The sequence below is a fragment of the Mobula birostris genome, chromosome 28 (assembly GCF_030028105.1).
Source record: "Mobula birostris isolate sMobBir1 chromosome 28, sMobBir1.hap1, whole genome shotgun sequence".
Classification (NCBI taxonomy): Eukaryota; Metazoa; Chordata; class Chondrichthyes; order Myliobatiformes; family Myliobatidae; genus Mobula; species Mobula birostris.
In genome coordinates this window covers 37,186,949-37,259,037 of record NC_092397.1, presented here as the reverse complement: position 1 = coordinate 37,259,037, position 72,089 = coordinate 37,186,949, and the positions used below count along the sequence as shown (strand labels likewise).

Sequence of the window (72,089 nt, the reverse complement as noted above, 5' to 3'; positions counted from 1 at the left end):
TTTAGGCGCGCTCCCCGCGGATGCGGCGGGCCAGCTGGATGTCCTTGGGCATGATGGTGACTCGCTTGGCGTGGATGGCGCACAGGTTAGTGTCCTCAAACAGCCCGACCAGGTAAGCCTCGCTAGCCTCCTGCAAGGCCATGACGGCCGAGCTCTGGAAGCGCAGATCGGTTTTGAAGTCCTGAGCGATCTCCCGCACCAGGCGCTGGAAGGGAAGTTTGCGGATGAGCAGCTCGGTGGATTTCTGGTAGCGCCGGATCTCCCGCAGAGCCACGGTGCCGGGCCGGTAGCGATGAGGCTTCTTCACTCCGCCGGTGGCTGGAGCGCTCTTCCGCGCCGCTTTGGTCGCCAACTGTTTGCGAGGAGCTTTCCCTCCGGTCGATTTACGCGCTGTCTGCTTGGTACGGGCCATTCTCCTTCAGAACCGACAACACAGGCTGAAATACAGGAACAAGATAGACAAAACGCGCTCCGGGACAGGGTTTTATACTGTTGGAAAGGATCCGCCCTTCAGCTCTGATTGGCTGAACCAGGTGTCTATTAAGGTTCCTTACTACGATTGGTTGATTCATTTCCTGTAGGCGGGCGGCGAATAACAATTAACCACAAATAAAAATTTGCCGGGCGGTCGGACTTCATTCATGCAGAGTGAATGGCGCAGAATTAATTTCAAATCGCCCGCCAATTTCAGAGCACCCAGCAACGGTGCTTGATTACTTTATTTACAATTAATTGTATGACGAATTATACAATTTCAGGTTGATTTAATAAATTTAATATATAATTTCCTCAGTTAAGATTTAAATGCACAACTACGGAATCGTTCTCCAAACGAGTGAACTGATTTCTGTTCAAAACTGATGAGGATTAAGATCGATCCTAATGCAGGTTTTGCGGTAATCACCGACTGGAAAGGCAGAATTCAAGTATGTTCCATGCGGAATCGATCAATCTGTTTCAAATGCAACCTAGCTGAGTATAAAATAAAAAAATATCTAAAAGGTTGCGGATACAGCTCCGTCTGTGAGGCGGTGGGTGGCTCTTAGAAGAGCCTTTGTTTTGTGCTCGGGAGGAAGTGGGAGTTTTTCAGCCGCCGAAGCCATAGAGAGTGCGGCCCTGGCGTTTCAGAGCGTACACCACATCCATGGCAGTGACCGTCTTGCGCTTGGCGTGTTCAGTGTAGGTGACCGCATCCCGGATCACATTCTCCAGGAAAACCTTCAGCACCCCGCGGGTCTCCTCGTAGATCAGACCCGAGATCCGCTTTACACCACCACGGCGAGCCAGACGGCGGATGGCCGGTTTGGTGATGCCCTGGATGTTATCACGGAGCACTTTACGGTGCCGCTTGGCTCCGCCTTTGCCCAGTCCTTTGCCTCCTTTCCCTCTGCCAGACATGATGCTGCTTCACTCAGGTCGCTGCTCACTGACAAACTGCCTGCTGCTGTCTCCTTTTATACACAGCGCCCCGACCTGCCCGAGAAACGCGCAGAGAGACAGAGGCGGGGAGGGGAGGAGACAGAGTCAGAGTGACGGACAGAGCCGAGAGCGGCCTCTCATCGTCCAGCTCCACCTTCACTTTGCCACAACCGCCAATTTCCAACGATTCATCCGACACAAAGCGCTCCAGCGAAAAACAAAACTCCCTCACACAGAGTCTGAAAAGAACGAGAGCCAATGTCAGGCTAATAAACATGGTGGGATTGATGGGCTGAAACGAGTTTATTTCAACATTAGGAGTACTATGTTATCGGACGGACAGGGCTGGCAGCTCAACATTCCTGGGTTTCATTGTTTTACATGTGAGTGGGGGGTTAAAAGATGCAGAGGTTACCCCACTGGGAATGTCACAGCAAACTGGAAGGCTCATTTACAGAGGCAATCTGCAGTTAAACTAATGGGATTATCGTATTGGCCCCCAATAACCACCAGGAGGTGGAGGATCAGATATGTTGATGCTTATGGAGAGGTGCAGAACAACAGGGTTGTCATAGTGAGGGACTTCATCTTCCCTAGAATTGACTGGATCTTGCTCAATACTTAGATGCGCAAGATTTGTTCAGGAAATTCAAGGAGTGTTTGAAACATTATGTACAGGGCCCAACCAGAGTTGAGAACTTACGGGAATTAGTTTTGAGAAACGGGCCAGGCTAGCTGACAGCCAAGAGTCAGTGAACACTTTGGGAACAGTGATCACAACTTTTCTTTACTTATGAGTAAGAATAAAATTAGATCTTGTATGAAGGTACTGATTTGCAGGAGGACAAGTCAGGACAGAGGAAGACAGGAGCCAAGGGGCATTGATTGGGAGCAGCCACTGTCAGACAAGTCCATATCTGACATGTGGGAGTTGTTTAAAGACCAGCAACTCTGAGTTGAGGATCATCATATTCTGCTGAGGAGTGAGGAGAAGGATGGTAAGGTAAAGGAACTTTGGATGAGCAGAGAGATCCTAAATTTAGTCAAAAGGATATGGAAGGTTTATGAAGCTAAAATCAGACTGGGTACCTTTGGAATATAAAGATAGCGGGGACATGCTAAAGCCAGGAAAGGCCAAATCGGGGCCACAACAAGTCCTTGTGGAGTGGGACCAAAGATAATCCCAAGGCCTTGTGATTTGTATTAATAAAACGAGGATAACCAGAGAATGGAAAGGTCGACTCAAGATTAAAGGAGGAATGATGTGGTTGAAGTCAGATCAAGTGGCTGAGGTACTAAATGAGTACGTTGTGTCAGTACTTACCGAGGTGAAGGAATTGAATGGCAACGAAAACAGAGTGAGACATGCTAATATGCAGAGATGTGTTGATATTAAGGGGGAGGTTGTGCTGGGACGTCTGAAAAGCAATAAGATGGATAAGACTCCAGGGCCTGAAGGCAAATATCCTACAACAGTGAAGGAAACAAGTGAGCAGATTGCTGGGGATTTGACAAGGATCTATGTGTCCTCGATCACAACATGTGAGGTCCCACAGGACTGGAGTGTTGCAAGTGTTGCAGCTTTGATCAAGAAGGGAAATAACAAGAATCCAGGAATCTATAGGCAAGGCAGCCTCATTTCTGTGGTAGAGAAGCTACTGGGGAGGATATTGAGATACAGGATTTATGCTCATTTGGAAAGGCATAGCCTGCTTCGGGACAATCAGCGTGGTTTTGTGTGGGCAGATCACGCTTGATAAAATTGATTACGGTTTCTGAGGAAGTGACACAGACTGAGATATAGGAGCAGAATTCGACCATTTGGCCCATCGAGTCTGCTCCGACATTTCATTGTGGCTGATCCATTTTTCCTCTCAGCCCCAGTCTCCTGCCTTTCCCCTGTATCCCTTCATACTCTGACCAATCAAGAATCTATCAACCTCCACCTTAAATATACATAAAGTCCTGGCTTGACAGCTCCCTGTGGCAATAAATTCCACACTCTCTGGCTAAAGAAATTCCTCATCTCCACATTCTACAAGGATGCTCCTCTATTCCGAGGCTGTGTCCTGATATTAGACACTCCCATCTTCTGCACATCCACTTTATCACTGCCTTTCACCATTCAATATGTTTCAATTGGGCCACCCCTCATTGTTCAGAAATTCCAGTGAATACAGGCCCAGAGCCATCAAACACTCTTCATATGACAAGCCATTCAATCCTGGAAGCAATCTGGAGAACTTCGTTTGAAGCCCATCCGATTTCAGCTCATCCTTCCTAAGATCAATGGCCCAAAACTGCTCACAATACTCCAGTCAGACCTCCCCAGTACTTTATAAATTCTGATCATTATTATGATTGGCGCAGATATTGTGGGCCGAAGGGCAGGTTGCCATCTGTTCCATATTGTGTACTAATGAATATGTTTGATCTAACAGCTGCTGCAGGGACATGGTTACAGAGACTGGGAATTTGATATTCCACTGTATTCAATGTTCCACACTGAATCGGCAAAATGGAAAGGAGCAGGTTGGATTTGTTCATAACCTGCTGCTGAAGGAGTGGATACAGTGCCTATATAAAATGTTCAGTCTCCTTAGAAGTTTTTATGTTTTATTGTTTTGCAATGGATTTAATTTGGCTTTTTTGACACTGATCAACAGAAAAGACTCCACGGTGTCAAAGTGAAAGCAGATCTCCACAAAGTGATCTAAATTAATTGTAAATATAAAACACAAAATAATTCATTGCCTTAGTATTCACCTCCTTCAAATCAGTAATTAGTTGATGCACCTTTAACAGTATTTACAGTTCAGTCTGTGTGGATAGGTGTCTATCAGCTTTGCACATCTGAACACTGCAATTTTCCCCATTCTTCTTTACAAAACTGCTGAAGCTCTGTCAGAATGCATGGGTTGGTGACTGAACAGATCTTTTCAAGTCCAGCCACAAATTCCCAATTGGATTGAGGTATGGACTCTCACAAAGCCACTCCAGGACATTAACTTTGTTGTTTTAAGGCACTCCTGTGCAGCTTTGGTTTTATGCTTGCAGTCATTGTCTTGGTGGAAAATTAATTTTCTCCTAAGTCGCAGTTCATTTGAAGACTGAATTTGGTTTTCCTCCAGGATTTCCCTGTATTTTGCTGCATTCATTTTACCCTCTACCTTTACGTGCCTTTCAGGGCCTGCTGCAGTAAAGCACACCCACAGGATGATGCAGCCTCCACCACACTTCACGGTAGGGATGGTGTGTTTTTGATGTTGTGCAGTGTTTGGCTTACTCCAAACTTAGTGTTTGTGATGGTCAAGAAGTTCAATTTTGTTTTCATCAGACCATAGAATCTTCGTCCAACTAACTTCAGGGTCCCCCACAATTCTGGGAAACTTCAGGCAAGATTTCATGAGAGCATTTTTCAACAGTGGCTTTTTCTCTGCCACTCTCCCGTAAAGCTGCGACTGGTGAAACACCCGGGCAACAGTTGATGTATGCACAATCTCTCCCACCACTGAAGCTTGTAACTCCTCTAGAGTTATCATAGGTCTCTTGGTGGCCTCCCCCACTGGCCCCTTCTTGCATGGCCACTCAGTTTTTGAGGACAGCCTGCTCTTGGCAGATTTACAGCTGTGCCATATTCTTCCCACTTCTGGATGAGTGACTTAACTGTACTCCAAGGGCATTCAGTGACTTGGAAATGTTCTTGTATCCATCTCCTGGCTTGTGTTTGTCAATTACCTGTTTGCAGAGCAGCTCGGAGTGTTGATTTGTCTTCACGGTGTAGTTTCCCCAGGATACTGACTCACCAGCAGTTCGACCTTCCACTTACAGGTGTACTATTACTACAATCAATTGAAACACCTTGACTGCACACGGTCATCTCCATTTAACTGATCATGTAACTTCGAAAACTAATTGGCTGCACCACTGATGATTTGGTGTGTCATATTAAAGGAGGTGAATACTTATGCAGACAATTATTTTGTGTTTTAGATTCGTAATTAAGTCCCACGACCTCACTTCAGAAAATCGGACCATCAGGCCGTACTCCTCCTCCCGGCTTACAAACAGAAACTGAAGCAGGAGGTCACGGTGTCAAATGTAGTGTCGCATTGGACGGGGGAAACGGATGAAGTCCTCCGTGACTGCTTTGAATTGGTGGACTGGTTAGTATTCAAGGACTCGACAGCTAACCTCGATGAGTATGCCTCAGCTGTCACGGACTTTATTTGGAAATGCACGGAGGACTGTGTGTCTCGCAAGACGATCCAGGTATTCCCTAACCGGAAACCTTGGATGAATTATAAGGTCAAGTCTCTTTTAAAGGCTAGAGCTGCAGCTTTTAGGTCCAGGGATACCAGTCACTACACGGAATCCAGACGTGAACTCCGGAAAGCCATTAAGGGCGCCAAGAGGCAATATCGAGCCAAGTTGGAAGCCCAGGCGACCAGAGGGATGCCAGTAGACTATGGCAGGGTAAAATGAGATCACTGGGCGCAAAGAAAAGGCTGGGAATATCAATAACTGTGGCACTTCTCTTCCTGACGAACTTAACGTATTCTACGCAAGATTCGAACAGAAGAGGATGTACCGGACCTGGTGGCATCGAGATTCATCGTCACCGAGGAGGACGTTAGAAGGGCCTTCCTGAAGATAAATCCAAGGAAGGCAACGGGCCCAGATGGCGTCCCGGGACGGGTTCTCCGGGCCTGTGCAAGTGAGCTAGCTGGAGTGTTTGCTGACATCTTCAACTGCTCCTTGCTTCAGTCTGAGATCCCCTCATGTTTTAGGAATGCAACGATAATTCCAGTGCCGAAGAAGAGCAAGGTGGAATGCCTGAATGACTACCGACCTGTGGCTCTGACATCAATTGCTATGAAGTGCTTCAAGCGATTGGTTATGACACACATCAACCACAGCCTACAGGTCAACCTCGACGCTTTGCAATTCACCTACCGGAGCAACAGGTCAATGGCAGATGCCATCTCTCTGGCCCTACATTCCTCCTTAGAACACCTGGAGAATAAAGACACATACGTAAGGCTCCTTTTCATTGACTACAGCTCTGCCTTTAATACCATCATTCCAAATAAACTGATTCCTAAGCTCTGGAACCTGGGCCTTAGCACTCAGTTCTGCAGCTGGATCTTCAACTTCGTCACAGACAGGACCCAGGCTGTAAAAATAGGGGACAAGCTCTCCTCAACAATCACTCTGAGCACCAGTGCCCCACAAGGCTGTGTACTCAGCCCCCTGCTGTACCCACTGTACCCCCATAATTGTGTAGCCAAGTTTCCATCAAACTCAATATATAAGTTTGCTGATGACACAACAATTGTCGGCTGTATCTTGGGTAATAATGAGTTTGAGTACAGAGAGGAAATTAAGAATCTGGTGGCATGGTGCGAAGACAATAACCTATCCCTCAACGTCAGCAAGACGAAGGAATTGGCTGCTGACTTCAGAAGGAGTAGCAGACAGCACAACCCAATTTACGTCGGTGGTGCGCAAGTGGAACAGGGTTAAAGCTTTAAGTTCCTCGGGGTCAATATCACAAATGACCAGATTTGGTCCAACCAAGCAGAGTTCACTGCCAAGGCGGCCCAGCAGCGCATTTACTTCCTGAAAAAACTAAAGAAGTTTGGCCTGTCCCCTAAAACCCTCACTAATTTCTATAGATGCACCGTAGAAAGCATTCTTCTAGGGTGCATCACAACCCAGCATGGAAGTTGTCCTGTCCAAGACCGAAAGAAGCTGCAGAAGATCGTGAACACGGGAGAGTACATCACACAAACCAATCTTCTGTCTGTGGACTCACTTTACACCGCACACTGTCGGAGCAGTGCTGCCAGGATAATCAAGGACACGACCCACCCAGCCAACACACTTTTTGCCCCTCTTCCCTCCGGGAGAAGGCTCAGGAGCTTGAAGACTCGTACGGCCAGATTTGGGAACAGCTTCTTTCCAACTGTGATAAGACTGCTGAACGGATCCTGACCCGGACCTGGGCCGTACCCTCCAAATATCCGGACCTGCCCCTCGTCTTTTTTGCACTTCCTTACATTCCATTTTTCTATTTTCTATTTATGATTTATAATTTAATTTTTTAATATTTAATGCTAGTAATCCAGGGAGTGGGAAGCGCAGAATCAAATATCGCCGTGATGATTTTACGTTCTAGTATCAATTGTTTGGCGACAATGAAGTATAAAGTATAAGTATAATTAATTGAGAGCATTTTGTAGAGATTTGTTTTCACTTTGACACAAAAGAGTTTTTTCCCATTGATTAGTTTCAAAAAAAAAAGCCAAATTCAATCTACTTCTAAGGGGTAAACATAGAAACACAGAAAATAGGTGCAGTAGGCCATTCGGCCCCTCAAGCCTGCACTGCCATTCAGTACGATCATGGCTGATCATCCAACTCAGAACCCTGTACCTGCCTTCTCTCCATACCCCCTGATCCCTTTAGCCACAAGGGCCATATCTAACTCCCTCTTAAATATAGCCAATGAACTGGCCTCAACTGTTTCCTGTGGCAGAGAATTCCACAGATTCACCACTCTCTGCATGAAGAAGTTTTTCCTCATCTCAGTCCTAAAAGGCCTCCCTTTATCGTCAAACTGTGACCCCTCGTTCTGGACTTCCCCAACATCGGGTACAATCTTCCTGCATCTAGCCTGTCCAATCCTTTTAGAATTTTATACGTTTCAATCAGATCCCCCATCAACCTTCTAAATTCCAGAGAGTATAAGCCTAGCTGATCCAGTCTTTCATCACATGAAAGTCCTGCCATCCCAGGAATCAATCTGGTGAACCTTCTTTGTATTCCCTCTATGGCAAGAATATCTTTCCTCAGATTAGGGGACCAAAACTGCACACAATACTCCAGGTGTGGTCTCACCAAGGCCTTGTACAACTGCAGTAGTACCTCCCTGCTCCTGTACTCGAATCCTCTTGCTATCAATGCCAGCATACCATTCGCCTTTTTCACCACCTGCTGTACCTGCATGCCCACTTTCAATGACTGGTGTACAATGACACCCAGGTCTCGTTGCACCTACCCTTTTCCTAATCGGCCACCATTCAGATAATAATCTGCTTTCCTGTTCTTACCACCAAAGTGGATAACCTCACATTAATCCACATTAAATTGCATCTGCCATGAATTTGCCCACTCACCCAGCCTGTCCAAGTCACCCTGCATCCCCTTAGCATCCTCCTCACAGCTAACACTGCCGCCCAGCTTCGTGTCATCCGCAAACTTGGAGATGCTGAATTTTATTCCCTCGTCTAAGTCATTAATATATATTGTAAACAACTGGGGTCCCAGCACTGAGCCTTGCGGTACCCCACTAGTCACCGCCTGCCATTCTGAAAAGGTCCTGTTTATTCCCACTCTTGGCTTCCTGTCTGCCAGCCAATTCTCTATCCACATCAATGCCATACTCCCAACACCGTGTGCTTTAAGTTTCCTGTGTGGGACCTTGTCAAAAGCCTTTTCAAAATCCAAATATACCACATCCACTGGTTCTCCCCTATCCACTCTACTAGTTACATCCTCAAAAAATTCTGAGATTCGTCAGACATGATTATCTTTTCACAAATCCATGCTGACTTCATCCGATGATTTCACCGCTTTCCAAATGTGCTGTTATCACATCTTTGATAACTGACTCTAGCATTTTCCCCACCACCGATGTCAGGTTTACCGGTCTATAATTCCCCGGTTTCTCTCTCCCTCCTTTTTTAAAAAAGCGGGGTTACATTAGCCACCCTCCAATCCTCAGGAATTTATCCAGAATCTAAAGAGTTTTGAAAAATTATCACTGAGGCACCCACCATTTCTTGGGCTACTTCCTTAAGCACCCTGGGATGCAGGCCATCTGGCCCTGGGGATTTATCTGCTTTCAATCTCTTCAATTTACCTAACACCACTCCCCTACTAACATGCATTTCCCTCAGTTGCTCCATCTCACTAGACCCTCGGTCCCCTACTATTTCCGGAATATTATTTATGTCCACCTTAGTGAAGACAGAAGCAAAGTAGTTATTCAATTGGTCTGCCATGTCCTTGTTCCCCATGATCAATTCACCTGTTTCTGACTGTAAGGGACCTACATTTGTCCTAACCAATCTTTTTCTTTTCACATATCTATAAAAGGTTTTACAGTCACTTTTTATGTTCCCTGCCAGCTTTCTCTCATAATCTTTTCTCCCTTTCCTAATTAAGCCCTTTGTCCTCCTCTGCTGGACTCTGAATTTCTCCCAGTCCTCAGGTGTGCCGCTTTTTCTGGCTAATTTGTATGTTTCTTCTTTGGAATTGATACTATCCCTAATTTCCCTTGTCAGCCACGGATGCACTACCTTCCCTGGTTTATTCTTCTGCCAAACTGGAATGAACAACTGGTGTGAATACTTTTCATAAGAACTTTGTATGTAGGGAAAATGATGGTGAGAGAGGGAGGGAAAGAAGAGAAGGGGAGGAGTGGCCTCAAGATCCTGAGGTGTGGTCAAAGGCTTTCTAGGAAATATTAAATCAAAGAACATGCAGAGGCAAGGGCTGGTGGTAGACAAGAGCATCAGGAATTTTTTAGGAACCAATGATGAGATAAAAGCTAAAAGTAACAAGAAACAAGCAAAGAAGTTAACTCAATAACTTGCATTAGTGTTCACAGTGGGGCACAGCAAACATCCCACAGATATCTAACGGTGACATTTCAACATTGTGCAATAATGTGTAACGATCGCCATCACAAGGGAGAAACTAATGGGACTAAAAGCAAACTTTACCAGGTCCCAACGACCTGCACTGGATGCTTTCACAGGAAGTCTGGAGAGAAAGTAGAGAAAGTGAAGTTTGTCAAAACTCACTGTTACAGAAAGGTCCCAGTGGAGTTGAAAACCATTGTTGAAGAAGGACGGAAGATAAAATGCAAGTAACTGTAGTCCTGTTAACTTCACTTCAGGTACTGGAGTCTATAATCAATGAAGAAATAACAAATCATTTGGAAAAGTTTCATGTCAACAGGGTCTACAGTCAGATTCACACAGATTCCACGATGACCAAAGCTCCCATCTGAGCTTGTGGTCTGTAACCCCCTCACCACCATATTATGAACAAGGTTATCCTCCTCCTTGTCCCATTTCTCTGCATTTGGCCCATGTACTCAAAACCTTTCCTTTCCATGTACCTGTCCAAGTGCCTTTTTAATGTACCTGACTCAACCACTCCCCCTAGCAGCTCATTCCATTTACTGACCAGCCTCCAGGTCCCTCATGTTCTTATACACCTCTGCAATATCAGCACTCATTCTCCAACATTCCAGGGAAAATTATCTGAAACACCTTTCCACAAATCCTTTGAGATCCAGTAACATCCCCGTAAATCTCCTCTGCACTCTTTCCAGCTTAATGGTGTCTGTCATACAGCAGGGTCACAGAAACTAAACACTATTTGCGAAAAGCGGCTAAACCAATGTGTTGTACAACTGCAACATCTCATCCCAGCTTCTATATTTGGTGCCCTGACTGAAGGCCAGTGTTCCAAAAGCCTCTTCACCACCCTGTCCATCTGGAACCTGGTCTTGGACCCTGTAACCTGGGGTGTTGAATGTTAAGTCATGTTTGACAAATATACCAGAGATTTGAGACTTTACAGGGGAAGTTGGAGAAGCGGTGTTTTTGGATTTTCGGGAGCCATTTGCCAAGGTGCCACATGTAAGGCTGGTGCACAAGACCAGAGCTCAGTACTGGGAAGGAAGTGTGTTAATACTGACTGAAGACTGGTCATCATACTGAGACAGAATAACAGGTCTGTTTCAGACTGGGATGATATTACTAGTGGAGTGTCCCAGCGACCAGTTCTGGATTGTCAATGATTTATTATTGATATTAATGACCCAGAGGAGGGAGGTCAATGACAGGGAATGTGGTGGAGGACATGCTGTGATTGGACATTTGGTCTCTCCAACAGGATAAGAAGCAGCTGGTGAGTAGAATACTTGGTAAATGGAGTTTAATGTGGTGAAGTGTGATGGCGTGTAGAGTGGTAGGAGGAATCAAAAGTCAAACTACTATTTATGTGGAGATAAATTGTAAATGAGAGAAATAGAGAGGGGTCAAGGTGCTGAACTACACAACAAAATAGAGACGGGAGCAGTGAGTGGTTCATAAAACCATATATGACCAAGGTTCAGAGCTCAATGGTCCATTGACATTCACTGCTGGGGTATTGGTGCAGAGAAACAGAGAAGTGTTGTTACCGTGACAGACAAGTGCACAATAATGGATTTTGGGAAGTTAAAGCAGGTCAGGACATACCCAGTGAATAGAAGGTCCTGAGGAATGTTGATGAAAGAGAAACCTGGGGCACAGGTAAGTAATTCCCTGAAAGTGCCAACACAGACAGACAAGGGGGTGAAAAAGGAGCACGACATGCTTGTCTTCATTGGCAAAGGCTCTGAGAGGAGTTGGGACATCACATTACAGTTGTACAAATCAATAATGAGACCACAGCAGGAGTACCCTGTGCAGTTCTGGTCACATGAGAGGAAGGATGTGATTAAGCTGAAAAGGTGCAGAAACGATTCACAGGAATGTTACCTGGACTGGGGGCTTGAGTTACAAGGAAAGATCAGACCAATTAGGGCTGTTTTCCCTGGAGTGAAGAAGACTGAGGGTAGACCTGACAGAAGATGATAAAACTATGAGATGTGTAGACAAGGTAAACAGGCAGAGTCATTTTGCCAGGGTAGAAATATCAAATATGAGAAGGCGTAGCTTTAAAATGTCAGGGTGGGAATTTAAAGGTAGACGTTAGGGCGGGTAAGATTTCTAAGTCCGTACAGAGAGTGGTGAGGGCCGGGTATGGGCTGCCATGGGGAGTGGTGGAAGCAGATATGATAATGACATTTAACAGGGTTTTAGATAAGCCCATGAATATTCAGAGATTTGAAGCACATGAATTATAAGCAGGCAGAAGAGGTTTAGTTTCATTTGACATCATGTTCAGCACAGACATCATGGGAAGAAGGGTCTGTTCCTGTGCTGTACTGTTCTGTGTTCTCGGTGAGCCTCAGTGACAGGGGAGTCTTTAGCCGGGGTCACAGACAGGTGTATCTGTGGCAAGGAGAGAGACTGCACGATGGTGCATTACCTCCCTGGTACCAGGGTCGAGGATGGAACTGAACAAGTACAGGCCATTCTGAAAGGGCAGGGTGAGCAGCCAGAGGTGGTGGTGCATATTGGCACTAACAAAAGAGACAAAGTCCTGCAAAGAGAACTTAGGGAGTTGGGGAAAAAGTTCAGTAGAAACTCTGTGGTCGGGGGTGGTGGGTGGAAGTGATGCCGGTGTCACGTGCTAGCGAGGGAAGAAATACAAAGGTGGTACCGTTATATGTGTGGCTCATGAGCTGGTGCAGGACGGAGGGTTTTAGTTACATGGGTCATTGGGCTCTCCTTCAGGACAGGTGATGGGAAGAGTAAGAGGTCAGTAACTGGCATTGGTGGATGTGGATTAACACAGGAAGGAAGTCCAAATGGATAAATTACAGTGTCTCAGTAGCATTACAAGCACACAGATATACAAATATCAGAAGAGAAGCAAGAGAAAGAATAAAAAGTAAAGTAAGTTACCTCCAACAGTCTAACGTGGGGGCGGGGGGGTCATCACTTCCCCTGCTATAGGTTGACTCATTATTGATCCTGACGGCTCAGTGTAAGAATGACTTCATACAGCGCTCCTTGGAGCAGCAGAGTTGTCTTAGTCTGTTACTGAAGGTGCTCCTCTGTTCAGCCAAGGTGGCATGCAGAGGGTGAGAAACATTGTCCAGAATTGCCAGGATTTTCCGTAGGGTCCTTTCTGCTACCACAGCCTCCAGTGTGTCCAGTTTGACTCCTATAAGAGCCAGCCTTTCCAATCAGTTTATTGAGTCGGATGGCATCACCCGTGTTGGTGCCATTGGCCCAGTACACACACCGATCATGCAGAATGCCACAAGGTCAAGGTCAACCCAGAGGCTCATCCAGTAAGACAATGTGGGTAGAAATCAGGAATAAGAAAGGTGCAATCACCATGATGGGATTATACTGTCGGCCTCCCAATCGCCAGTAAGAGACAGAAGCAGATATGTTAGCAGGTTATGGGATGATGCAAAAACAACAGAGTAGATTTGGAGAGTGAATAATCTCCTCAGAGTAACTGGGATTCCCTTACACCCTGAGGCTTGGATGGGGCATTAAGGTTTCCTGAAACAATATGTGGTCCACCAGGGAGGGAGATATTCTTGACTTCACCTTGGGAAATATGGGACTCAGCAGAGTGGTGGCAGGAACAACCAGTGTTCAAAGAGGAATTAGACAGGTCCTTCAGGGGAAATGACCTGCAGTGCTGTGGGGACAGAGTGGGGAATGGGATTGTGGAAATGTTGTAGCAGGAGGTGGTATAAATTTGATGGGTCAAATAGTCTCGACGATCACAGAATGATTCTCTGCCCAATAATAGTCTGAAAAAATCATTCTGGTCGCCAGTCAATCTTCCAAGCTCCAGGATGGACAAGATCAATTGTGTAATAAGGACACACTTCTGTCGAAACACTGACACTATATACCAAGTACACTGAGCTGCCAGAGCACAGCACCGGCCAGTGAGGACACAGACCAGTACAACACCCGGCTCTCTACTACAAAGTTCAAAGCTGAAAGTAAATGTATTATCAAAATACATTTCTGTCACCATATACAACCCTGAGATTTGTTTTCTTGTGGGCATACTGCTGGTTTGTTACAGCGGTTGGGGAGGGTTTAAACTAATTTCGCAGGGGCGTGGGAACAGGCGTGAAAGGATGCAAGATGGGACAGATGGTAAAAAAGCAAAGATAGCATGCAGTCAGGAAGGGCAGGCAGATGATAGGACATAAATGCAGCCAGCAGGGTGAGTATCAGTGCATGAGGGATGCAGAAACAATTATGGTAGCAAATACAGTACTCAAACTGTTATATCTCAATACCCAGAGTCTACTAAATAAGGTGGATAATCTTATTGCCCTGTTATGGATTGTCATGTTTAATGTTGTGACCATCACTGAATCACGGCTGAAGCATGTTTGTAGTTGGGAGCAAAATGCCCAAGGTTACACGTATCAGAGGGACAGGAAGGTAGACAATGGGGATGGCGTGGCTCTGCTGGTAAAGAATGGTAACAAATCGGTAGAAAGATGTGACAAAGGAAGCATGTGTGTGAGGCCGGTGTTCTGTACTCAGTGTCAGATGTGGGAAGTTCTGGAGTCTCCCAGCCTCCTGGACAGGAATATCGGCACCCGGTGTGTCGAGCTGCGGCTCCCAAGGGATTGCGTTAGGGAACGGGAGTTGCAGCTCGTTGACCTTTGTCTGGTCAGGGAGAGCGAGGAGGTGATTGAAGGGAGTCATAGGCAGGTGGTCGAACCGGGACCACCGGAGACAGACAAGTGGTTAACAGTCAGGAGAGGGAAGGGGAAGAGTCAGGTACCAGAGAGTACCCCTGTGGCTGTCCCCCTGTACAATAAGTACTCCTGTTTGAGTACTGTTGGGGGGGGTTGGGGGGGAGGAACAGCCTACCTGGGGGAAGCAACAGCGGCCGAGCCTCTGTCACAGAGTCCGGCCCTGTGGCTCAGAAGGGCAGAGAAAGGAAGAGAAAGACCGTACTGATAGGGGACTCTTTAGTTCGGCACTCTGTGGATGCAGGAAAGAAACACGGATGGTAGTTTACCTCCCAGATGCCAGGGTCCGGGATGTTTCAGATCACGTCCAAAATATCCTGCAGTGGATTGGAGAACAGCCAGAGGTCGTGGTACATATTGCTACCATTGACATAGGTAGGAAAAGGGAGGAGGTCCTGAAAAAGGACTACAGGGAGTTAGGAAGGAAGTTGAGAAGCAAGAGAGCAAAGGTAGTAATCTCGGGATTACTGCCTGTGCCACGGGAAAGTGAGTATAGGAATAGAATTGAGGTGGAGGATAAATGCGTGGCTGAGGGATTAAAGCAGGGGGCAGGGATTCAGATTTCTGGATCACTGGGACCTCTTTTGGGGCAGATGTGACCTGTACAAAAAGGACGAGTTGCACTTGAATCCCACAGGGAGCAATATCTTGGTGGGGAGGTTTGCTATTGGGGAGAGTTTAAACTAGAACTGTTGGGGGGTGGGAACCAAACTGAAGAGACTGGGGAACAGGCGGTTGGCTCACAAATAGAGAAAGCTTGGAGACGGTGTGTGAGGGAGGACAGGCAAGTGATAGAGAAGGTACGTGCTCAGACCAACGGTTTGAGATGTGTCTATTTTAACGCAGGGAGTATTGTGAACAAAGCAGATGAGCTTAGAGCATGTATCACTACTTGGAGCTATGGTGTGGTGGCCATTACAGAGACTTGGATGGCTCAGGGACAGGAATGGTTACTTCAAGTGCCAGGTTTTAGATGTTTCAGAAAGGACAGGGAGGGAGGCCAAAGGGGTGGGGGCGTGGCACTGTTGATCAGAGATAGTGTCATGTCTGCAGAAAAGGTGGACATCATGGGGGGATTGTCTACGGAGTCTCTGTGGGTGGAGGTTAGGAACAGTAAGGGGTCAATTACTCTACTGTGTGTTTTTCATAGTCCACCCAACAGTAACAGGGATATCGAGGAGCAGATAGGGAAACAGATAAGAATAAGAGTCATAGTGGTGGGAGATTTTAATTTCACAAATATCGATTGGCGTTTAGATAGGATGGAGTTTGTTAGGTGTGTTCAGGAAGGTTTCTTGACACAATGTGTAGATAAGCCTACAAGAGGAGAGACTGTACTTGATTTGGTATTGGGAAATGAACCTGGTCAGGTGTCAGTCCTCTCAGTGGGAGAGCATTTTGGAGATAGTGATCATAATTCTATCTTCTTTGCAATAGCATTGGAGAGAGCTAGGAACAGACAAGTTAGAAAAGCGATTAATTGGAGTAAGGGGAATTATGAGGCTATCAGGCAGGAACTTGGAAGCTTAAATTGGGAACTGATGTTCTCAAGGAAAGGTACGGGAGAAATGTGGCAAATGTTCAGGGAATATTTCTGTTGTCATGTGTGTCGCCAAGCAGAGCTACCGGACGGATGATGCTAATGAGAGAGATAATGGAAGACAATGGAGAAACATATTGACAGACCATTTGCTTTGAACCTGAATTGTTTGAAGTTTGATGGACAGGTGATACCCCAGCAGGGGGATAAAAAGAGGCACGAGACACACCACGAGACCCTGGAAAGGGCAGTGTGCCCCACAAGTTGGTGGAGTTTGGAGGACCGGTTCGCGGGAATTGATCAGATGCTCTCGGGGTGTGTGTCCGCCCTTGCCTGAGTGCCGGGTTCACTGCGGAAGAATGATCGTATCCGGAACAGAGTGGCCACAGTCGGTGACCACAGCGGGATCAGAAGATATCAAAAGATCTGCCCGAAACCAACTGCATCTCTATATATCTCTCTCCCTCCCTCCCTCCAACGGTACAACAACAGTGATTACTTCGAACTGCACTAAACTGAACTGAACTCTGCTTAAGACTGATCATTTTACCCCTAGACTACGATAGAGCTTGGTTGATTCCTATTACCCTATTTCTGTGTATATGTGGATATTATCATTGTGAACCTGTTACATTTATATCCTTGCGATTAGTGTACTGTATTACTTATTTCCTTAATAAAAATTTAATAGTTCCTCGTAATCACAGACTCCAACAAGCGTTCCATTTCTGCTGGTTTGGCAACCCAGTTACGGGGTACGTGACAGTGTGGAGTTCTGCATAGGTATGTTCCAATGAGACAGGGGAGTTATGGTAGGGTACAGGAACAGTGGTGTACAAAAAAGGCTGCAGTAAATCTAGACAAGAAGAAAAGAAAAGCTTACAAAAGGTTCAGAGGGTGAGGTAATGTCAGAGATCTAGAAGATTGTCAGGCTAACAAGAAGGAGCTTAAGAAGGAAATTAGGAGAGTCAGAAGGGGCCATGAGAAGGCCTTGGCGGGCAGGATTAAGGAAAGCCCCAAGGCATTCTACAAGTATGTGAAGAGCAAGAGGATACGACGTGAAAGGATAAAACCTATCAAATGTGACAGTGGGAAAGTGTGTATGGAACCAGAAGAAATAGCAGAGGTACTTAATGAATACTTTACTTCAATATTCACTACAGAAAAGGAACTTGATGAGTTTAGTGATGACTTGCAGCAGACTGAAAAGCTTGAGCATGTAGATATTAAGAAAGTGGATGTGCTGGAGCTTTTGGAAAGCATCAGGTTGGATAAGTCACCGGGACAGGATGAGATGTACCTAGGATACTGCGGGAGGCGAGGGAAGAGATTGCTGAGCCTCTGGCGATGATCTTTGCATCATCAATGGGGACAGGAGAGGTTCCGGAGGATTGCGGATGTTGTTCCCTCATTCAAGAAAGGGAGCAGAGATAGCCCAGGAAATTATTAACCAGTGAGTCTTACTTCAGTGGTTGGTAAGCTGATGGAGAAGATCCTGAGAGGCAGGATTTATGAGCATTTGGAGAGGTATAATATGATTAGGAATAGTCAGCATAGCTTTGTCAAGGGCAGGTCGTGCCTTACGAGCCTGATTGAATTTTTTGAGGATGTGACTAAACATATTCATGAAGGGAGAGCAGTAGATGTAGTGCAAATGGATTTCAGCAAGGCATTTGATAAGGTACCTCATGCAAGGCTTATTGGGAAAGTAAGGAGGCATGGGATCCAAGGGGACAATGTTTTGCGGATCCAGAACTGGCTTGCCCACAGAAGGCAAAGAGTGGTTGTAGACGGGTCATATTCTGCATGGAGGTCGTTGAGCAGTGGTGTGCCTCAGTGATCTGCTCTGGGACCCTTTTCGTGATTTTTATAAATGACCTGGATGAGGAAGTGAAGGAATGGGTTAGTAAGTTTGCTGATGACACAAAGGTTGGGGGTGTTGTGAATAGTGTGGAGTGCTGTCAGAGGTTACAGCGGGACATTGATAGGATGCAAAACTGGGCTGAGAAGTGGCAGATGGAGTTCAACCCAGATAAGTGTGAAGTGGTTCACTTTGGTAGGTCAAATATGATGAGAGTATATAGTATTAATGGTAAGACCCTTGGCATTGTAGAGGACCAGAGGGATCTTGGGGTCAGAGTCCATAGGACACTCAAAGCAGCTACGCAGGTTGACTCTGTGGTTCAGGTGGCATACGGTGCATTGGCCTTCATCAATCCTGGAATTGAACTGAGGAGCCAACAGGTAATGTTGCAGCTATATAGGACCTTGGTCAGATGCCACTTGGAGTACTGCGCTCGGTTCTGGTCGCCTCGCTACAGGAAGGATGTGGAAACCACAGAAAGGGTGCAGAGGAGATTTATAAGGATGATACCTGGATTGGGGAGCATGCCTTATGAGAATAGGTTGAGTGAACTCGGCCTTTTCTCCTTGGAGCGACGGGGGATGAGAGGTGATCTGATAGAGGTGTATAAGATGATGCGAGGCATTAACTGTGTAGATAGTCAGAGGCTTTTTCCGAGGGCTGAAATGGCTGCCACAAGAGGGCACAGGTTTAAGGTGCTTGGGAGTAGGTACAGAGGAGATGTCAGGGTAAGTTTTTTTTTTACACAGAGAATGGTGAGTGCGTGGAATGGGCTGCCAGCAATGGTGGTAGAGGCCGATACGATAGGGTCTTTTGAGAGACTTTTGGATAGGTACATGGAGCTTAGAAAAATAGAGGGCTATGGGTAACCGTAGTAATTTCAAAGGTAGCTACATGTTTGGCACAACTTTGTGGGCTGAAGGGCCTGTATTGTGCTGTAGGTTTTCTATATTTCCTCTCTCCCCAGAGGGAGACTGCAATCTGGAACACACTGCCTGAGGGGGTGGTGCAGGCTGGTATTTAAGGACCATCTGGATGAGCATTTGAATCACCAAGGCGGGGTAGGAGACAGACCAAGTGCTGAGTTAGTGGGGACAGATTCTCAATGGTCGGTATAGACACGCAGAAACCACTGACTGTGAAAGTGCAGGGGGAATCTGGAACACAGAACTTCAGGGTGGACTCAGCTAAAACATTCAGAACCCAGTACGATGGATTTTTGTTGGACAAAGGTACTAATGGCCACATACTGAACCAACCCCCTCAAAAGGCTACCAAAATGCTGCCATTCCCTGTGCACCAGTAACAATACTTTTGTCTGGGAATTTGGTGAAGTATTCTGGGTGATATTAGGAGATATGTCTGACACCTTGGTCACAGTGGGAGGGTGTAAATGTTTTCTCAGAGGGTAAGGGGTTCAGTGGAACAAGCTCACAGCTGAGAATGAAGGTGACAAACCTCACTGCAGTGGAGGACTGCTGTGGTCAGGGTTGTACAGGATAGAAACTGACCCTCTGGCGCATCACATTTATGCTCCCCATCATGCACAGCTGTACTAATCCCACTTTCCTGCATTAGTTTCATATCCCTCTGGGCCTTGCTCACTGAAGCCCCTGTGCATGTGCCTCTAATATTGTTACACAGTTCCCTGTATGTGGCATCACAGGTAGACAGGGTTGTGTGTTCTACTTGCCTTGTCAGCCAAAGAACTGCCTCTCATTAGAGTCGGACAAAACTGTTTAAAGACAGATTTAAAGGGGATCTGAGGGGTAAATATTTCACACAGAGAATAGCTGGCATCCGGAATTAACTCCCAAAACAGAGTCACTGGTTTATACAGAAATGAAACAGTCCCTTCAGTACAACTCATCCCCGCCGACCAAGTTGTCGACCTGAACTCGGCCCATCTGCCTGCATTAGGCCCGAATCCCTCTCAACCTTTCCCATCCATGTGACTGTGCAAATATGTTTTAAATATTGTACCTGAGGCAGAGAGCCGGTGCAGTGAGGCGCTGACAGACACTCACTGTTCCGCGGGCAGGAAGAGGAGAGGCGGATCCCACAGCGGAGCCGAAACCCCAACAAGTAGAGACCGGCTCCACCATCTCGGACTTCCCGCACTGGACCGTTTCCACGGAAACGACGACGGTAACTGTAGGGCTTTGTGACGTCAGCGCGCCACGGGTCAACAATCGCATGGAGTCACGTGACAGTAACCCGACAGCCGGGGAGGCGGGGCAGAGGGAGCTGTCAATCAGCAGAGCGGCTGAAAAACTTGTCACCATTGTAAACAGAATGGGGAGAGTGGGAGATTTCCAGGGACGCTGACCCACTCCCCCATTCCCTGGAATTGAGTGTGTTATACACAGTAACATTCATATAATTTAGCTCTTCGATCTTATAAATATGTCATGTTTGTATTTTGTATATTTTTGTGTGGATAATCTTTTATAATCTGGGATGAAAGATGTTGGAACTAGATCACTGGAAAAAAACGTCACGGAAAAATATTGTCAAAGCCAAAATATTAATCCAAAGTAAGTTGTTATCACACTTCGCATAAGGCACCATATAGTTCAAAGATCAAATTAAAATTTACTCTCACAGTACATACGTGTCACCACAGATAGCCAGAGATTCTTGTTCAGCGGGCATGCTTAGCAAATCTATAGAACAGTAACCGTGAACTGTAAATATGAGGAAATATAAACTGTAAACAAATTGTGTAAATGCAGAAAAATGAATAGCAATAAATAACAAGCATGAAATAACGATATAACAGTCCTGACATGAGTGTATCTATCCCCTTTTGTTCAGGACACTGATGATTGAGGGGTAGTAATTGTTCTTGAAGCTGGTGGGGCGAGTACTGAGGTACCTGTACCTTATACCTGATGGCAGCAGTGAGAAAAGAGCATTGCCTGGGTGGTGAGGATCTTTGCTGATGGACGCTGCTTTCCTACGGCAATGTTTCATGTGGATGTGCTCAGTGGTTGTGAGGATTTTACCCGTGATATACCGGGCCGAATCCACTACCTTTTGTAGGATTTCCCACTCAAAGGCATTGGTGTTCCTATACCATGCCGTAATGCAGCCAGTCAGCACACATTCTGCCACATATTTATAGAAGTTTGGTAAGTTTTCGATGACCGGCTGAATCTCTGAGTGCCCTGAGGAAGCAGAGGTGCAGTCGGGACTTCTTCACAATAATATTTATATGATGGGCTCAGGACAGGTCCTCAGAGAGTGACACACAGAAATTCAAAGTTACCGACCCTTTCCGCCTCTAATCGTCCTTTGATTACTGGCTCATGGACCTCTGGGTTTCCCCTCCTAAAGTCACAATCAGTCCCTTGGTCTCATCCACATTGAGTGAGAGGTTGTTGATATTACACAACTCAGCGAAGTTTTCAGAGTCCCTCCTGTATGCCGATTAATCACCCTCTTTGATACAGCCCACAACAGTTGTGTCATCAGTAAACTTGTAAATGGTGTTGGAAGTGTACTTGGCCACACATTCATACTGTCGGAGTAAAGTGAGTGGGGGGGGGGGTGCGGGGAGCTAAGCACACTCTGGGTGGGACTCCTGTGCTGTGGAGGAGATGTTTCTTGTCAATCCGGACTGACTGGGTTTTGCAACTGAGGAAATCCAGGATCCAATTGCACAAGGGGGTATTGAGGCCCAGGTCTGGGAGTTTACTGATCAGTTTTGAGGGGATGACAGTGTTAAGTGCTGATCTGTAATCAATAAAGGGCATCCAGATGTTTGCACCTTTGCTGTCCAGATGTTCCAGAGTTGTGTGAAGAGACAACGAGACAGCATCTGCTGTTGCTTCGGTAGGTGAATTGGAGAGGATCCAAGTCACCATTCAGACAAGAGCTGATATGCTTCAACACAAGCCTCTCGAAACACTTCATCGCTGTGGATGTAAGTGCCACTGGGCAATAGTCATTCAGACAGGTTACCACGCTCCTGTTGGGCACCGATATGATTGAAGCTTCCTTGAAGTAGGTGGGTTCCACACACTGCCAGATCGAGAGGTTGAAGATATCCGTGAATACACCAGCCAGCTGGTCAGCACAGGTCTTCAGTACTCGGCCAGGTACTCCATCCAGACCAGATGCTTTCCTTGGATTCACTCTCTTGAAGGCAGTCTGCACGTCATCTTCAGATACTGAGACCAAATGACCATCGGGAGACAGGGGGGTGCGCGATGTTTCCTCCCTCTTCTGCCTGTCCAAAGTGAGCATAGAAGGCATTGAGCTCGTCTGGAAGCGAAGCTCTGCTGTCCCCTTTGTCACTATTTACCTTTGCAGGAGGTTCTGGCATTCAAACCCTGACACAGATCTTGAGCATCACTCTTTTATTCCATTCTATTCCAGAATCTCCACATTGCCCAAGAGATGGCTTTCCGCAGATCATACCTGCAGCTCTTGTAGTATTCCTGATCTCCAGACCTGAATGGATCTGATCTGGTGCTCAGCTGGTTCCAGATCTCAGTACTTACCCAGAGCCTCTGATTTGGGAAAACCCTGAATGATTTTGTGGGGACACACGCCTCCACAGCTGTTTTATTGAAGTCTGTAGTGACCCCGGTGTCGTCCTTCAGGTCCTTCGATGAGTTCTTGAACATGGCTCAGCCTGCTGACTCAAGGCAATCCTGTAACCGTTCCTCTGCCTCCCAACACCACCCCTCGGTTATCTGGATATCTGGAGCCTTGTTCCTTAGTCTCTGTCTGTATGCAGGTAGCAGGAGTACAGTCAAATGATCCAACTTAACAACAACAGGCATTCCTGATCGTGGTGTAGCAGTGCCCTAGTGTGTTGGGACCTCTGATGCAAAAGGTTACTACTTCAGATTCATTTTCTTTCAGATATCTACAGGAAAATGAATACAATGGAATTGATGAAAACTACAGACAGCAAAGACTGACAGACAAATCATGTGCAAAAGAAGACAAATAGTGGAATATCCTCCTCTTCATTATTAATTACATTGTCCTTAGATTCAGTAATTAGTCTAATTAACGTTCGCCTTGTGGTAACATGTTCACACGGGATCTTAGCTTCCACACACACCTCTTTGAGCTGATCCAGTTGCAAAAGCCATAGGCTCTGAGACAAGGTCTCTGCCAACTCCCCCCGATCCATTATGTGTGAAGCAGCCGCGCCCCCAAAGAAGCGCGCTCCCGCTCTCCATCAAACGCGATCCGTGTCCTCGTTGTGGCCACACTGAGCGACGTTAATTGTCCCGGGTTCCGGCACCAAATATTTGTTGCACACAAAAGGGACTTCCAGGCGTGCAGAAGTTTAAAATAGCCTCTTTATTTTCCTTTCTGGAAACACCGGAACACAGCGCATCGGCTTTCCACGCACGCTGCCGGGCCGTCTCCGTCCACTCCATCACGTCCCCGGGACCCCTCAGCTGCCCCAACTGCCTGGATAAGCTTTGCCCCTTGTAACCATCAACCAACCCACTGAACATTAATCAAATTGTCAATGCACCAAATAACAAAACCAAAGCACTAAAAATAATATGAACATAATATAAGAAAATTAGGGGGGTATCCAGTGTCCATTACTATGCTCCACATTACTATCGGTCCCACTTTGGCATGGGTGACCCTCCCAAAAGCCAAACCACAAGGGCCTTGCCTCCAGCCAGCTTCACTCTCCGGTCATTGAGGCAGGTTTCAGACATCCCACCTCTCCCGGAAGATCCGGGAGTCTCCCGCATATCGATAGTGGCTCCCTGACGCCCGGAATTATATACAATATCCCGGAAATAGATTTATTTTTGAGAGGGAGAGCGAGCATCCTGTTTGGTCTCTCTTCGTGCTGAGAGTGGTCTCCAACCACCGGGCCGTGAGGAAACAATATGATTTGGCGATATGAAACGATATGAGTCAGCTGCACCTTTCCTCACTCCCTGTCACGCACTGTTGAGCTCGAACGCACGCGAGGTCATTACGCACGCCTCATCCATGTCAGCGCGGGAAAAAGATCAACTCCTGGAGCTTGTAAGTGACGGCGGGCTGAAAAGTATGTTTGACATAACATCTCTGCCGGCATTCTGGATCAAAGTCAAGGCTTACTATCCTGAGATAGGCACGAAAGCACTGAAAACGTTGCGTCCATTTCCAACATCATATCGCTGCGAAGCGGAGTTTTCTGCAATGAATGCAACGAAAACTAAATTGCGGAATAGACTGGACATAAGGAACCCCCTTCGAGTATCACTGTCTCTTGTCACCCCTCGATGGGACCGTCTTGTTGCAGGAAAACAAGCCCAGGGCTCACACTGATTCAGCGATATTGGTGTGTTGCAATGAATTTATATGTTTACACGGGGAAAATATGCGCTGTGTGTTTAATATCCAAACGTTACTTAAAATGTTATGATGCTATTGACTTATCACCTATATTCCGGTCGTGATTAACACCGCCCCCCGCTCCCCGCCCCCGGGTCGGCCGGTCCGCAAGAATATTGTCAATATTGAACCGGTCTGCGGTGCAGAAAATGTTGGGCACCGCTGCTAAGTAGACCTATCAGTTTTCTCTGTGGGCGGGCTTTACAGTCGACCTCAAAAATAATGGCAGTGTTGCTCGCTGCACCTTTTGCAACAGTGACCTTTCTACTGCCCATGGTGGGTTAAAATGTAAAAGACATGTTGAGGTGAGTTTAACAGGTGTCATTACAGCATAGGTAACGTTATTTAAACTAGCTGGTTAGCTGCTAAGGAGCAACGCTATTGATGTCCTACGTGATGAGGCCAACCTCCCTGCAGACTTGCTTAAAGTTGTAATAGAATAAACATGATAATAAAATATAATATAACACATATTTTAATGTCACATTTGCTGCATATAGTCATAGTCATACTTTATTGATCCTGGGAGAAATTGGTTTTCGTTACAGTTGCACCATAAATAATAAATAGTTAAATAGTAATATGTAAATTATGCCAGGAAATAAGTCCAGGACCAGCCTATTGGCTCAGGGTGTCTGACCCTCCAAGGGAGGAGTTCTAAAATTTGATGGCCACAGGCAGGAATGACTTCCTATGACGCTCTGTGTTGCATCTCAGTGGAATGAGTCTCTGGCTGAATGTACTCCTGTGCCCAACCAGTACATTATGTAGTGGATGGGAGACGTTGTCCAAGATGGCATGCAACTTGGGCAGCATCTTCTTTTCAGACACCACAGTCAGAGAGTCCAGTTCCATCCCCACAACATCACTGGCCTTACGAATGAGTTTGTTGATTCTGTTGGTGTCTGCTACCCTCAGCCTGTTGCTCCAGCACACAACAGCAAACATGATAGCACTGGCCACCACAGACTCGTAGAACATCCTCAGCATCATCCGGCAGATGTTAAAGGACCTCAGTCTCCTCAGTAAATAAAGATGGCTCTGGCCCTTCTTGTAGACAGCCTCAGTGTTCTTTGACCAGTCCAGTTTATTGTCAATTCGTATCCCCAGGTATTTGTAATCCTCCACCATGTCCGCCCTGACCCCCTGGATGGAAACAGGGGTCACCGGTCCATTAGCCCTCCTCAGGTCTACCACCAGCTCCTTAGTCTTTTTCACATTAAGCTGCAGATCATTCTGCTCACACCATGTGACAAAGTTTCCTACCGTAGCCCTGTACTCAGCCTCATCTCCCTTGCTGATGCATCCAACTATGGCAGAGTCATCAGAAAACTTCTGAAGATGAAAAGACTCTGTGCACTAGTATACCCAACCTGGTTTACAGATTAGACAAAATCGCTAAACAAAGTATTACATACACACTTGGAGGTCGACAGGCGGGAGGGGGGAATATGGTGTTGCAGGGGGCGGGGGAGCTACCTCCCTGAAATGGTGGTGATACCTCCCTGAAATGAGTTTTTGCAGGGTGGGATGTCTGTGGTTTGCTCCAGGAAATGATCTCCGACTTTGCCAGGTTTGCTGCAGGAAATGATCTCCCATTTTGCCAGGTTTGCTGCAGGAAATGATCTCCCATTTTGCCAGGTTTGCTGCGGGAAATGATCTCCCATTTGTGCAGCTTCATTCAAGCAGGGAAGCTGAAGGTGCTAGTCTGCACTGAGGTTCGATTTCAGGACTATCAAGTGGCCCTCAAAGCTGCTACCACATCATTTATATCAAGCAAAGAGATTCTAATCATGTGATGTCATTTTGTTAATTTGTAAATAATCTAGATAGATTTAGAAATCAGATAGCTTCAGAAAGAACAGGAAGGATAGTTTATTTTCAGCTTTATTCCATCCAGTCTGAAATATAAACTTTTTACCATATCTGTAAGAATGGGAAATTGACTGGATCTGTACAATGAAAGCCTTACTTTGTGTCATGTAAATTGTGTCACTTTCTTTCTCCCTGTTTGTTTTATCCTGTCAGCAGAGTGAGATACAAATCAAATCAAGTTTAATTATCATTCAGCCGTAATAGATAGGGTGAATGAGGCAGCGTCCCTCGGGGGACATGGTGCAGAACGAACAACATAGTGCATTCAAAAAAGTGAGTAGAGAAGCCTCTTCACGTGGGATAAGAACATATATGTAGTCCAAGACCCTCAGTGACCTGTCCTGCAATCAATGGTACAATCTCCTGGCAGTGTGCAGACACGTGCAGTCCAGACTGTTGTTCCACCACTCGAACAGGAGAGGGCAGCACCAACGGGAGAGGCCAGCCCCCTGCTGAGCGCAGATGCCACGTTGCACCGCCTCCAGCGTCCCTCACCTGGCCTGCAGCTGCAGGCAAGCCTGCTGCTCGAGGACTCGTCCCCACTACAATCGGGGCTACGTGGCTTCTACTATCGCACCACCAGACAAGTGTAACAGGCCTGCGGCAACTTACACTATCACTCTGCAAAAGAGTCTTGCGATTGCGAGTGAAATAACCATGACAATCTTTCACGTACCAACTCCGATACCTCTGAGTGGCAGGCAGCAACACAGTCTCAACTCAAGCTCTGTATAAATTTTGGGTTTATTATGTACATAAATAGCAGCAAGAGTTAGGCCATTCAGCTCTGTGGGCCTTCTCTGTAATTCAGAATTTGTTGATCTCTTTCTAATCTATTCACAAGTCTTGCATCCCTTGATTCCTTTCAAAGTTCAAAGTAAATTTTATTATCAAACTACATGCATATCACCATATACAACCATGAGATTCACTTTCCATTGGGCATACTCAGCAAATCTATAGAATGGTAACTATAACAGGATCAATGAAAGGTCAACTAGAGTGCAGAAGACAACAAACTCTGCAAATACAGATATAAATAAATAGCAATAAATAACAAGAGCATGAGATAAAGAGTCCTTAAGGTGAGGTCATTGGTTGTGGGAACATTTCAATGATGGGGCAAGTGAGTGTAGTTATCCTCTTTTATTGAAGAGCCTGATGTTGAGCTTTCATTGTAATAATAATAATAAGTACTTCATTGATCCCTAGTAGGGAATTCTTTCATTACAGCAGCAACATTTAAAGACACATTTAGCAGTGTGCAGACTTAACTAATAACAAAGTACAGAATAATAACATGCACAATAATTTACCAATGTGCAATAATTTGCAATAATAATGTGTAATAAATATGTATTGAGTTGCTGCCACTTGATTGGCTGCTGAGGATATTTGCATTAATGAGTAGGTGTACCTAATAAAGAGGCCACTGTGTGTATATAGTCGAACATGAGAAACATCATTCCCTTGTGCCCGTTTCAACAACCCGTTGAACTCAGCTGCAATACACAAGCATATCTTTGCTCAGTTAGGAAGACCAGACACGTGCATGATATTCCAGATGCGATCTCAGCAGAAAACATAAATTTTCAAACTTGCTGTTTTTAAAAGAAATACTTCTGTTAGGGTCTAGGCCTGAAACGTCAACTGCACCTCTTCCTAGAGACGCAAACACGAGGAATTCTGCAGATGCTGGAAATTCAAGCAACACACATCAAAGTTGCTGGTGAACGCAGCAGGCCAGGCAGCATCTGTAGGAAGAGGTACAGTCTGGAGGAAGTGCCAGGAGCCAAAGGAGAAATTATCAAGAGTAAGGACTAATTCTGCTAGACGGAGCAGAGTGGTGGTAGAGGGGAACTGCTGAGGTCTGGAATCCAAAAAGAAATGGAGAGCTTTGAGACCTTCCTGATGGGGAATAGAAGTATATAGGGACTGGACATCCATGGTGAAAATAAAGCAGTGGGGGTCAGGGAACTTAAAATCATCGAAAAGTATCAGAGCGTGAGAAGCGTCACAAACATAGGTAGGAAGGGATTGAACAAGGGGGGGATAAAACCGTGTCGAGGTATGCAGAAATGAGTTCGGTGGGGCAGGAGCAAGCTGAGACAATAGGTCTGCGAGGACAGGCAGGTCTGTGGATCTTGGGTAGGAGGTAAAAATGGGAAGTGCGAGGTGTGGGAACTATAAGGTTGGTAGCAGTGGATGGGAGATCTCCTGAACGGATAAAGTCGGTGATGGTGTGGGAGACAATGGCCTGGTGCTCCTTAGTGGAGTCACGATTGAGGGGTAAATAAGAGGAGGTATCCGCGAGTTATCGCTGTGCCTCTGCAGGGTAGAGGTCAGTACGCCAGACTACAACATCACCCCCCTTATCAGTGAGTTTGATAGTAAGGTTAGGATTAGTTTGGAGGGAGTGGAGAGCAGAGTGTTCGGAAGGAGTAAGGTTGGAATGGGAACAAGGTGCAGTGAAGTCGAGACGGTTGATGTCCCGTCGGCAGTTAGCAATAAGGAGATCCAGAGCAGGCAGAAAACCAGTGCGGGGTGTCCATAAAGAGGAGGAGGGTTGAAGACAGGAGAAGGGGTCATCAGTGAGGGTGGAAGAGTCCTTGCTGAAGAAGTAGGCTTGGAGACGGAGATGGCGGAAGAAGAGTTCCGCATCATGGCGAACGCGCAACTCGCTGATGTGTGGGCGAAGGGGGACAAAGGTGAGGCCCTTACTGAGGATAGAGCGTTCTACCTCAGACAGTTGAAGGTCAGAGGGGATGGTAAAGACCCGGCACGGATGAGAGCTGGGATCAGAGTGGGGAGGGGGAGGCTAGGGGTGTCAGTGGAGAGGGGAGGGTTGGGGTGAGAGGAAGATGGAGCCTCTGAGGGCCCAGGAGCTGACGGTGGGATCTGAGGGTGACGGGGGTTGCAGAGTGGCGGTGGGGGAAAGGGAGACGGGAGTCACAGTAGCAGCACATAAAGACCCGGCCTGGAGTTCAAGGCTGGAGTCGCAGTTGGTGCACTTTGGACCTTAGCTCCAGCTGTAATCTACCCATGTTCCTGACCATTGGCGTTCTTGACCTGGACCACAGCTCCGCCGAATACTTAGCCTACTCCCCGGTTCCATCTGTACACTCTGCTTATATTTGAGACGATATCTCAAACTCCAGACAAATGAGTAAGCCAGATGCTGTAAATGGGAATTTTGCAGACCCATGAGAGGCAAGCATTTCATCCATGCCTATTTCAATAAAATCTTTAAATTGAAGGGGTCTTAGTGGCACAGAAAAAGCCCTTTGGCCCATCTAATCCATGTCGAACTGTTTGAACTCCCTACTCCCATCAACCTGCACCGGGACCATAGCCCTGCATACCCCTGTTACTTATGTACCTATCCAAACTTCTCTTAAATGTTGAAATCGAGCTCGCATGCACCACCTGCACTGGCAGCTCATTCCACACACTCGCAACCCTCTGAGTCAAGACGTTTCCCCTTATGTTCTCCTTAAACTTTTCACCTTTCACCCTTAAACCATGACCTCTAGTTGTAGTCCCATCCAACCTCTGTGGAAAACACCTGCTTACATTTATCCTATCTATACCCCTCATAATTTTGTAAACCTCTATCAAATCTCCTCTCAGTCTTCTACGTTCTAAGGAATAAAGTCCTCACCTGTTCAATCTTTCCTTATAACTCAGGTCTTTCAGTTCTGGCAACATCTTTGTAAATTTTTTTCTGTACTCTTTCAACCTTATTTGCGAACTATGTAGATTAAATTTCACCATATAGAAACCGGCAATGGGTAGTATTTTATTTTATTAAAATTTGAAGTTAGAGGGGTTGAAGGGCAGGCACCATGGTGGTGTAGCAGTTAGCACAATGCTTTCACAGTTCAGGGTGTTCCAGAGTTGGGAGTTCAATTCCAGCGCCTTCTCCAGGTGCTCCGGTTTCCTCCCACATCCCAAAGACGTACCGGTTCATCGGTTATTGTAAAGTGTCCTGTGATTAGGCTACTGTTAAATAGGTGAGTTGCTGGGTGGTGTAACTTGTTGGGCTGGAAGGGCCCATTCCGTACTATACAGTATCGCTAAATAAAATAATACAAAATAGAAAAAATTATGTACATATGTATATGTTTATTATAATTATTAAAATAAATGTTTATAAACTCTGCATCAAAATAGAAATAAAGTTTAATATTTTACATGAATACTGTAAACACTTCTGGGGAGTATTTTAAATTCTACTTTACAACTATGAATACACTACACATAAAAAGAAAATCTGAATAAACTAATTCTTTTCGTGCTCACTGTTTAAAAGTTTCACAAGTTTGTTTTCACGTCAACATGGCACAGTCAAACTGAACAAAAGCAGGCCTGACTGGAGCACATTTTACAAGGTCTCAACTTATACTGGAGATAATTCTGTTCCAGCAATCCTTATCAAGAGCATGTTAAAAGCAAACTTTTTCAAGCCGTTCCAACTGCACATAAGTTTGGGCCAAATTAAAATTATCTCCAAACTCATCACTTTTCAAGAGGGAAAGTGGGAACAATTAAACATCGGAACAACCAGGGGAATGAAATTGTAAAATTAATCTCTTGTTTCAGTTCCCCGATTTTCATAATTTTCTTGCTACAAAATATCCCGTCTCACTGATAAAATGTAGGGTCTGCATTTCAAGCATATGATATCGCTGAAGAAGCGCGACTTTTTTTTTTACTAAAGTGAATACAGATACGGTATCAGTCCACACAGTCGTAGAGCTCTCTTTAGTTCCTTGATGTCTGCAGCCATGTTTCCTCCATTCTCTCTCAAACATTGACTGAAGAGTAACTGGGGTTATTCCGGCAAACGAAATGTGCAACCAACTGTCCATCAGCAATCATCAGCAACAAACCGACACCTAAAAGAAGAATCACAGTCGTTAAAACTCATAACTATCACCATGGTCTATGAACTGTACAGATAGTCTTACAATACTTTATAAGATGGAATAGGTTGAAGATCAGGCATCAGAAATTTAAAAGGGACATCAGGGGCAGCTTCTCAGTGCAAAGGGCGGTGTGTATGTATTTGGGATGAGCTGCCAGATACAGTACAGTGCAAAAGTCTTAGGCACACATACACAGCTAAGGCTTTTGCACGGTGCTGTACTTGCCAATGTGGAGCAGAGAGCGAGTTTGTAACTCCATCAGGAGCAAAGGATGTTGGGAATAGTGAGCGTGGAGCGCCATGGGAGGGGTGTGGGACAGGTGGAAGCAGAGGAGTGCCAGGGGTGGGGATTTGCTGTAGGTGCAGACACACCCAGCCCTGAGACAACAGGCAAGGACATTTGATGCCAAACAATTGGTTTATTAATCATTCCAGAATGTCTCGCTGGTGCTTCCTACTCCCTTCCCCTTTCCCAACCATGATTCTCCTCTCCCTGTTCCCTTCCCACTCTCAGTCCACAATAGGTTTATCACCACTCACATATGCCATGAAATCATTTTTTTTTTTGCAGCAGTATAGCACAAAATATAAAATTACTAGAGTACTGTTTGGTGGAAGTCTGTGAAGAATAAGAATTTCAAGTTGTATACTGTATACATCCTCTGATATTAAACTGAACCATTGAACATTTAAAAACCATCAAGCACATGGATTAGAGAGGTTTAAAGAGCTGTGATCTAAACATGAGCAGATGAGAGTAGATTGCTGTATGACATGGTCAGCATAGACAATTTAGGCCAAAGGGCCTGACTATGACTAACTATGATAACATCATTTCAGCATTGTATCTCTGTTAAGCTGCAAAAAGAAATTTAGTGCTCATTGTCCAGTAGAGTCTGATTTAACTATTCAGAGGTGAATTGAATAAAGAATCTACAGCATGTTTATAACATTTTTGAAGAAAATCTACTCAGACTCACCCAATGCCAACCACCACTGCCATACTAAAGGAAATTCGACCATCACTGGAAATGAAATGAAACCCGAATTTAATGACTTTGCAGTGTTTCACACCTTGACATAAGATTCTTAAAACAAGCAAAACGAGGAGGAATTTCTTTAGCCAGAGGATGGTGAATCTTTGGAATTTACTGCCACAGATGGCTGTGGAGGCCAAGTCACTGGGTCTGTTTAAAGCAGAGGTTGATAAGTTCTTGATTAGTAAGGGCGTTGAGGGTTACGGGGAGAAGGTAGGAGAATGCGGCAGCACGGTAGCATAGTGGCTAGGAAAAGTTTTACAGTAACATCAACCTGGGTTTAATTCCCGATGCTGCCTGTAAGGAGTTTGTACGTTCTCCCCAGTGACCGTGTGGGTTTCCTCCAGGTGCTCTGGTTTTCTCCCACAGTCCAAAGTTGTACCGATTAGTAGATTAACTGGTCATTGTAAATTGAGCTGTGATTAGACTGGGATTAAATTGGGAGATTGCTGGGTGGCGCGGTTCGAAGGGCAGGAAAGGCCTACTCCACGCTGTATATCAATAAATAAACAAACAAACAAACACAGATATGAGTAAATAAATAAATGGGATTGAGAGGGATGATACATCAGCCATGATGGTTTGGCGCAGCAGACTTCTACTTCCAACAAAGTTGGGGTTTTGCTGTCAATAACAAAGATTAAATATTACGTTTTTCATTGGGTTCCCTTTTTTCTGAATTAAGGCCCATGAAGAACAGTAATGTGTAGCATTACTGAATACAGAAATAGGTAAATAAATGTTGATCTTATAGTTCTCACCTTTTCATTCAAATCACAGAGTAGAGGACGACCATTTACCCACCACCAGTACCCAGAAGAGCAGCCCGTAGTCCTTTCCCAAACTCCAGGCAATTATTTTCCTTTCTGCCTATCCAGTTCCTTTTTGAAAATGGTTTCTTACCACGCTGACAGCTGATGAGTTCAAAATTGTAAGTATTCTGCATGAAATGTTTTTCCCTCTATCTCCTTCTACACGTGACCTTGAAACCCCCTTCACACGTCCCCCACCCCCATCTGCTTAACCTGACTAGTGACAGACCCGTACATCTCTATCAAATCAACTCTCAACCTTCATTGCTTTAAGGAGAATAACCCCAGCTTCTCATGTTTTCTGACTTATTACTCGAGACCATTGATGCAGAAGTACAGCCTTTACACCAAGCCACATGTTGCCACCTCTGTCTGGTTCTGCATAAACCCTGGCAGATATACTTCATAGGCACGTGAACTGATGGAGAATTTCTTGGTCCCCACCTCAGTGGCCCAGGATATACTAACCAGTGAAACAAAGAACAATTAGAATAATTGACACTGAGGAAAACAATAGTATTTAAAGCCGATATAAAATGACTCTCATATTCCAATTCATGATATGATTAAATCAGAGTTCTTACCTGCTGAAGTCAGCAGGATATGGCTGAGTGCAACTGTGAAAGAGTAGTCCCAAACCCTTTCCTTAACTATAGCTGCAAACAGCAGACAGCTGATGAAATATGTCAATTCCATTGACAGCAGGTTCACTAGGAGAGTGAAGAAAGAAACTTATTGACAAGCAACACATATCAAAGTTGCTGGTGAACACGAAGGGAATAAGTTACTTGTAGGTGCTTATTTTGGGACCGTGAAGGTCATATCTTTGCTGATTGCTGAGATAATGCTCAATAATGCTTAACTGTATGTTTGCTAATTGCTAATTAAGGAACAGAATGAGGAATTCGAATCTTTGGAGCAGTGGCGTGTCACACAAGTATAACAATGCCGTGGAGTCGCAGGCTGATAGCAATTGTTTTGTTTTGATTTTGGATCCATTTTGCCACTACACAAACCTTCCCAGAGCTTGCTTCCCAAAGAAAGAATTCTTTTTAAATTTAAATATGGGCATGAGGGTTGTCGATAGGATAAGATTGTTAGGCTACTGATTCCATCGGACACCATTTTTAATACACTAAGAACATTATCATTTCCAATCCCCAGCCATTAATGGTGAAGTTACTAAATTTACTAGCCGTTCTTTCTAGTATTTCTTTCAGGAATTTTTGTGTACTAAAAAGCCATTTGTACAATTACTAAATCATTATGTTCACGACTATTTTGGCATACTAATTAACTGAATAAGCAGCTTTCAATGCCCCAGATAATGAAAGCCAATATTCAATATGGTTTTTGTATCACGATGCTGCCATCTTCCAAGGCTCTTTGGTCTTGCAGACCAAGATCCATCCCTTCCTCGATACTTCCAATGATCAGACTATCCATGGTGCATGTCCCAGCCTCCTTAATACTCCCAAAACCCATCACATTATGTTTATCAGTGATAATATTATCAGCCATTTCTCAAACATGCACACAAAATGTTGGAGGAACTCAGCAGGTCAGGCAGCATCTATGGAAATGAAAGAAGAACATAGAACACAGAAATTTGCAGCACATTACAGGCCCTTGGCCCACAATGTTCTGCCAATCGTGTAACCTACTCTACAGACTGCCTCGAATTTCCCTACCACGTAGCCCTCTATTTGTCTAGGCCCTATGTACCTATCTAAGAGTATCTTAAAAGACACTATTATATCCGCTTCCACCACCACTACCAGCAGTGCAGTCCACGCACCCACCACTCTGTGTGAAAAACTTACCCCTGATGTCCCCTCGGTACCCATTTCCAAGCACCTTAAAACTATGACCCCTTGTGTTAGCCATTTCATCCCTGGGAAAAAGCCTCTGGCTATCCACACAATCAATGCCCCTCATCATCTTATAGACCTCTATCAGGTCACCTCTCATCCTCCATCGCTCCAAGCAGAAAAGGCCAAGTACACTCAACCTATTCTCATAAGGTACGCTCTCCAATCCAGGTAACACCCTTGTAAATGGCTTCTGCACTCTCTCTAGAGTATCCACGTCCTTCCTGTAGTGAGGTGACCAGAACTGAACACAGTACTCCAATTGGGGTCTGACCAAGGTCTTATATAGCTGTAACATTACCTCACGGCTCTTGAACTCAATCCCATGGTTGATGAATGCCAACACACCACACGCCTTCTTAACCACACTGTCAACCCGCGCAGCAGCTTTGAGTGTCCTATCAACACAGACCCCAAGATCTCTCAGACCCTCCACACTGAAGAGTCTTACCATTTATATTATAATCTGTCTTCAAATTGGACCTAACAAAATGAACCACTTCACACTTATCTGGGTTGAACTCCATCTGCCACTTCTCAGCCCAGTTCTGCATCCCGTTGCTGTCCCGCTGTAATCTCTGACAACCCTCCAGACTACCTACAGCACCCCCAACATTTGTGTCATCAGCAAACTTACTAACCCACTTTTCTACTTCTTCATCCAGGTCATTTGTAAAAGTCACAAAGAAGAGGGTTCCCAGAACAGATCCCTGCAGAACACCACTGGTCACCGACCTCCATGCAGAATATGAACCATCTACAAACACCCTTTGTCTTCTGCTGGCAAGCCAATTGTGGACTCGCAAAGCAGGGTCTCCTTGGATCCCATGCCTCCTTACTTCCTGAAGGAGCCTTGCACGGGGAACCTTTTCAAATGTCTTACTGAAATCCATATACACTACTTCCCTACTCTACCTTCAAAGTGTTTTATTACATCCTCAAAGAATTCAATCAGGTTCATGAGGCACGACCTTCCCTTGACAAAGCCATGCAGGCTATCCCGAATCAGATTATGTCTCTCCAAATGCTCATAAATCATATCTTTCATGACTTTCTCCAACAACTTGCACACCACTGAAGTCAGACTCACTTGTCTACAATTTCCCGAGTTATCTCTACTCCTTTTCTTGAACAAGGGAACAACATTTGTAACCCTCCAATCCTCCGGTACTTCTCCCGTCCCTATTGATGATGCAAAGATCATCACAAGAGGCTCAGCAATCTCCTCCCTCGCTTCTCACAGTAGCCTAGGGTATACCTCATCCGATCCCGGTGACTTATCTAACTTTATGCTTTTCAAAAGCTCCAGCACATCCTCTTTCTTAATGTCTATATATTCCCAAGTGTTTCAGTCCACTGTAAGTCATTCCTGCAATTGCCAAGGTCTTTTTCCCTGGTGAATAGGGAAATGCACAATGCCCCAGCCTTAACCCAGTCCACACAGTCTCCTCTCTTCTGTATCCACTACCTACCCCAGTACCTGCAACCACTCTTTTGTATTTGATATAAATGCCTCCCTTTCCCCTCCCTGTCCCATCTTTCTTGACACATTTGGTTGATATTTTTTCCCAGATTACACACTTAACCTCTGCTTTACTGATACAAATGTGCATTTCTATATTTTCTTTCTTTAACGCCCTCTTTGACAACTCATCCACCCTCTCATTCCCCTTCACCCCTACACGTGCTGGAACCCATAGAAATTTTACCTGACCTCCCTGATTTGCAATTCTTGTGACTGACTGAAGGGCTTCATAAAGTACACCTTGCTGACCGTTTGAGTGAAAAGACCTTAAACTTGCTGGAACTGAGGATGAATCTGAGCATATCAACACTTTGACTTGTCTAGCTTTCTCCACCCATCGCAACACAACCAACACTACCAGCAACTCCACTTTTACAGTTTCAAGATAACAAAAAAGGAAAAGGGCCCAAAGCAAAAGTTTGGGCACCCTGCATGGTCAGTACTTAGTAACACCCCCTTTGGCAAGTATCAGAGTTTGTAAACGCTTTCTGTAGCCAGCTGAGAGACCTTCAATTCTTGTTTGGGGGATTTTTACCCATTCTTCCTTGCAAAAGGCTTCTAGTTCTCTGAGAATCTTGGGCCGTCTTGCATGCACTGCTCTTTTCAGGTCTATCCGCAGACTTTCAATGATGTTTAGGTCAGGGGACTTTCAGGGACATGGCAAAACCTTCAGCTTGCGCCTCTTGTGGTAGTCAATTGTGGATTTTGAGGTGTGTTTAGGATCATTATCCTGTTGTAGAAGCCATCCTCTTTTCATCTTCAGCTTTCTTACAGATGGTGTGATGTTTGCTTCCAGAATTTGCTGGTATTTAATTGAATTCATTCTTCCCTCTACCAGTGAAATGTTCCCCATGCCACAGGCTGCAACACAAGTCCAAAGCACGATTGATCCACCCCTGTGCTTAGCAGTTGGAGAGGTGTTCTTTTCACGAAATTCTGCACCCTTTTTCCTCCAAACATACCTTTTCTCATTGCGGCCAATAAGTTCTATTTTAGCTTCATCAGGGCTTGTTTCCAAAATGCATCAGACTTGTTTAGATATTCCTTTGCAAACTTCTGATCCTGAACTTTGTGGTGAGGACGCAGGAAAGATTTTCTTCTGATGACTCTCCCATGAAGGTCATATTTGTGCAGGTGTCGCTGCACAGTAGAACAGTGCACCACCACTCCAGAGTCTGCTAAATCTTCCTGAAGGTCTTTTGCAGTCAAACAGGGGTTTTGATTTGCCTTTCTAGCAATCCTACGAGCAGTTCTCTTGGAAAGTTTTCTTGGTCTTCCAGACCTCAACTTGACCTCCACCATTCCTGTTAACTGCCATTTCTTAATTACATTACAAACTGAGGAAATGGCTACCTGAAAACGCTTTGCTATTTTCTCATAGCCTTCTCCTGCTTTGTTGGCATCATTTATTTTAATTTTCAGAGTGCTAGGCAGCTGCTTAGAGGAGCCCATGGCTGCTGATTTTTGGGACAAGGTTTGAGGAGTCAGGGTATTTATAAAGCTTTGAAATTTGCATCACCTGGCCTTTCCTCACAATGACTTGTTAGCCGTAGCCCTAACAAGCTAATTAAGGTCTGAGACCTTGGTAAAAGTTATCGGAGAGCTCAAATCTCTTGGGGTGCCCAAACTTTTGCATGGTGCTCCTTTCCTGTTTTTCACTCTAAAATTGTACAAAACAAAAATAATACACTAATCTTGCTTAAAATGTTGAAAAGAATGTTTCATCTTTAATTTTATGACTTTTGGAGATCAGTTCATCTACTCACTTAACTATTCACAGTTACAGAAATTTTGACCAGGGGTGCCCAAACTTTTGCATGCCACTGTAACTGCGACAATAAACGTCTTCTATCCGCCAGATAACTGGATACACCATTTTAGTGCAAACCTGTGATTTTTGTTGCTCCTGTATTCACAGCTCCGGTAGACAGCTGATGCATTCAAAGCAGTCCTGATTTATACAGAGGGTCTGTCTCCCGAGATACGGTTATACACCTCACTAACTTGCTCAGTTACAGTTGCTTGAACAAACACTTCCATTCAATACCTTTGTCTCTATTGTAAATATTGGAGTGATTGGAGACAAGTACATCAAAACTCTTTGGCATTACCTCAGCAGTGCCTCTGGTGGAAATCAACCGATAGATTTAATTTCAAAGACTGAGACTGAGCAGCTACATTTACAGATTTCATCTTTTGGTTGGCTAATTATTCATCTCTGAACGGAGACCAGCGACACTGACCGATCCCTACCTCTGTCCCTGCAGTTTCCCATTTTGGTCTGTCCTTCAGCTTCTTTCTGGTGATACACACACTCACTCAGTCTCAGTCTCTCTCAGTCTCTCTGTCTCACACACAAACACACAAACACACACGGAACAATTGTACAATTGTGTTTCTATGTTATAGTGACTGTCCTGTTGTGCATTCTATTTATTATTAATTACTGTAAATTGCACATTGCACATTTAGATGTAGACATAACATAAATATTTTTACTCCTCATGTATATGAAGGATGTAATTCATAAAGCAATAGAATTCAAAACATACAAACACAAATTCGGACAAATATACACTAGAAAAACAGAGATCAGGATGGAAACGGTCAATGAACATGTTGCTGATGTACAAACAGGAGAAAATCTGCAGATGCTGGAAATCCAAGGCAACACAATGAACTCTGCTGATTCCTCCAGCATTTTGTGTGATGTAGCAGTCTTTAATGGGCATCTCAAATCTCATCAAAGGACAAAAGAAATAGAGAAGAAATATTCCAATCTGTAAAGGAAGAGGCAAACCAGCTACAGGAATAAATACAGTACTCAAAATAGGCAGATGAATGGATGCAGGAGATAAAACTGCGTAGATTGTATAAACACGGGAAAATCTGCAAATGCTGGAAATCCAAGTTCCTCCAGCATTTTGTGTGTGATGTTGCTGATCTAATAGTCTTTAATGAGCACCTCAAATGTCAAAAGAAATTGAGAAATATTTCAGTCGGCAAAATAATGAGCAACACACATAAAAATTGCTGGTGAACGCAGCAGGCCAGGCAGCATCTATAGGAAGAGGTACAGTGGACGTTTCACATCCCTGCTCTTGTATTCTTGACCTCTTGAAATGAATGCTAACATTGCATTTGCCTTCCTCACCACCAATTCAACCTGCAAGTTGACCTTTAGGGTGTTCTACACAAGTAGTCCCAAGTCCTTTTGCATCTCTGATTTTTGGATTTTCTCCCCGTATGGAAAATAGTTCGCACATTTATTTCAACTACCAAAGTACATGACCGTGCATTTTCTAACATTATATTTCATTTGCCACTTTTCTGCCCATTCTCCTAATTTGTCCAAGTCCTTCTGCATCCTACCTGCTTACTCAACACTACCTGCCCCTCCGCCAATCTTTGTATCATCTGCAGACTTGGCAACAAGGCCATCTATTTCACCATCTAAATCATGAGGTACAGCATAAAAAGAATTGGTCCCAACACCGACCCCTGCGGATCATCACTAGTCACAGGCAGCCAACCTGACAAGAATACTATACTCCCACTAGCTGCATGCCTGTTCTTACCAGATGATTTTACAACTCGTTCTTTATTAATGCTTCCCTTATCTTACACACAATACACATCAAGCTTACTGGTCCATAGTTACAAGGGTCAGCGCAGTCACCCTTCTTACATACCAGTAAAATGTTAGCCTATTTCAAGACCTTCAGGATTTTACCAATCTTAAGAGAATTTTGAATAATTCTTGTTAGGCCTTTGTATTTTCAATGATAGACTAATTTAAGTACCCTTGGTTATATGTTGTCTGACACTGAGATTTATTAACTTTCAGCCTTTTCACTTTCTAAGATCTCAGAGTCACTTCAGGGAACTTTATTTTTCTCTACACTTACTGGCATATTGCTAGCATCTTTGCAGGTGAACACTTTAGCAAAATAAGGGTTGAGAGTATCCGCTATGTCCTTCTCTGCATAATTTAATACCCCACTGTTATTCCAAATACACTTAACTTCCCACTTGACGTTTCTTTTACAACTAAAATATTGACAAAGTCTCTTGGGGTTCAATGTTACCATTATCAGGAATATCCTTCTCAAGCTGCCTTTGGCAATCACAATTTCCCACTTGACTATAGCTCTCATATTTGCATATACCCTGTGGTTAAAATGTATTACAGGGGTACTATTTTTTCTGTAGTCCATATATAGATGTCACCCATGTACACAAGGAACATTGTCCTACACCCAATGCCTGCACCATCCAGCTCGCCTTTGGACTCTGGAAGGAAACCGATGTGGTCACCTTCTATTTGCTCCATGCAACACTTGGCCTGTGGGCCTGATCTCCATGATCTTCAATGTCAAGAACATGGCAGTTTTTAAGCAAGGTTCTCAGACAGTCAGCCTGAGTCCACTAACACTTTTTGGAAACTTTTGCCTGTACCTGATTCTATGAATTCTGTAAGTTCAAAGTGAGACGAAGGAATCCTGGTGGTTCCCCTGTGGCAGGGAAAGTAAACGTTAGGCAGTGTGGTAGTGACAGGAGACTCAGTACTTAGTGGGGACAGGCAGTTGATGCTGTGACAGCAAAATAAACACAAGGATGGTGTGTTGTCTCCCTGGTGCTGGGGTCCAGGGTGTAGAGGTGCGGCTGTAGGATATTGTCAAGAGGAAGGGTGAAAAGCCAGAGGTCCTGTTGCAAATTGGCACCAATGTCATTGTCAAAAACTGAGAAGAGATCCTACATACTGAGTGTATAGAATTAGGAAAGAGGCCTCTTTCCATCTGTCACCCATGTAAACAAAGATCAGTATCTTGTGGCCAGTGATCACACCATCTATCTTGCCTTTGGTCTCTGGAAGGAAACCAGTGCGGTCTGCAATAAGGTATAATTGCAGTTCCACTCAGAGCTCCTCCCCAGACCCAGGACAGCACACAATGGCAATACCGCAATTTGTGAGTGTAATCACACTTACAGCAAAATATTCTCAACCGGCCACAATTTGACAACTGCACTGGTCCTGGAATTGCTGAGATTTGCTCCCGGAATCAGGCACTGGCTCTCGCTGCTTCTCATCCCAGACCGAACTTCGCAATCTGACCGTGAACTTGGGCTCTGACTCTGCAGGATGTAACTGTCATTGATATGGCCCTCACCATATCCACAGTAACTGCACTATCTTATATCGCCACTTCCTTCTGTCTCCCATGTACACAAAGGACAGTATATTGCGGCCAGTGAATGCACCATCCAACTCGCCTTTGGTCTCTGGAAAGAAACCGATGCAGTCACCGACTATTCGCCAGACAGCACTGGTCCACGAACAATTTTGGTAACTTTTGCCTGTACGTGATTCAATAAATTTCTTAAAGTTAAAAATGAGATGAAGAAACCCTGGTGGTTCCCCTGTGGCAGGGAAAGGTCAAGTCATGCAGTGCATTAGTGATTGGGAACTTGATAGTTAGTGGTACAAATAGGAGATACTGTGCACACAACAGAGACTCCAGGATGCTGTGTTGCCTCCCGGGTGCTCGGGTCAAGATCTATCAGGGTGTCTGCAGAATGTTCTCAAGGGGAAGGGTGAGCGGCCAGAGCTCATTGTGCATATTGACACTAATGTCATTGCCAAAAACGGGGATGAGCTTCTACAGACTGAGCATATAGAGACAGGAAATGGTGTGAAGAGAAGGACCTCCAAGGTAGTAATTTCTGGATTACTCCCGGTGCCATGGGCAAGTGTAGCTAGGAACCGAATTACAGCATAATTGAATGATTGATTGAGGAGATGGTGCAGGGGGCAGGGTTTCATGCTCGGATCAATGGAAACTTTTACTGGGCAAGGACTGATCTGTAGAACAGGGACAGGTTGCACCTGAACTGGAAGGGAACTAATATGCTGGCCGGGAGTTTTGCTAATGCTACTCAGAGGGTTTAAACTAGTTTTGCAGGGGGCTGGGAATTGGAACCCCAGGTCAGTAAGTGAAGGATTAGAACTGAAGGTAGATATCAGTGAAAGTATGGCCAGGCAAAATCAAATTAACAGGTATTATGAGACATATCGTTTCAATGGTGTGTATTTGAATGTCAGGAATATTATGGACAAAGGTGATTAACATAGAACATAGATCAGTACATGGATCTACAATGTTGTGGCCATTACAGAGACTTTGTTGAGAGATGGGCAGGGATGCACAATTAATCTACCAGGCTTTTGAAGTTTTTGAAAAGATAGAGAAGGAGGTAAAAGAGGTGTGAGTTGGGCTACCAGTCGGGGACAATATTACAGCTGCACTCAGGAGAGATCTAGTAGAGGGGTCAGACGCTGAGTGCATTTGGGTAGAACTCAAGAACAGGAAGGGAGCAATCAAACTAATGGGATTGTACTACTACCTAGTGTTGGGTAATGAGTCTATTCAGGTGGCTGCCCCCTCAGTGGGTGAGCAGTTAGCTGACAGGGACCACAACTCTCTCACTTTTAAGATAGTTATAGATAAGGATGGGGTATTTTTTAATCAGAGAAGGGAAAATTATGAGGGTATTATGCAGGGACTCAGAACGGTTAATTGGAAATAACTTTTCTTCTGGAAAATCCCTATCAGACATGGGGAGAGTGTTTAAAGATCAATTGCACAGAGTACAGGAAAGGTATATTCCTCTTAGGGGGAAGGACAGGGATGGAAAGAGAAGGGAAACTTGGGTGCCCACAGAAGTGATAAATTTAGTTAAGAAGAAAAAGGAAAAGTATGTCAAATTTTGGAAGTCAGGATCAAATGGAGTAGATGAAGGTTATACAGAATCCAGAAAAGAACTAAAAAAGGAAATTTATGAAAACAAGAGGGGCCATGAGAAGCCAATGGCAAGTAGAATTAAGGTGAATCCCAAAGTACCCTGTACATACATCAAGATAAGAAGATAACTTGGGAGAGGGGAGGACACCTCAAGGATAAACAGAGAATCATTTGCTTGGATGTGCAGGATATGAGTGAAATACATCATAAGTACTTTGCTTCAGTATTTACCAATGGGGAAAGATTTGGACTCGGCGACAATGCTGCATGCATAAATATGTTAGGGAGTTTGGAGGGCAAGGAGGTAGATCCCTGTCTCAGAGGCCAATGTTAAGCTGCCTTTAAAGAGAGTGAACTCTCGCAAGGTGGAATGTCCCGATGGCGTACCTTCTAAGACACTGAAAACCTATACCAACTAACTGGCGGAGGTATTCAAGGGCATTTTCAACCTCTCACTGCTATGGGCAGATGCTTCCACTCGTTTCAGAAAAGCAACAATTATACGAGTGCCTAAGAAGAATAATGTGAGCTGCCTTAATGACTATGGTCTGGTAGCACTTACATCTACAGTGATGAAATCCTTTGAGAGGTTGGTGATGACACGACTGAACTCCTGACTCAGCAAGATCCTGGACCCATTGCAATTTGCCTATCGCCACAAGTGTTCAACAGCAGATGCAATCTCAGTGGCTCGTCACACGGCTTAACACCACCTGGACAGCACAAACACCGATGACAAGACTATTGCTCAGCATTTAATGCCATCATTCCCATAATCCTGATTGAGAAGTTGCAGAACCTGGGCCTCTGTCCCTCCCTCTGCAATTGAATACTCAGCTTCCTAACCGGAAGGCCACAATCTGTGCGGATTGGTGATAACCTCTTCTCTTTGCTGGCAATCAACACTGGTACACCTCAGGGGTGTGTGCTTAGACCACTGCTCTACTCTCTCCATACTCTTGACTGCGTGGCTAGCAACAGCTCAAATATCATCTATAAATTTGCTAATGATATAACCATTGTTGGTAGAATCTCAGGTGGTGATGAGAGGTCCTACAGGCATGAGATATGCCAACTAATGGAGGGGTGCCACAGCAACAACCTGGCACTGAATGTCAGTAAGACGAAAGAGCTGATTGTGCACTTCCAGAAGGGTACGACGAACGAGCACATACCAATCCTCATGGAGGGATCAGAAGAGGAGAGATGAAGCAGTTTCAAGTTCACGGGTGTCAAGATTTCTGAGGATCTAACCTGGTCAAAACATATCAATGCCTTTATAAAGAAGGCCAGACAGCAGCTATACAGCATTTTGAATTTAAAAAGATTTTGTAAGTCAACAAATACACTCAAAAACGTCTATAGATGTACCGTGGAGAGTATTCTGACAGGCTGCACCACTGTCTGGTAAGGGGAGGGGTGGTGGTGGTGGAGGACGGAAAGAAGTTGCAGAGGGTCATAAATTGAGTCGGCTCCATCTTGGGTACTTGCCTACAATTTACCCAGGAGATCTTCAAGGAGCGCTGTCTCAGAAAGGCAGCATCCAATATTGAGAACCTCCAGAGCCCAGGGCATTCCCTTTTCTCACTATTCCCATCAGGTAGGAGGTACAAAGGCCTGAAGGCGCACATTCAGTGTTTCAGGAAAAGCTTCCAGTCTGCTATCCGATTCCTAAATGGACTTTGAACCCTTGGACACTCCCTAACTTTTTAATATATATTATTTCTGTGTTTTTGCATGATGTTAATCTAATCAATTTTCCTATACTGTAATTGATTTACTTCTTTATTTATTATTATTTATTATATTATATATTTAATTTAGTTTTTTTCTTCTTCTGTGTTATGTATTGCATTGAACTGCTGCTTCTAAGTTAACTAACTTGATTCTTATTCTGATAATAAGGATAATGACACAATTGTATTGGAGACTTCAATATGTAAGGGGATTGGAAAGGTCAGGTTGGTGTTGATTCACAGGAGAGGGAATTTGTTGAATGCCGATGAGATGGCTTTTTAGAGCAGCTTCTGCTTGAGCCTGCTCAGTGAAAACCTATCTTTAGACTGCGTGTTGAGTAATAGCCCCGATCTCATTAGGGAGCTTAATGTGAAGGAACCCTTAGGAGGCAGTTATCATAATATGATTGAATTCATACTGCAATTTGAGAGGGTGAAGCATTACTCACATATATCATATCCCAATGGAATAAAGTGATTTACAGAGGCATGAGAGAGGACCTTGCCCGGGTGGATTGGAGCCCAGATGGATTGGAGGTTGATACTGGCAGGGATTACAGCAGAGCAGAGGTGGCTGAAGTTTCTGGGAATATTGCACAAGGTGCAGGATAGCTGTGTTGCACAGAGAAAGATGATCTCACATTGACAGGAGTACCTACAAGGTAGGATAAAAAAGTTTTTTTTCCGTTATATATCAAGTAAAAGGGAGTTGAGGGTTGTTATTGAACCAATGGCAAATGATGCTGGTAAGATAGTACTGGGGGACAAAAAATAGAAGATGAACTTAATGAGGACTTCACATCTGTCTTCACTGTAGAAAATACTAGCTATTGTGACGAGAATACACATAAATTAAGATGTTTGCTGGCCTGGGCCAGCACCAGAGGCATCAGCAGTTGGTCTGCCACCTGTCCTCAGGGGAAGGAGAGATAAGGCACACAATGAAGCAGCATCTGGAGATGTGTAATGAAGGGACGGGAGAGAGAGATATCTACAGCGGCTCCCCCTTTGAACCCTGAACTGTTTGAAGTGATGTACAGGCGATCTGGAGATGTGTAATGAAGGGACGGGAGAGAGAGAGCTGTCTAGAGCGGCTCCCCCTTTGAACCCTGAACTGTTTGAAGTGATGGACAGGCGATACCCCAGCAGGGGGATAAAAAGGGACCGGTTCGCTAAGGCAGGACACACACGACACCCGAGGTAACGAGACCCTGGAAGTGGTGCGCCTATCACAAGTCGGTGGAAAGCTCTTGGACGGCTGATCCGGGGATCAGCCTTAAACGCACAGAGTGGAAAGGTACGATCAGCGGGAACCCGGTGTGTGTCCACCCTTGCTTGGGTGCCGGGTTCACTGCAGAGGATCGACCGCATCTGAATTTTGGGTCACAGTCGGTGACCTCAGGTGACATCACAAAGGACCCGCCCGAAAGCTGCCTGAGAGCAATATCGCAGGTCTGTGTGTGGAAGCCGTTCTGAATGATCAGTCGTTCTCGTTCTCTCTCTCCCTCCGTCCACGTTGTCCATCGCCATGGCAACGATTACTGCGAACTGAACTGAATTGGACTGAACTTTGTGTCACTTTGAAATCGGTCATTTACCCCTAGACAACGATAGAGCTTGATTGATCCTGTTATCTTAATTCTGTGCACATGTGTGTTTATCATTGCTGAACTGTTGCATTTATTATCCTTTCGATTACTGTGTTGCTTGTTTCTTTAATAAAACTTTCTTAGTTCTAGTAATCCAGACTCCAACTGAGAGATCCATTTCTGCTGGTTTGGCAACCCAGTTACGGGTACGTAACACTATGTACCAGAGGTTTGTGAGTGTCAGGGAGCAGGAGTAAATGCCATTGTTAATAAAAAAAACAAAAAGTGCTAGGCAAACTCAGAGGTCTTAAGGTGGATGTCACCAGGGACTACATCACAGATTCCTGAGAGAGGTGGCTGAAGAGATAACGGTCATGATCTTTCAAGAATCACTTGATTCTGGCATGGTCCCAGGGGACTGGGAGATTGCAATTGTCACTCTACTCTTTAAGAGGGGAGAAAGGCAAAAGGAAGGAAATGAGAGGCCAGTTAGCCTAACCTTAGTGGTTGGGAAAGTACTGGTGTCTTATTAAGGATGAGGTCTCGAGGTACTTGTAGAGGGATGATAAACTAAGTCACAGGACGCATGATTTCTATGAAGGGGAATCTTCCTTGATAAATCAGTTAGAATTCTTCAGGGAAGAAACAAGCACTGTGGACAAAGTGGATGTCACTTACCTGATTTTCAGAAGGTGTTGAAAAGGTGCCACACATTAAGCTGCATAACAAGATAAAATCCTAGAGCATTACAGGAAAGATACTCGAATTGATAGTGGAATGGCCGACAGGCAGGAGGCAGAGAGTGAGAATTAAATAAGCCTTTTGTGGTTGGCTTGCACTGACTGGTGGTGTTCCTCAGGGGTCTGTATTGGGACTGCTACTTTTCACAGTGTTTATCAATGATTTAGTTAATCAAATTGAAGGGTTTGTGGCAAAGTTTGCAAATGATATGAAGGTAGGTGGAGGGGTAAGTAATGCTGATGAAGCAATGTGTTTGCAGCAGGACTTAGAGAAGTTGGAAGAATAGGCAAAAAAGTGGCAGATGGAATACAGTGTTGGAAAAGGTATGATAATGAATTTTGGTAAAAGGAACTATAGTGCAGACTGTTATCTAAATGGGGAGAAGGTTCAGGCATCAGAGGTGCAGAGGGACATAGATGTCCTCATGAAAGACATCAAAAAAGTTATTTCATAGGCTGAGTCTGTGGTAAAGAAGGTAGATGCAATGTTGGCGTTTATTTCAAGGGGAACAGAATACAAAAGCAAAGAGGTAGTTCTGTGCCTTTATATGCCACTAGCCAGGCCTCACTTGGAGTAAGCTTTTGGGCCTCATATCTTAGAAAGGATGTGTTGTCATTGGAGACAGTCCAGCGGAGGTTCATGAGGATGATTACGGGAATGAAGGGGTTCACATATGAGGAACATTTGTCAACCTTCAGATGTACTCACCGGAATTGAGAAGAATACGATTCATCTAAATGAAACTTACTAAATGTTGAAAAGAATAGATAGGGTGGATATGGAGAGGATGTTTCCCATTGTAACGCGCTGTAAGGGTTCACTGCTAATGGAAAGGTTTTTTTGTAATGTTCACTGCTGGAGTAACGGTTTCTCTGTATCAGCAATGTTTGGGTTATGGCTGGAGATAACAGGACTTGGATGCATGTTAGCCAATCAGGATTTTGTTGCCCTGTCTTGTGATTCTGGAAGGGTGTGGAAAAGTTAGGGCAGACATACTTGGAGATAGGATTACTATGTGAAACAGTGGGTTAGCCATTGCAAAGATCGGGCTGAGAGAAGGGCAGGACTGATGGTTAAACATTCCAGGATTCAGATGATTCAAACAGTCCAGAGAGAGGTGAATGATGTTGGGGAGCTGCACTGCTGATCAGGCAGAATGTCACAAAGTTGAGGTCCTCCAAGATGCTCATCCCGTAAGACAATGTAGGTAGAAGTCAGAAATACGGAAGGTGCAATCACTGTATTGGGATGATACTGTAGGCCTACCAACAGACAGTGAGAGAGATTAACATATGTCAGCAGGTTATGGTCTGATAAAATATCAATAGATTTGCTGTACTGGGGTGATTAATCTCCCCAGAATTACTAGGGCTCCCTTACTGCCTGAGGCTTGGATGGGGCTTTATTTGTTAGGTGTGTTCAGAAAGGTTTCCTGAAACAGTATCTAAATGCTCACCAGGGAGGGGGACATACTTCACTTAGTCTTGGTAATAAGCCTATAGAGATGTTTGCAGTTTAATTGGGAAAGATTTAAGGATTATAAATCTGAAGGGTTTCAGATGGTTATTGATAAGGATAGACCTACAGGTCGATGAATGTAAGTTTGTGGATGGCAAGTTACATGAGAATTGGCAAGGAATCTTAGAGGGTAGTCTGGAAGTCAATGTTGCCGTTTTCCATCTGGCATGTCAGAGTCACTCACAGTCCAGTCGGTCAGAATTCCGGATTTCTCTGTCCATGTTAGGAAGGTAGAAAAGGACGGGGACTTTCAGGAACTAAGGAAGATGAAGGATATTGTATTTGTTTAAAAAAGTAGGAAGAGTCATATGTCAGATTTAGGAAACTGAAATTGGACAGGGCATTGGAAAAACATATAGGAAGCAAGAAACAAGTCAGACTGTGATTCAGAGAAATGGCTTATGAGGTGAGGTGTACTCTGCGAAGTCAAATTTCAGAGGTTTTCTTCAGAATTCCTCTCCCTGTTGCATAGCTGTAATGACAGTTATGGCAGAGCCATTTTCTGCCTGAGAATCTGGGAGATCCTGGAGTCGGTCGGTGTCACTGATAACTTCATATGAGGGAATTTGCAGTAGCTGCAGTTCCTGACTGAAAACGTGATGGAAATGGAGGTGGTGATTGACAATTCGAAGATAGGTGGAGGGACAGGTAGTGTTGCAGAAGCAGTGAATCTGCAGGAGGACAGTCAGATTCGGAGAATGGACAAAGCAGTGCCAGATGCCGGGAACTGTATGGTCATGCGTATAAGCAGTAATGGTGTAGGCTATTTTCTAAGCAGGTTAAAAATTCAAAAAAGCGGATGTGCAAAGGGACTTGGGAGTTCTCCTGCAGGATTCCTAAAGGTTACCTTGCAGCTGAGCTTTTGGTAAGGAAGACAAATCAAACATTATCAATCATTTCAAGAGGACAAGTAAACAAAAGCAAAATTTAATGTTGAGGCTCAACAAGGCATTGCTCAGACCATACTCAGAGTATTATGAGCAGTTGTGGGCCTGTTATCTCAACAAAGGTATCCTGGCATTAAAAAAGGGTCTAAAGAAATTCATGTGATTGATTGGTGAAAATAAATGTTAATGCTTGAGGAGTGATTGGTGACTCTAGGCCTGTACTGACTGGAGTTGATTAGAAATAGGGGGAATTTCATTGAGACCTATTGAATATTGGAATACAAATATAGACTGGATGTTGAGAAGATGTTTAATCTCTCCACCTACCAGTATAGAGTGCCCTCCTGCTTCAAATTATCCACATTGTCCCTGTACCAGAAAAGACCAAGGTAACATGCCTCAACTGGCGTCCTGTCACACTCACCACAATAACAAGCAAATGCTTTGAGAGACTGGTCAAGGATTACATCTGCAGCTTGCTAACACCCAAACTGGACCCCCTACAATTCCCCTACCGACATAACCAATCGACCGATGACGCAATAGCCCTGTTCAACACACAGTTCTTACACATCTGGAGAAGAAGATTGCTTGTATAAGAATGCTGTTCTTGGAGTAAAGTTCAGCATTCAAAATCATAATTCCATCCAGGCTTGACAAGAAACTCAGAGACCTCGACCTTGACACTGTCTTGTGCAGCTGTATCCTGAACTTCCTGTCAGACCACCAACAGGTGGTAAGAGTGGGCTCCCTCACCTCCACCCCTCTGACTCTCAATACAGGAGCCCCTCAGGGCTGTCTTCTGTGCCCCCTCCTTTACTCCCTGTACACCCTCGACTGCATCATCACCCACAGCTCTCATCTGCTAATTGAATTTGCCAACGACTCTTCATTGAGTGGCCTTATCTCAGACAATAATGAGGCGGCCAACAGGGAAGAAGTCATCTCTCTGACACAGTGGTGTCAAGAAAAGAACCTCTCCCTCAAGGTCGCAAAAACAAAGGAGCTGGTTGTGGATTACAGGAGGAATGGAGACGGGCTAGGCCCTATTGACATCAGTGGATCTGGGGTTGAGAGGGTACCTAGCTTTATGTTCCTCAGCATCCACATCATCATGGACCTCATGTGATGGGTACACACCAGCTGTGTGGTGAAAAAGGCACAACAGCACCTGTTTCACTTCGGACAGTTTACAAAGTTTGGCTTGAGCCCCAAAACCCTAAAAACTTTCTACATGGGCACAATTGAGAGCATCCTGACTGGCATGGGAACTGTACCTCCCTTAAATGCAGGACTTTGCAGAGAGTGGTACAGACAGCCCAGCGCATCTGTAGTTGTGAACTTCCCATGATTCAGGACCTTTACAAAGACAGGTGTGTACAAAGGGCCCGTAGGATCATTGGGGACCCAAGTCACACTAACCACAATCTATTCCAGCTGCTGCCACCTGGGAAGTGGTACTGCAACATAAAATCCGGGACCAACAGGTTCCGGGACTGCTTCTTCCACCAGGCCATCAGACTAATTAATTCAGACTGATTTAAGTGTATTCTATATTACATTGACTGTTTGCTTTATTAAAAATTATTATCAATTCCTATAATTGCACATTGCACATTTAGATGGAGAAGTAACGTAAAGATTTTTACTCTTCATCTATGTAAAGGATGTAAGAAATAAAGTCAATTCAATTCAATTTATTCCTGTAGTGGAGGCGTCTATGACCAGAGTGCACAGTCTCAGAGAAGAGGGATATCCATCTAGAACAGAAATGAAGAGGAATTACTTCAGGTTGTGGGTAGTGAAACTGGAATTCATTACCACAGACAGCAGTGGAGGACAAGCCATTCAGTATAAAATAAAGGTTGATAGATTTTTGATTCGTCAATGCCTCAATGGGGTGTGTGGAAAAGGCTAGAGAATGGTGTGAAGAGGGATTAAACAAAAACCTCAGCCATTCTGGAATGGTGAACCAGACTGGATCTGGTTGAATGGCCTAATTCTGCCCCTACCCCTTGTGGTCCGATCACAGCCATAACAGAAACGTAGCTGAGGGAAGTGCAGAATGGGCAGCTAAATCTTCCAGGATACAAAGATGCAGGGAAGAGGGGAGGAGGAGTTAACAACTTGAATGCAGAGGACATAATAATGATCTGTAGGGAGGGCATCATTCTCACCTGAGTCGTCTGGTGAGGCCCTATCAATACCACTTAGATATAAGGATTTGGTATTATAGAAACCCTAACAGTCAGCAGCAATTGGAGTCACAGATATGTAGAGAGACTGCAGTTATAAACATAATAAGGTCGTATTAGAACGAGATTTTAACTTCCTCATATTGACTGAACCTTTCATAGTGTAAAAGGCATGGAGCTGAATTTGTGAAATGTGTTTAAGAAAGTTTCCTTCATCAAGACAGAGATGAACACTGCTTGAGAGGGCGCAACACTGGGACTGCTTCTGAGAAATGATGGAGGTCAGTGGCAGAATTGTCTGTCGGTGAGCAGTCTGGCTCCAATAACCAGAATTCTCATAGATTTTCAATGGTTGTTGTGAACAATGCAATCCATTAAAAAGTTAAATTCCCAAACAGGACCAGAACACAGTTAGGAGCTATTAAGCGGGATCTTGCAGTGGTTGACAAGAAAGATGCATCTGGCAGGTAGGAAACCTATAAAAGTGTGATGTCAGGAGTTTGAGGCCTTCTTGTTCCTTTTAGGGGAAAGAACAAGGCTCACTGGTTGATGAGAAATACCGAGGCCATGGTTGAAAAACTGGAAACAGCCTGCTTACATTTACTCTTGAGCCCAAAGAAATTAGCTTCAGTCACCTTCACTTGCCCCATCATTCAACTATTTGCACAAGCAACAAACTTACTTTCAAGGCCACCTCATCGCATATTCTCGATATTTATTGATTATTTAATTATTGTTCCTTCTTTTTGTACTTGCACTGTTTGTTGTCCTCTGTAGACAATAGACAATAGGTGCAGAAGTAGACCATTCGGCCCTTCGAGCTTGCACCGCCATTGTGAGATCATGGCTGATCATCTACTATCAATACCCGGTTCCTGCCTTGTCCCCATAACCCTTGATTCCCCTATCCATAAGATACCTATCTAGCTCCTTCTTGAAAGCATCCAGAGAATTGGCCTCCACTGCCTTCTGAGGCAGCACGTTCCACACCTCCACAACTCTCTGGGAGAAGAAGTTCCTCCTCATCTCTGTCCTAAATGACCTACCCCTTATTCTTAAACCATGCCTTCTGGTACTGGACTCTCCCAACATCTGGAACATATTTCCTGCCTCTATCTTGCCCAATCCCTTAATAATCTTATATGGCTCAATCAGATCCCCCCTCAATCTCCTTAATTCCAGCGTGTACAAGCCCAGTCTCTCTAACCTCTCTGCGTAAGACAGTCCGGACATCCCAGGAATTAACCTAGTGAACCTACGTTGCACCTCCTCCACAGCCAGGATGTCCTTCCTTAACCCTGGAGACCAAGACTGCACACAATATTCCAGGTGTGGTCTCACCAGGGCCCTGTACAAATGCAAAGGATTTCCTTGCTCTTGTACTCAATTCCCTTTGTAATAAAGGCCAACATTCCATTAGCCTTCTTCACTGTCTGCTGCACTTGCTCATTCACCATCAGAGACTGATGAACAAGTACTCCTAGATCTCTTTGTATTTCTCCCTTACCTAACTCCACACAGTTCAGGTAATAATCTGCCTTCCTGTTCTTGCTCCCAAAGTGAATAACTTCGCACTTATTCACATTGAACGCCATCTGCCAAGTTTCTGCCCACTCACCCAGCCTATCCAAGTCACCTTGAATTCTCCTAACATCCTCATCACATGTCACACTGCCACCCAGCTTAGTATCATCAGCAAACTTGCTGATGTTATTCACAATGCCTTCCTCTGAATCATTGATGTAAATCGTAAACAGCTGTGGTCCCAATACTGAGCCCTGTGGCACCCCACTAGTCACCACCTGCCATTCCGAGAAACACCCATTCACTGCTACCCTTTGCTTTCTATCTGCCAACCAGTTTTCTATCCATGTCAATATCCTCCCCACAATGCCATGAGCTCTGATTTTACCCACCAATCTCCTATGTGGTACCTTATCAAATGCCTTCTGAAAGTCAAGGTACACCACATCCATTGGATATCCCGTGTCTATCTTCCTGGTTACATCCTCGAAAAACTCCAATAGATTAGTCAAGCATGATTTGCCCTTGGTAAATCCATGCTGGCTCGGCCCAATCCTATCAATGCTATCAAGATATGCCGCTATTTCACCTTTAATAATGGACTCTAGCATCTTCCCCACTACTGATGTTAGGCTAACAGGGCGATAGTTCTCTATTTTCTCCCTCTTCTTAAGAAGTAGGATAACATTAGCCATTTGCCAATTCTCACGAACTGGTCCTGAATCTAAGGAACATTTGAAAATGATCACCAATGCATCCGCAATTTCCAGAGCCACCTCTTTTAGTACCCTAGGATGCAGACCATCTGGACCTGGGGATTTGTTAGCCTTCAGTCCCATCAGTCTACTCATCACCGTTTCTTTCCTAATGTCAATCTGTTTCAGTTCCTCTGTTACCCTATGTCCTTGGCCCATCCATACATCTGGAAGATTGCTTGTGTCTTCCCTAGTGAAGACAGATCCAAAGTACTTATCAAATTCGTCTGCCATTTCTCTGCTTCCCATAACAATTTCTCCCAGTTCATTCTTCAAGGGCCAAACATTGTTCTTAACTATCTTACTTCTCTTCACATACCTATGTTATGTACCCCGTAACTGGGTTGCCAAACCAGCAGAAATGGATCACTCAGTTGGAGTCTGGATTACTGGAACTAAGAAAGTTTTATTAAAGACATAAGCAACACAGTACTCTAATAGTAAGGATATTAATGCAACAGGTTAGCACTGAATAAACACACATGTACACAGAACTAGGATAATAGGAACAATCAAGCTCTGTTGTCGTCTAGGGGTAAATGACCAGTTTCAAAGTGACAGAGTTCAGTTTAGTTCAGTTCACAGTAATCGCCGTCGCCGTGGGAGAGAGAGAGAGAGAGAGAGAGAGAGCGAATGAATATTCAAATCGGAGTCCAAACAGACCTTCAATATTCCTCACAGTCAGTTTTCGGGCGAGCCCTTTGTAATGTCTCCTGAGGTCACCAACTGTGACCCCTCCATTTCAGATACGATCATTCCTCTGCAGTGAACCTGGCACCCTGGCAAGGGCGGACACACACCAGGTTCTCGCCGATCGTACCTTTCCACCCTGTGCGTCTATGGCTTGGTCCCGCGACAGCCCTCCAAAACTCCCACCGACTTGTGGGAGGCGCACCGCTTCCAGGGTCTCGTTACCTCGTGGTGTCATGTGTGCTGCCTTAGCGAACCTGTCCCTTTTTATCCCCCTGCTGGGGTATCGCCTGTCCATCACACTTCAAACAGTTCAGGGTTCAAAAAGGAGCCGATCTTGACAGTTCTCAGACCGGTGTCTCCTTCCGTTAAACTCTCTCGTCTCTTCATTAACATTTCCGAATGCTGCTCCATTGTCTTCCTTATCTCTCTTTCTCCTGAAGACAGGTGGCAGATCAACTGCTGATCCCACTGGTGCCAGCACAGGACAGTTAACATCTTAGTCTATGTGTACTTTTTGTAACCCTCTTTTGTCACACCTAAAAAGAAAAACTTTTGCTATCCTCCTTTATATTCCCAGCTAGCTTGCATTCATACCTCATTTTTTCTTCCTGTATTCTCTTTTTGGTTAAGTTCTGTTGCTCCTTAAAAATTTCCCAATCATCCATCTTCCCACTCATCTTAGCTCTGTTATACTTCTTTTTTAATGCTATGCTATCTCTGACTTCCTTTGTCAACCACTGTGGCCACTTTCCCCACTTTGAATCCTTCCTTCTCCAGAGGATGAACTGATTTTGCACCTTGGGCATTATTCCCAAGAATATCTGCTATTACTGTTCCACTGTCTTTTCTGCTAGGATATCCGACTAGTCAACCTTGGCCAGCTCCTCCTTCATGGCTCCATAGTCTCCTTTGTTCAACTGCAATACTGACACTGCTGATCTGTACTCTGATTGAATGTCCTAGGTGGATGGAATTTCATTGATTCTGTTATAGTTATTATTTACAGATTTGTTGAATAGACAAGAAAATTAATCGGAGTTATATATAGGGACATATATGTATATTGAACTCTTGTCTAATATCTTCAACTCTTCCTTCCTTTTTAAAAGTTCCTTCACCCTGCCATTCCTTATCTTCCTCACCAGGACAAATTTATCCCTAATATCTTGCAAACTGCAAGGTAACCTTCAGAAATCCTGCAGGAGGACTCCCAAGTCTCTTTGCACCACAGTTTTTGAATTTTTAACCCGCTTAGAAAAAGGCCCACATCATTACTGCTTATATACATGACTATACAGTTCCCTGCATGACATTCTATCTGCCACTTCTTTGTCCATTCTCACAACCTGTCTGTCCTTCTGCAGATTTCCTGCTTCCTCAACACTACCTTCACCCCACCTATCTTCGAATTGCCTGCAAACCGGAATGAAAAGCCATTAATTCTGTCCTGCGACATGAAAGGAGGTGACCCAGCAGTCCCGAGCACCCGTCACACCTGAGCGCATCCACCTCACCTGTCAAGCCGCTTGCATCGAGTTCAACTCATTGTCTTTCCTCTCTTTTTTCTCTACTCCTGTCTATCCTGTTTACCGAATTAGCTCTCATTGGCGACAGTATTATCTTCTGCTCAGGGTCACACTGACTGCAACTCACATTTACACTATTCTGCACATCACTCACAAATCTACAGGATACTGGTCCCCCTCCAGTTCAGGAGCAATCCACTTCTTCTGTACATGTCGCTCTACCACAGAAGACATTGCAATGATCCAAGAACTTCAATCTTGCCCCCCTACCTCAGACCCTCAGTGACATATTCACCTCAATCATCATTCTATTTTTATCCTCACCAATATGTGGCACAACGTGTAATCTAGAGATCACTGCTCTGAAAGTTGAGCTTTTTAAGTTCTCTCCTAATTCCCCCTATTCACTTTGTAGAAGTTCAACCCTCTTTTTACCATGTTTTTTTTTTGGCATTTGATAAGGTTGTCCCATGCAAGGCTCCTTTAGACTGTATGGAGGCATGGAATACAAGGAGACTTTGCTTTGTGGATCCAGAATTGGCTTGTCCACAGAAACAAAGGGTGGTTGTAAACGCTTCATATTCTCCATGGTGGTTGGTGACCCATGATTTTTCACAGGAATCGATTCTGGGACCTTTCCTGTTTGCGATTTTTATAAATGACCTGGATGAATAAGTAGAATGGTGGGTTAGTAAGTTTACTGATGATACCAATGTTGGGGCTGCTGTGCATCATCTGGAGGGCTGTCAGTGATTAAACCGGACATCTATAGGATGCAGAACTAGGCTGAAGAGTGGTAGACGGACTTTAGCCGAGAGAAATGTGGAGTGATTAATTTAGTATGTCCAATTTGAGGACAGAATACCATATAAATGGTAAGGCTCTAGGCAGTGTAGAAGATCTGAGAGATCTTGGAGTCCGTTTCGATAGGACACTCAAAGCTGCAATGCAGATTGACAATGTTTTCAAGAAGGCGTATGTTCTGTTGGCATCATCAACCGTGGGATTGAGTCCAAGAGTTGTGAGGTCATGTTACAGCTATATAAGACCTTGGTCCGACCTCACTTGCAGTACTGTGTTCAGTTCTGATCACCTCACTACAGGAAGGATGTGGATACCGTACAGAGAGTGCAGAGGAGATTTACAATGATGTTGCCTGGATTGGAGTATGTACCTTATGATAATAGGTTCAGTGAACTTGGCCTTTTTTCCTTGGAGTGACAGAGGGTGAGAGGTGACCTGATAGAGGTGTGTAAGATGATGAGGGGCATTGATCATGTGGATAGCCAGAGGCTTTTTTTTCCATGACTGAAAAGGTTGACCAGAGGGGGCATAGTTTTATGGTGCTTGGACATAGGTACCGAGGGGATGTCAGAGGTAAGTTTTTCACACAGAGGCTGCTGGGTGTGGGAAATGCACTGCCAACGGTGGTGGTGGAAGTGAATACAATAGGGTCTTTTAAAAGCCTCTTAGATAGGTACACGGAGGTCAGAAAAATAGAGGGCTATTCAATAGCAACATTTTTGGTGGTCTCTTGAGTAATGTACATGGTTAGCACAATATTGTGGACCAAAGCACCTGCGCTGTGCTGTAAATTTCTATGTTCTGTATGTACCAGGAGCACTTGAGAATTTTCTGCAGCTGCTCCGACATGTTCCTGATTCTGGTTCTCTGGAGACAACATAACATCCTTGTATAGCCACTGAATCTTGAGTCTTCTCTTGAATACGGTTCTGCCTGGGTGTGTTGTGGATAGTGTGGAGGGCTGTCAAAGGTTACAATGGGACATTGATAGGATGCAAATCTGGGCTGAGAAGCAGCAGATGGAGTTCAACCCAGATAATTGTGAGGAGGTTCATTTTGGTACATCAAATATGATAACTGAATGGTAAGACTCTTGGCAGTGGAGGAACAGAGGGTTAGGGTTGCGAGGTGGTGTGGTCTGAGTCCATAGAACACTCAAAGCTGCTTCACAGGTTGGCTCTGTGCTTAAGAAGGCATACTGTGCATTGGCCTTCATCAATCCTGGGATTGAGTTTAAGAGCTGACAGGTAATGTTGCAACTATATAAGACCCTGGTCAGACCCCTCGTGGAGTACTGTGCTCAGTTCTGGTCACCTCACTATAGGAAGGGTGTGGAAACTTCCTTACAAGGATGTTGTCTGAATTGGGGCGCATGCCATATGAGAATAAGTTGAGTGAATTCGGCCCTTTCTCCTTGGAGCGACAGAGGATGAGAGATTACTTGATAGAGGTGTACAAGATAATGAGAGGCATTGATTGTATGCGTAGTCAGAGGCTTTTCCCCCGGGCTGAAATGGTTAACACGAGAAAGTTTTAAAGTGTTTGGAGTAGGTACAAAGGAGATGTCAGGGGTATGTTTTTTTACGCTGAGAGTGGTGAATGAGTGGAATGGGCTACTGGCAGCGGTGGTGGAGACGGAAACGATAGGGTCTTTTAATAGACTCTGGATGGTTACATGGAGGTTAGGAGAATACAGGGCTATGGTTAAAGCCTAGGTAGTTGAAAGGTAGGGACATGTTCGGCACAGCTTCGTGGGCTGAAGGGCCTCTATTGTGCTGTATGTTTTCTATGTTTCTACCTACATTATTTTACTGGATAACCTCAATCTTGTGACATTCTGCCTAATGAGCAATGCAGCTCCCCAACCTCATTCACCTCCCTCTGGACTGTTTGAATCATCTGAATCCTGGAATATTTAGCTAACACTCCTGCCTTTCTCTCAGCCAGATCTTTGTTGTGGCTAATTTACAGTGTCACAAGGTAATCTTGGGTACAAGTATGTCTGCCTTAACTGTACTATACCTTGCACTGAAATAAACACACTTCAGCCCCTTGGAGCCTCTGTGCTCATTAACAATGCCCCATCTTGACTTCCTGATGGGCTTTCTCGATCTCGTCTCTACCTTCTGCTCAATGCTACTTACTGACCTGTAGCTCTGGTTCCCACCCATCCCCTTCCTCCACACACATGCCAAATGAGAAAACTCTGCAATGCTGCAACAAAACTCCCTGGCAGAATATTAGCTCCCCTCAGTACAGGTGTAACCCATCCTCCTTACACCAGTCCCACCTATCCTGGAAAATAACGCAGTGATCTGTGTACCTGATGCCATCCCTCTCGCACCAGATTGTTAGCCATACATTTCACCTTACACCTTACAATCTCTTAGCTCACAAGCATGTGGCCCCTGAATTAATCCTGAGAACACCACCCCAGAGTCCTACTTCTTAACTTTCTACCCAACTACCCAGATTGTATTTGCAGGACCTTCTCTCTGTTGTAAGTTCTAATAAGGAACATGAGCTCTGGCTGCTCCCCCTGCCCTGGCATGATGTAGGTAACACTCATTTCAACAGATACTCTCGACTGTGTCCCCCACTCCCACCCACACCCCGCTAAAGTATTTGCTGCATGTGATTCCAATCCTGTATATTCATGTATTTATCTGATTGCCTCTTTGTAATGAAAATTGTTTTAACAGTCATTCAGTGTTCTGTTTTATTTCAGCTCAGGGTATTTACATATGCATTTGAAAACAAAGGAATTGCTGCACATATGTTAAAGAAAAACACTTCATGAGAACTCATACGATTTCAATACCAAAAGGCAAACAAATGTCTACAGTAGCAGCAGCACAGTAATCAAAATAAAACTGACCATCCACTAAACAAGCCAATTTTTGCAATGTTGGAGGGGGTCACAGGTCTGAAATGTCACGCAACCTGTTCTCTCTCTCTCTCTGTCTCTCTCTCTCTCTTTCTCGTATCTCTCTGTCTATCTCCATCTCTCTCTTTGCTTTTCAGTCTGTCTCTCGCTGTCTCTCTCGCCCTCACTTTTTCTCGCTTTCTTGCTCTTCCTGTCTTGCTTTCTCTCTCTGGCTCTCCCTCTGTCCCTCGCACTCTCTCTCATTCAGTCACTGTCAATCTCTCTCTTTCTTGCTGTCTTTCTCTTTCCCTCTCAACATTCTGTTCCCTGTTTCAGCTCCAGCTGTGGTCTACCCTGAGACAACTCTCTTTCCACCTTGCAGCAAAGAACATGCTCGTTTTTATACCCTTCAAAACCGCTGACACTGGTATATTTACATCTTGGTGGGACCAGCTGTACTCACCCGAACTTTGATGACCTTCAGCCCAGACAAACATGTATTTCACCACCTCAACTATTATGTTGTACTTGACTCGCTGAAAATATTGTTGTAGACTAGTTGTCTTGTATTTCCTCAAAACAATCACAATCCAAGATAACACTATTTAGTCTTACAGACCTCCATTTTATTTCAGCATAAGCCAAGGAGGAATCACCGTTAACTCTTTCTTTACAGCACCATTGTGGCAGAGAGATCCAAACACTCAACATTCTCTGTGTGTAAAATAAAACTGACTCTGGCACCCATCCCCCTATAATTTCCTCCAGCTACCTGAAAGGTACGTCCTCTCGTGTTCGCCATTGCCAGCCTTGTGAAAAGACGCAGGGTGTCCATGCTATCGATCTTTTTTTCTCTCTCGTGTATACCTCTGTCAAATCTCCTCTTATCCCCCTATGCTGTAAAGAGAAAAGCCCAAACTTACTCAAATTTTCCACATGTGCTCTGTATAATGAGGTGACCAGACCTGAAAACAACACTCCAAGTATGGTCAAATCAGTTTTACAGAGTTGTGACATTACCCCGCAGCTCCTGAACTCAGACCCCATGACAATGAAAACCAACACATCAGAAGCCTTCTTCCCATAATCCTGGCATTTGTACTCTGTAATCCAGTTTGAATCTTCATTGTCTATCACCTAATACTTTTCCAGATGGAACCCCATCTGCCACTTCTCAGCCCTGTTTAGCAACGTGTTGATGCCCCATTGTAACCTTAACACCATAATACATAGGTGCAGAATCAGGCCATTTTGCCCATCGTGTCTGCTTTGCCATTCCATCATGGCTGAACACGCAGCCCACTCAATGTCATGCACCTGCCTTCTTGCCATATCCTTTGATGTCCTGACCGATCATTAAACTATTAACTTCCACCTTAAATATACCAAGGACTTGGCCTCCACTGCAGTCTGTCACAGAGAATTCCACAGACTCTGTACTCTCTGGTTAAAAAATTCCTCCTGACAACTGTTCTAAAAGGTCACCTTCCCTCCCCCATTTGAGAAGCTGTGTCCTCTAGTTCTGGATAGCCCCTCCATAGGAAACATCCTCCCCATATCCATCCTATCTATTCCTTTCAACATTCGGTAAGTTTCAATTAGATCAACCGTATTCTTCTCAATTCTGGTGAGAACAGACCCAAAGCTGCCAAATGTTCCTCATATGTGAAAGCCTTCATTCCCAGAATCATCCTCGAGAACCTATCTACGGGTCGGGAACCTGTCTACGGGTGAAGTGCCGGAGGATTGGAGAGTGGCTCATGTTGTTCCGTTGTTTAAAAAAGGATCGAAAAGTAATCCAGGAAATTATAGGCCGGTGAGTTTAACGTCAGTAGTAGGTAAGTTATTGGAGGGAGTACTAACAGACAGAATCTACAAGCATTTGGATAGACAGGGGCTTATTAGGGAGAGTCAACATGGCTTTGTGCATGGTAGATCATGTTTGACCAATCTGTTGGAGTTTTTCGAGGAGGTTACCAGGAAAGTGGATGAAGGGAAGGCAGTGGATATTGTCTACATGGACTTCAGTAAGGCCTTTGACAAGGTCCTGCATGGGAGGTTAGTTAGGAAAATTCAGTTGCTAGGTATACATGGAGAGGTGGTAAATTGGATTAGACATTGGCTCGATAGAAGAAGCCAGAGAGTGGTGGTAGAGAATTGCTTCTCTGAGTGGAGGCCTGTGACTAGTGGCGTGCCACAGGGATCAGTGCTGGGTCCATTGCTATTTGTCATCTATATCAATGATCTGGATGATAATGTGGTAAATTGGATCAGCAAGTTTGCTGATGATACAAAGATTGGAGGTGTAGTAGACAGTGAGGAAGGTTTTCAGAGCCTGCAGAGGGACTTGGACCATCTGGAAAAATGGGCTGAAAAATGGCAGATGGAGTTTAATACTGACAAGTGTGAGGTATTGCACGTTGGAAGGACAAACCAACGTAGAACATTCAGGGTTAATGGTAAGGCACTGAGGAGTGCAGTGGAACAGAGGGATCTGGGAATACAGATACAAAATTCCCTAAAAGTGTTGTCACAGGTAGATAGGGTCGTAAAGAGAGCTTTTGGTACCTTGGCCTTTATTAATCAAAGTATTGAGTATAAGAGCTGGAATGTTATGATGAGGTTGTATAAGGCATTGGTGAGGCCGAATCTGGAGTATTGTGTTCAGTTTTGGTCACCAAATTACAGGAAGGATATAAATAAAGTTGAAAAAGTGCAGAGAAGGTTTACAAGGATGTTGCCGTGACTTGAGAAACTCAGTTACAGAGAAAGGTTGAATATGTTAGGACTTTATTCCCTGTAGCGTAGAAGAATGAGGGGAGATTTGATAGAGGTATATAAAATTATGATGGGTATAGATAGAGTGAATGCAAGCAGGCTTTTTCCACTGAGGCAAGGGGAGAAAAAAAAAGAGGACATGGGTTAAGGGTGAGGGGGGAAAAGTTTAAAGGGAACATTAGCGGGGGGCTTCTTCACACAGAGAGTGGCGGGAGTATGGAATGAGCTGCCAGATGAGGTGGTAAATGCAGGTTCTTTTTTTAACATTTAAGAATAAATTGGACAGATACATGGATGGGAGGTGTATGGAGGGATATGGTCCGTGTGCAGGTCAGTGGGACTAGGCAGAAAATGGTTTGGCACAGCCAAGAAGGGCCAAAAGGCCTGTTTCTGTGCTGTAGTTTCTATGGTTCTATGGTATAACCTCCTCTGGACTGTCTCCAATGACAGCACATCCTGCCTCTCGGTTTTTTTGCACTACCTTACTTCTCATTTTTCTATTTTCTATTTTTTGATTTATAATTTAAATTTTTAATAATTACTAATTTTAACTATTTTAATATTTGTAATATTTAATATTTCTAATCCAGGGAGTGTGAAGCACAGAATCAAATATCGTTGTGATGATTGTACGTTTTAGTACCAATTGTTTCGCAACAATAAAGTATAAAGTATGAAGTATAAGTATAACTATCCTTTCTGAGATATCGGGCCCAAAACTGTTGAAAATGCTCCAGTGCGTCCGAACTACTGTCATAAAAGGGTACGTAATTATCTCTTTACTTTTATATTCTATTTCTTGAAATAAATGCCAACATTGCATTTACCTTCTTTTCCACAGACTCAGCCCATAAAATAACCTCCTTGATGTCTTTCATGAGGACTTCTATGTCCCTTTGCATCTCTGATGTTTGAACTTCTCCCCATTTAGATACTAGGCTGCACTATTGTTTCTTTTACCAGACTGCATTATCATACTTTTCCCAACACTATATTCCATCTGCCACTTTCTTGCCTGTTCTTCAAACTTCTCTGAGTCCTTCTGCAAACACATTGCTTCCTCAGCAATATTTACCCCTCAACCTATCTTCATATCATCCTGAAAATTTGCTACAAACCACTCAATTTAATTATCTAAATCTTTGATAAACAATGTCAAAATTAGCAGTCCCAATACAGACCCCTGAGGAACACCACCAGTCAATGGCAGTCAACCATAAAAGGTCCCTTTAATTGTCACACACTGTCTCCTGCCTGTCAGCCATTCCGCTATCCATGCCAGCATCTTTCCTGTAACACTCTAGGATTTTATCTTGTTAAGCAGCCTGATGTGTGGCACCTTATCAAAGAACTTCTGAAAATCCAAGTAAGTGACATCCACTGTCTCTCATTTGTGCACGCTGCTCATTACTTCCTCAACGAGTTCTAACAGATTTGTCAAGGAAAATTTCCCTTCACAGAATCCATGCTGACTTTGACTTATTTTATTATTAGTCTTCAAGTAGCTCAAAACATCATCCTTAATAAGACTCCAACACTTTCCCAGCCAATGAGGTTAGGCTAATTGGCCTCTTATATCCTTTCTTTAGCCTTTCTCCCTTCTTAAAGAATTGAGTGACATTTGCAATCTTCCAATCCTCTGGGACCATGTCAGAGTTAAGGGATTCTTGAACAATCATGACCAATGCATCTGTTATCTCTTCAACAACCTATCCCAGGAATTTGAGATGTTGTCCTTCTGGTCCTGGTGACTTATCTAGATCAGATCTCTGAGTGTGTCTTGCACTTTTTCCTTTTTATTTGCAATGGCACTTACTCCTGCTCCCTGACACTCACAGACTTCTGGAACATAGCTAATATCTCTACAGTGAAGGCAGATGCAAAGTACTCATTACGTTCATCTGCTATTTTTGTCCGCTGTTACTATGTCAGCAGCATCATTTGCCAGTGGTTCAATATCAACCCTCACGTCCCTTTTATTCTTCACATAACCAAAAAAATACTTTTGGTATACTGCTTTATACAGGTATGCCTGTCATTTTGAGAACATCTTTCTCTGTGCATTTTGAGAACATCTTTTGGTATCCTGCTTTATACAGGTATTCCTGTCATTTTGAGAACATCTTTCTCTGTGCAGCATATCTATCCTGTACCTTGTGAAATAATCCCAGAAACTTCAGCCATCTCTTCACTGCTCTAATCGCTGCCAATATCCTTCTCCAGCGTCCTCTGGGCAAGGTCCTCTCTCTGCCTCTGTAAATCCCTTTATTCCATATTTGTGAGTTATGCTTCACCCTCTCAAATTGCCACACAAATTCGATCATATTATGATCACAGCCTCCTAACGGTTCAGTTACATTAAGCTCCCTTACGAAATCAGTGCTGTTAGGTAACATCCCATCTAATGATAGATTTTCAACAAGATTTTCAACCACAAACTACTCTAAAAAAGCCATCTTGTAGGCATTCGACAAATTCCCTTTCTTGTGTTTCAGCACCAACCTGATTTTCCCAGTCCTCTTCCATATTAAGGTTCCCCATGACAATTGTGTCATTACCCTTATTATTAGAATCAGAATCAGGTTTATTATCACCCGCATGTGACATGAAATTTGTTAACTTAGCAGCAGCAGTTCAATGCAATACATAACATAGAGAAAGAAAAAAAATACTGAATAATTCAGTAAATCAATTACAGTATACCAATATTGAATAGATTAAAATCATGCAAAAAACAGATATAATATATATTAAAAAAGTGAGGTGGTGTCCAAGTGTTCAATCTCTATTTAGGAATCAGATTGCAGACGGGAGGAAGGTATTCCTGAATCGCTGAATGTGTGCCTTTAGGCTTCTGTACCTCCTACCTGATGGTAACAGTGAGAAAATGGCACGCACTGCATGCTGAGTTCCTTAATAATGGACGCTGCCTTTCTGAGACGCCGATCCTTGGAATATCCTGGGTAGTTTATGGCTCATACCCAAGATTGATCAGACTAAATTTAAACCCTCTGTGACTGGTTGGGAAGTTGATGGAAAAGATCTTGAGAGGCAAGATTTATGAACATTTGGAGAGGCATAATATGATTAGGAATAGTCAGCATGGCTTTGTCAAAAGCAGGTTGTGCCTTACGAGACTGATTGAATTTGTTGAGGATGTGATGAAACACATCGATGAGGGGAGAGCAGTTGCTGTAGTGTATATGGATTTCAGCAAGGTATTGGACAAGTTACCCCATGTAAGGCTTATTGAGAAGGTAAGTAGGATCCAAGGGGACATTGTTTGTGGAAAGCATAGACAAGTTGCAGAGGATATTTACAAGGATGTTTCCTGGATTTGGGATTACTCCTTATGAAAGCAGGTGAATCAACTTGGCCTTTTCTCCTTGGAGCGATGGAGGATGAGAGGTGACCTGCTAGAGGTGAATAAGATGTTGAGAGGCATTGATTCTGAGGATAGTCAGAGGCTTTTTCCTAGGGCCAAAGTGGCTGACCTGAGAGGGAACAGTTTTAAAGTGCTTGGAAGTAGGTACAGAAGAGACGTTGGGGTAAGTGTTTTTGCACAGAGAGTGGTGAGAGCGTTGAAAGGGCTGCCTGCAATGGTGGTGGAGGCAGTTACAATGGGGTATTTTAAGAGACTCCTGGATAGGTACATCAAGCTTAGATAATTTCTATAGTAAGGACAGGTGAGGCACAGCTTTGTAGGCCGAAGGGTCTGTATTGTGCTGTAGGCTTTTTAACTTCTTTCTATCAGGTGCAGTAGTGCACCCATTCCCCCCGCCCCCACCACTTGCAAGACGGTGATGTAGCCTGTCAGAATGCTCTCCACAGTACATCTATAGAAGTGTTTGAGTGTATTTGTTGACATACCAAATCTCCTCAAATTTCTAGTAAAGTATAGCTGCTGTCTTGCCTGCTTTATAACTGCATCGATATGTTGGGACGAGGTTAGATCCTCAGAGATCTTGACATCCATGAACTTGAAACTGCTCACGCTCTTAACTTCTGATACCTCTGTGAGGATTGGTATGTGGTCCTTCATCTCTTTCTGAAGTAGCGTCCACAATCAGCTCTTTTATCCTACTGACATTGAGTGCCGCGTTGTGCAGTGAAACTACTTCACTAGTTGGCATTCCGTATACCTGTATGCCCTCTCGTTACCACCTGAGATTCTACCAAACATGGTTGTACCATCAACAAATTTATAGATGGTATTTGAGCTATGCCTAGCCACACAGTCGTGGGTATAGAGAGAGTAGAGCAGTGGGTTAAGCACACACCCATGAGGTGCACCAGTGTTGATTGTTGGATATGAGGAGATGTTATCACCAATCCGCACAGATTGTGGTCTTCCGGTTAGGGAAACGAGGATCCAATTGCAGAGAGAGGTACAGGGGCCAGTGTTCTGCAACTTCTCAATCAGGATTCTGGGAATGATGGTACTAACTGCTGAGCAATAGTCGATGAACAGCATCCTGACATTGGTGTTTGTGTTCTCCAGGTGGTCTAAAGCCGTGTGAGGAACCATTGAGATTGTACCTGCCGTTGAACTATTGTGGCGATAGTCAAACTGCAATGGGTCCAGGTCATTGCTGAGGCAGAACTTCAGTCTAGTCATGACCAATTTCTCGAAGTATTTCATCACTGTATATGTTCGTGCTACCAGGCGATAGTCATTAAGGCAGATCACATTATTCTTCTTAGGCTCGGGCATAATTGTTACCTTTTAGACACAACTGGGAACTTCTGCTCATAGCAATGAGAGGTTGAAAATGTCCTTAAATCCTCCCACCAAGTATTTGGCACAGGTTTTCAGAAGCCTTCCAGGCTCTCCATCAGGACCCTCCACCTTGAGCAGGTTTACCCTCTTTAAAAACAGCTTAACATCGGACTCAGAGACAGAGATCACTGGGTCATCAGGTGCAGCAGGCAACTTCACAGCTGTAGTTATATTCATCTGGTGGTGAAGCTATTAGGTTTCACTTTGTATGAAGTCATGTCTGGCAAACACTGCCAGAGTTGCCATACATCCAATGTCACCTCCAAACTCATTCAAAATTGTTTCTTCGCCCTTGAAATACCTCGCCGCAAACCACACCTGGTTTTCTGATACAGGCCTCGATCTCCATAGTCATAGTCATATTCATACTTCTTTTGAAAACCAGTTTCACCCGGGATCAATAAAGTATGACTATGACTATAGAGATCACGGCCTGTACCAGAAAACCGGGTATGGTTTGCGGTGGGGTATTTCAAGGGTGAAGAAACAGTTTTGAATGAGTTTGGAGGTGACATTGGATGTATGGCAACTCTGGCAGTGTTTGCTAGACACTACTTCATACAAAGTGAAACCTAATAGCTTCACCACCAGATGAACTCGCCCGCTTTGAAAAGGAGAATATAACTACTCCAGAGTTGTATGCCATAGATCTAGCCTTCAGCAGACGACATACCTCCTGGTTCATCCACGGCTTTTCGTTTGGGAATGTAAGTACATGACTTTACAGTATCAACCCCACATCTTGGCTACTATAAGGAGACCTATTTTGGATGACCAGTTTTTACCCTTGCAATTTCTTAAATCCACCCACAAAGATTCAACATTCTCTGACCCTATGTCGACTCTATCTAAAGATGTAATTCCATCTTTTACTAGAGGAGCCACATCACCGCCTGAGCCACCCTTCCTATATTTTGATACGAAGTATATCATTTGATGTTACACTCTCAACTATGGCCTTCTTTCAGCCATGACTCAGTGATGCCCACAACACCAAACTGACCAGTCTCTCATTGTGCCATGAGTTCATTCACAATATACCAAGTGCTACGCACATTTAAATACATCACCTTCAGTCCTGAATTATTTGTCCTTTTAAATGTTGTACCTGCGGTACAATTTAACTCTTCGCTCTGTTTGGATTTGAACCCAATCATTGGCTTGTTCTTCCATACATTCATGTTATACCCATCATCTACTTGTAAACCTGTTGGGTTACACTCAGCTCTGTCATACTGGTTTCCAGTATATGGAACAAATCATGGAACAGCACAGCACAGGAACAGACTGTTTGCCCCATAATATCATGCCAAACCATCTGAAAAGTAACTCAGTAAACCCCCCAAAACTAATCCTTCCCACCGACACAAAGTCCATCGCACCCCATCCTCCTCATATTCATGTACCTATCTCAATGTCCCATAAAAACACCCAATATATTTAACCCTGCCACCATAATTGGCTTCCGGCACTCTCTGAGTTAAAAAAAAAGCATATCCCTCACATCTCATTACCTCTCATCTTCAATCTATTAGACACTGCTACCCTACAATAAAGACACTCCGTGTCTACTCGATCCTTCTCTCCCATAATGCTATAAATCTCTAATCTCCCCTCAGCCTCTGCTACTCCAAAGAAAACTACCAAGTTCGTCAGACCACTTATGTTAGCACATGCCCTGTAAACCAGACAGCATCCTAGTAAACTTCTTCTGCTCCTTCTCCAATGCTCAATTCTCAAAATGGGTGAACTAGAACTATATTCAATAGTTCAGATGTGGCCTCAGTGGAGTCCTTTTACAGCTGAAACATCACTTCTTGATTTGAACTCAGTAACTCAGCTAATAAAAGCAAGCATTTGATAAGCATTCCTAACCACAGATTGACCTGTGTAGTCACTTTCCAGGAGCTGTGAACCTGGACATCAAACCTCTCTGTTCAGCAACACTGCTAAGGTTCTTCTCCTTAACATTTAACTACTCGCTTTTAGTCTACCAAGTTGCAACCCCTCACATTTACCCGTGTTCAGCTTGATCTGCCATTTCTCTGTTCTTATCTGCGAATAATCTATATTACGCTGTATTCTTTGCCAGTCTTCTTCATTATACACAACTGCACCACTATTGGTATAATTCACAAACTAACTAAAGCACCCATCTACATTTTCATTTCCGTCATTTTCATTTCATGGTAAAAATCTTTTTAATTAATTATTATTGAAAATCAATGACAAATACATTAAAGTAATCAAGTGAATATGTCAATATGTACAATAAAAATTAAATTATCAAATAGCTGATTAACAAAGCTAAACAATATATCAAAAATAATAAGAAAAAACAAAATGTTAAAACTTTTTTTGAGAACAAGAAAGCGAAAAAGAACCCCTACTAACTAAAACAAAAAAAAACCCTACTGAAAAAACAAACAAACATTGGGAGCACAACCCTGGAGCTATACACCATACAAGGTTCCATAAAAGAAAAACATCAATCCGCCAACCAAATCCATTTAAACAAGAATCTGAAGGGGGCCATCTTAATTAACTCAAATCAAATCATAGCAGCGTGCAAATGAACCCCATCTTTTCTCAAAGATAAATCGAGGATCAAAAGTTCGACTTCTGATTTTCTCCAAACTAAGCATAACATCACCTGAGAGAACCATTGTATCAAAGTGGGAGCAGAGGCATCTTTCCATTTCAATAAAATAGCCCTTCTGGCCAATAATCTGACAAATGCCGGTCTGATAAAGAAATACCATGAATATATTAGACCATAAGATAAAGGAGCAGAAGTCGGCCATTCGGCCCATCGAGTCTGCTTCACCATTTTATCATGAGCTGATCCATTCTCCCATTTAGTCCCACTCCCGCGCCTTCTCACCATAACCTTTGATGCCATGGCTACTCAGATACCTATCAATCTCTGTCTTAAATACACCCAATGACTTGGCCCGTGGCAACAAATTCCATAGATTCACCACCCCCTGACTGAAAAAAAATTCTTCGCATTTCTGTTCTGAATGGGCGCCCTTCAATCCTTAAGTTATGCCCTCTCGTACCAGACTCCCCCATCATGGGAAACAACTTTGCCACATCCACTCTGTCCATGCCTTTCAACATTCGAAATGTTACTATGAGGTTTCCCCTCATTCTTCTAAACTCCAAGGAATACAGTCCAAGAGCAGACAAACGCTGTTCATATGTCCCTGCCACGTGCTAGCGAGGGCAAGAATAGTCGGATCAGGCAGTTGAATGCGTGGTTGAGAGACTGGTGTAGGGGACAGGGCTTCAGATTCTTGGTTAATTGGGATCTCTTCTGGGGGAAGTATGACCTGTTCAAAAAGGACAGGTTACACCTGAACCCGAAGGGGACCAATATCCTGGCGGGAAAGTTAAATAGAGCTGTTAGGGAGGGTTTAAACTAATTTGACAGGGGATGGAAACCGGAATGATAGAGCGGAGGAAGGGGAAAACAGAAATAAATCTAAGATAGTGAGCAGTAAAGATGTGAGGAAAGACGGGCAGGTGATGGGGCAAATTTGTAGCCATTGGGATGAGTTGCAGTGCAATAAAGTTGCAGTGAAATCAAAGCGAAAAGTATCAAATACTGGTCTTAAGGTGTTGTACTTAAATGCACACAGCATAAGGAATAAGGTGGATGATCTTGTTGTACAGTTACAGATTGGTAGGTATGATATTGTGGCCATCACTGAGACCTGGCTAAAGTATGCATGTCTCTGGGAGCTGAACGTCCAAGGATACACGGTGAATCGGAAGGATAGGAAGGTAGGCAGAAGGGGAGGTATGGCTTTATTGGTAAGAAATGATATTAAATCATTAGAAAGAGGTGATATAGGATCGGAAGGTGCAGAATCTTTATGGGTTGAGCTAAGAAATAGCAGGGGTAAAGGGACCCTGATGGCAGTTATCTATAGGCCTCCAAACAACTGCAGTGATGTGGACTACAAATTACAACTGAAAATAGAAAAGGCTTGCCAGAAGGGCAGTGTTATGATAATTGTGGGGGATTTTAACATGCGAGTAGATTGGGAAAATTAGGTCAGCACTGGATCTCAAGAGAGAGAATTTGTAGAATGTCTGCGAGATGGCTTTTTAGAACAGCTTGTTGTTGAGCCCACTAGGGGATCGGCTGTACTGGATTGGGTATTGTG

General features: G+C 44.2%; 1 protein-coding gene, 1 long non-coding RNA gene and 1 pseudogene across 2 annotated transcripts; all 3 read right to left on the bottom strand.

The window, feature by feature from the left end:
* Position 1: 1 nt before the first annotated feature.
* Positions 2 to 572, bottom strand: LOC140189222 (histone H3-like; annotated as a pseudogene).
* Positions 573 to 1,086: 514 nt separating this feature from the next.
* LOC140189221 (histone H4) lies at positions 1,087 to 1,398 on the bottom strand. Its single transcript, XM_072245911.1, has one exon. The coding sequence runs from the start codon at positions 1,396 to 1,398 to the stop codon at positions 1,087 to 1,089; it is 312 nt and encodes a 103-aa protein (XP_072102012.1).
* Positions 1,399 to 31,143: 29,745 nt separating this feature from the next.
* LOC140189295 (uncharacterized) lies at positions 31,144 to 34,006 on the bottom strand. Its single transcript, XR_011883498.1, has 3 exons — positions 33,908 to 34,006; positions 32,455 to 32,499; positions 31,144 to 31,445 (listed from the first exon to the last, which is right to left on the bottom strand). It is a non-coding gene; the product is annotated as an uncharacterized lncRNA (long non-coding RNA).
* Between the last annotated feature and the right edge of the window lie 38,083 nt (positions 34,007 to 72,089).

Bases quoted from the DNA above. Each gene is read 5' to 3' on its own strand.
- LOC140189221 (XM_072245911.1), bottom strand. From the start codon at position 1,398: ATGTCTGGCAGAGGGAAAGGAGGCAAAGGACTGGGCAAAGGCGGAGCC.